Consider the following 69,290-nt stretch of genomic DNA (forward strand, 5'->3'; position numbering starts at 1 on the left):
CAAAGCCCTGAACTCAATCATATAGAACATTTATGGGCAGAACTGAAAAAGTGTGTACGTGCAAGGAGGCCTACAAACCTGACTCAGTTACACCATCTCTGTCAGGGGGAATGGGCCAAAATTCACACAACTTATTGTGGGAAGCTTGTGGAAGGCTACCCAAAATGTTTGACCCATGTTAAACAATTTAAAGGCAATGCTACCAAATACTAATTGAGTGTATGTAAACTTCTGACCCACTGGGAAAGTGATGAAAGAAATAAAAGATGAAATAAATCATTCTCTCAACTATTATTCTGACATTTCACATTCTTAAAATAAAGGGGTGATCCTAACTGACCTAAGACAGGGCATTTTTACTAGGAATAAATGTCAGTAATTGTGAAAAAGTGAGTTTAAATGTATTTTGCTAAGGTGTATGTTAACTTCTGACTTAAACTGTAGATGTTCCTTTTGTCCAGGTGGGAAAGGGCAGTGTGGAGTGTAATTGAGATTGCGTCATCTGTGGATCTGTTGGGGCTGTATGCCAATTGGAGTGGGTCTAAGGTTTCCAGGATGTTGGTGTTGTTGTGAGCCATAACCAGCCTTTCAAAGCAATTCATGTCTACCAACGCGAGTGCTGGGGGGCTTTCTTGGGCACAGGGACTATGGTGGTCTGCTTGAAACATGTTGGTATTACAGACTCAGTCAGGGACAGGATGAAAATATGTGAAGACATGTGAAGACACTTGCCAGATAGTCAGCGCATGCTTGGAGTACACATCCTGGTAATCTGTCTGGCCCCACGGCCTTGTGAATGTTGACCTGTTTAAAGGTCTTGCTCACATCGGCTATGGAGAGCGTGATCACACGGTCATCTGGAACAGCTGATGCTCTCATGCATGCTTCAGTGTTGCTTACCTCAAGGCAAGCATAGAAGTAATTTAGCTTGTCTGGTAGGCTTGAGTCACTGTGCAGCTCGCGGCTGTGCTTCCCTTTTGTTGTCTGTATTAGTTTGCAAGCCCTGTCACAACCGACAAGGGTCGGAGCCGTTGTAGTATTATTCAGTCTTAGTCCTGTTTTGACGCTTTGCCTGTTCGATGGTTTGTCAGAGGGCATAGCGGGATTTCTTATAAGCGTCCGGGTTAGTCCCGCTCCTTGAAAGTGGCAGTTTTACCCTTTAGCTCAGTGCGGATGTTGCCTGTAATCCATGGCTTCTGGTTTGGGTACGTACGTATGGTCACTGTGGAGATGATGTCATCGATGCACTTATTGATGAAGCCAGTGACTGATGTCCTCCTCAATGCCATCGGAAGAATCCCAGAACACATCCCGGTTTGTGCTTCCTCCTTTAGTATTTGCTTGTAAGCAGGAATCAGGAGGATATAATTATGGTCAGATTTGCCTAATGGAGGGTGAGGGAGAGCTTTGCACGCATCTCTGTGTGTGGAGTAAAGGTGGTCTAGAGGTTTTTTTCTTTCTGGTTGCACATTTACCATGCTGGTAGAAATTAGGTGAAACAGTTTCCCTGCATTAATGTCGCCGGCCACTGTGCCGCCTCTGGATGAGAGGTTTCCTGTTTGTTTAGCAGTAAACTGTTTGAATAAAAATGATTCAGTAGCTATTATTGTGTGCTTTTATGTTTGCTTATTTTCTAACTCTAGGTCAAAAAAAATACTTTTAGGTATTTCATAGTGCTAAAAGTGCTTGGGACCTCATATATACTTTTATAACAGATACTCAAATTCGAACTGTGGGGGATTTTATTTAACCCCCCAAGTTTTAAGATTTTTTTAAAATGTTGGACATTTAAGAACACAAGCAAATCAGCTCCAAGTGATTTATTTATTTTTGGGTGTATTTTACCCCCTTTTCATGGTATCCAATTGTTAGTAGTTATTATCTTGTCTCATCGCTACAACTCCCGTACGGGCTCGGGAGAGACGAAGGTCAAAAGCCATGCGTCCTCCGAAACACAACCCAACCAAGCCACACACCGTGCACCTGGTGTCCTGGTTAGCGTGCACAGTCGCGATGAGACAAGGATATCCCTACCGGCCAAGCCCTCCCTAACCCGGATGACACTAGGCCAACTGTGCATTGCCCCACGGGCCTCCCGGTTGCGGCCTGGGCGCAAACCCAGAGTCTCTGGTGGCACAGCTAGCACTGTGATGCAGTGCCCTAGACCACTGCGCCACCCAGGAGGCACCAAGTGATTTAATTTGCATAATAGACGCATAATATAACGCATAATAGAGCGATATATGTGATATCATAGCAATGTTAGCAAGGTGCAAAATTATTGTTTTAACAAAATATTATATATGTCAGGGCTTATTGCCTAGTTAAATAAAGGTTAAATAAAAATATATATAACAAAATGATTGCGGTCAATTTGCAGTCTAGAAATGATTTGTAATTATGTTCCAGCCTCCTGACCATCCGCTCAAGAAAAAATAGCTGTAGATGATTCCTGTTCTAGATGGTTATATATCAGTCCGCTAATACAGGACTAGTAAAGGCCCAGTGCATATACAGACGAGCTATATATATATATATTCTTTGCTTCAAGATTTTTCAAGGGGTGCTACTTCACACGGCTATGTTTGTATTACATATTGTATCATGTGTGTGCATGTCTATATACTGCTGTATCCATTTCTAAACGAAATGTACACTGATAATACAGTATATAAATTACTATATTCTATTCCACACAATTTGGATGGCTTTTTCCACTAGTGACATTTTAGCCTAGGAGCATGAACCTCGCGATAATGTTTGCACACGATGCGTGACGTTTGATGTAAGGTAGCTTATTTAGTTCATTTTACAAAGGGAACTTAAAGATCCACCGCAGAGGTCTTAAGGTGGGTTGTGTCCAAAAATGTTACATTCCAACATTTTGTGAGATTACCGATGGTAGCTGGACAAATATCTAAATATTGCCAGGATTTTTTTTAAATCACCAGATTTCACTGCCACTGACAGCGGTGTTTGTTTGCTTTATCGTTTCAAAAAGTAGCTTGATGAGTGTCCAAAGTAACAGTGGAAGTTTGGAGGGGACGCCATCTTGGTCCCAGATCTCCACGTCCCTTTCTCAGCAACATATCACGGCAGTGGTGAAGGCCAAGGGAGGTAAAAATAATATTATTGATACCAAAAGTATTTGCTAGTTACATGTTTTGTGTCGTTTTGTGGTACGTGTTAAGAGTAATCTTGAAATGAATTGCAACTGAGTAACACCGAAGCCATGGTGTGCAGCAGCCTGCTAGCTAGCCACTACAGACGAGTGTTTGCTGGTGGTGTCTGCAAATGTCCACGAGAAATAACACATGAGGAACGTTAGCTAGGTAACGTTAGCCACAGTACCCAAACTACTGATACGTTTGTTATTTGTTTGCAATATAAGTGAAGATTGTAGATGTTTACATGCTGAAGTGGAGTAGTTAGCTAGTTGGCTAACTGACTACAGAACTGATGTAGCCTAAGTTATCAACAGTAGAGAATTTGCTATCCAGCTAATATAGCTAGGTAGTTTAACTACATACTGCTAGCTAGCTGTCTCCACCGGCTAGCTACGTTGACAGCGTTAGCTAGCTAGCTATTATCGGTTGTTGAATGTTGCATTTGCTAGACAGCAAGCTAATATGTCAGATTTAAATCAGGGTCGAGAGATGACATGGACCTATGGATTCAGTAGTGCCAGATCTAAACGGAATTCTGTGGACTGTATGAAATGATTTTCAAATATATATATTTCAACAACATATCAATAGCTAGCCAATGCATGTCTGGCGACCCTCCTTTCCTTTGAAACGAAGTCGGGATGACACCTTTTTTATTGCAGTAACCAGCTAGGTACACTGTGCTGTGGAAACCCAATGTACAATTGACCATATCAGATTCAGAAACTGGGGCTTATAATCATAATTGAATTGCACTCCTTGACTAAATTATGTATCCAACTATCACTATGCTAATGAGGGCACACCATGGTATTTTCAATGGCTTGCGTTGACAGGACGGTGGCAATAGTTTGTAATTGGGCAGTGTATTACTTCCGACACAAGTCTAGATGTAGCGGGCTAATGTGATGCTCATTAGCCATTACATATTAGGTACTGTTTGGCCTAGCACGGATCATTTGACGGCCTTAAAGACATCCTCCAGTGCGTTTTTGAACATTTCCTGTTGAAGAGCGATATCCCAAGGATAAATACAGGAAACTACACACACGAAAGGGGAAAAAAGGTGTGTTTTTTAGGCACGACTGCCAACTTCAAGGAATAGGGCATTCATGGAGTTGGTTTTATGGGACGTTATGTCATCGGCCTCCCCTTTGCTTAAGGAGCAATGGAGAACAAAGAAAGCCCCCCTTGTGCCATGTCATGCCTTACCTGGACTACCTATTGATGAGCGTTTTGTTAAGTAAATCAGGTGTTAAATAATGTGGAAAGTAGACTGGCCTGCCAATGTGTATGCCACAATAATGTCTATTTTCAAATCTTCGCTCATTGATCCAGACAGGTGAGTGCGACGATATGTAGCACTTTGGGGTGGACATACACCTGTCTCAATGAGAGAAGATATGAAATGGACAAGATGGCAGTGTACATGCTTGGATACCTTCGTGGAGAAAAATTTATACAATTTTAACTGGGTGTCTTCTAAATTCAACCCCCCTGCAATTAGACTCTGGAGCAGTGGAAACGTGTTCTCTGGAGTGAAAAAGCATGCTTTACCATCTGGCAGCCAACGGACCAATCTGGGTTTGGCGGATGCCAGGAGAACGCTAACTGCCCCAATCCATTGTGCCAACGGTAAAGTTTGGTGGAGGAGGAATAATGGTCTGGGGATGTTTTTCATGGTTAGGCCTACGCTATTACATTCTAGACGATTCTGTGCTTCCAACTTTGTGGCAACAGTTTGGGGAAGGCCTTTTCCTGTTTCAGCATGACAATGCATCCGTGAACAAAGCGAGGTACATGCAGAAATGGTTTGTCGAGATCAGTGTGGAAGGACTGGGCTGCAGAGCCCTGACCTCAACCCCATCAAACATCTTTGGGATGAATTGAAACGCCGACTGCGAGCGTGGCCTAATTGCCCAACATCAGTGCCCGACCTCACTAATGCTCGTGCCTGAATGAAAGCATGTTCCCGCAGCAATCTTCCGACATCTAGTGGAAAGCCTTTCAGAAGAGTGGAGGCTGTTATATAGCAGCAAAGGGGGGACCAACTCCATATTAATGCCCAGAATTTTGGAATGAGATGTTTGATGACCAGGTGTCCACATACTTTTGGTCATGTAATGTATTTAGAGCAAATGTTCTGTCAGCAGTGATTAACTGATTTCTAGACATTGTGTTAGTTGGTAACATTCTTTAGATGGCTATTTTTTTTAGTTTGTAACCCAAAAAATACTGAGCACAGTACCCCTTAGTATAGAAGGCCACTGATGTCAAGAAAGTAGGCTAAACTGCATCAAAGTATTACAATTGTCTAATGCGTACTAAACTTACTCTGTTCACTACCTAATTAGACATTAAGACCTACATGCATGGGAAAACATTTAGTGTTGAAATATGAGTAGATTAACTGCATCCTCTAGTTAGCCTATAGTTGTCAAAGTACATTTTCTGGTGGTTTTATACAAATTGTGCCACTTATTTTGATCTGAATCTAAGCTATAGGCCTAGTCTTATGCCAAAATAATTTTTGAATGACTGTCCAAGTGTCTGTCTGTCAACAGGTGGACACTATGTTGCACAGCATGGAGCTCAAATGACATCCACAGCATTCTAAGGGTTCAACCACTGGCTTGTGCAGGGGCTTGAATTTGGTTGCTTGGAATGTATTGGCTACTTATTTATGCAGAATGTCTAGGAAATCATCCCTCCTTCCCAAAGAGAGGGCTTACACTCCATGCTTTTTAAAATATGAAAACGACTGCAGAATCCAAGTGCGCTCAACGCAAGATTATGCTTTTATTTTAAAAGAACCATAGTTTTTGTTTTGTTTACTACCAAGTTAATGGTGGTGCGTATGAGTATGCACTGAGATGCTGCTGTAAAGTGAGAGCCTTGTCTAGTAGCCTGGTTCTTCAGACCATCATAAGGAAATTAAAGTGACGTGACAACCTAGATCTGAAGTAGATATTTGGCATTTTAAGTCTAGTATTATTTACTGTGTTACATCATCCTTACATGACATTTCTCAAGTTACTTCATGTTGCACTGAAATATCTACTGGCAAGCCATAACATTACCGTACTCCCCATCACCTTAACCTCTCTTGTTTTTGTTAGGCTGTATTGTAAATGATGGCTGTCTTTTCATTTTGTCACATTCTTTCAACTTTTCTACTTTTGATTAACTATATTGTTATTGTTGTGCATATCTGCTGCTTATTACAGTATTGGTGAAACATACAAAATACCTTATTCCACAAGTTCCACTTGGGCAGCTGTTACATACAATTATATTAAATCAAATTCATCTTTCCAAAAGGAGCTGCATAACATTGTTGCACTGTCCTGGGTTTGTACATTGATTCCCTAGAGCCCAAGTGCACCACATTTATTTCACCTCTAGTCCACAAATGAGCTTAAGGGGCATCCATCTTGGGTGTCTTGGAACCTGCTGTGGTATCTGATCCTTTGTCCCCAGGGTGTTTTTCTTTCTTTTGCATATTTCACTTTAGAGAGACTGCCTGCATCTGGTATTGCAGCATCCACAGACTGCAGATGAAAAGCAAACTCTAATATAGATTACAGGGTAGTTGACATCATAGAATGGTAGCACGTATATGATATGAGCTATACAATTAGGCTATGCCCTGGCAATTAAATATTTTTCTTGCAGTGGACATTCTTGTAAGATGAACAGGAGTGTTCCGTTTCTCAGGGGAATTTGAAATTGTAGGTGAGGAAAGTGTATTGAAACGATGGGTAGCCAGATGGTTCCTTTGGATTTTGATGTGAAGCCAGTACAGGGAACAAATTACAATTGCCATGTCACTGGTGGCAGCACTTTTTTAAAAACAGTAGCACTAATGAGCGATCAATGTAGGGAAATATTATCTGGCCTAGTTTTAGACAGTCTAGCTCTCGCAGACTTTTTTTTTCTTCAGAACAATGTATTTTGTAGTTTAGTTGATAGGTTGATGTAAGGGTGTTTGATTTTAAGAAAACTGCCAGAGAAGAATTTGATGTACATGTTCTTTCTTCTCTGTTCCAGCTCTGATACGTTGGTGCACTCTGTCAAAGCCAAGTGAAACAGCCAGGCCCAGGTCCCTTGGGCCTACTACACTTGTGGGAATTGTCTTGGAGACAGGCCTGCATTGTTCTCCAGGCTCATATTAGACAAGGTGGAGGAACGGTGTCGTCTTGTCTGTGGGTGCTGTAAACCACAAGCTGGTGGGAAACCACCATGAACTGTACTGGCCAGAGTAAAGGGGCTTGTACTGGACACACTGACTGCTCTGAGGAAACCTGATGTCTGTAAAGGATATACATCTAGAGCTTTGGCTTTTATTTAGGCGTTTCCTCCACCCTGTCTTTAACTTTACTGGATAGTTGAGCAGAATTCAGAAGATTTATGGCAGTACCCGAGATGTAGATTCACTTTTGACCGTCATTGCATTTGGTAAGATATATGTAAATAATCAGTGTCTCTCTGGCATTAGTCCTATCTGTGCTCTGACAGAGGAAGTGTTGCAGCAGACATGATGCACTGACTGAACAGGTGTTAAGAGACCTCATAGCCCTTTGTTGATACAAAATGGAGCTCTTGTTAGAGCAAGGCTATGTCAGCTGTCTCCCAGAGGCCTTTAGGCTTTAGGGAGACAGTCCAATCCTATTCTCTGTCTCGGATGTAGTCTACTAGTTTAAATCCCTGTTTACATGTGAAATGATAAAGATCTAGCATAGGCTATTATCGAAACTCATACACTACATGACCCAAAAGTATGTGGATAGCTGCCTGTTGACCGTCTCGTTCCAAAATCATGGGCATTAATATGATGTTGGTCCCTACATTTTGCTGCTTTAAGTCTCCACTCTTCTGGGAAGGCTTTCCACTAGATGTTGGAACATTGCTGCGGGGACTTGCTTCCATTCAGCCACGGGCATTACTGAGGTCGGGCACTGATATTGGTCGAGGCCTGGCTCCCAGTCGGAGTTCCAATTCATCCCTACGGTGTTCTACAGGGTTGAGGTCAGGAATCTGTGCAGGCCAGTCAAGTTCATTCATGACTATCTCAAACCATTTCTGTATGGACCTCGCTTTGTACACCGGGGCCTTGTCATGCTGAAGGGCCTTCCCCAAAATGTTGCCACAAAGTAGGAAGCACAGAATCGTCTAGAATGTCATTGTATACTGTAGCTTTAAGATTAAGGGGCCTAGCCCGAACTATGAACAACAGCTCCAGACCATTATTCCTTCTCCACCAAACTTTACAGTTGGCACTATGCATTGGGGCAGGTGGCCTTCTCCTGGTATCCGCCAAACCCAGATTTGTCCATTGGCCTGCCAGATGGTGATACGTAGCTCATCACTCCAGAGAATGTGTTTCCACTGCTCCAGAGTCCAATGACAGTGGGCTTTACATCAGCTGTCGCTTGGCATTTGCGCATTGTGAGCATAGGCTTGTGTGCGGCTGCTCGACCATGGAAACCCATTTCATGAAGCTCCCTACAAACAGTTCTTGTGCTGACGTTGCTTCCAGAGGCAGTTTGGAACTCTGTAGTGAGTGTTGCAACTGAGGAAAGATTACTTTTAGGTGGTTTTGTTTAGATTTTAAGTTTTCATAACAATCAGTATTTTTGGGCGCCGATTTGCCAATTTTTAAATTATTATTTTATTTTTTACCTTTAACTAGGCAAGTCAGTTAAGAACACATTCTTATTTTCAATGACTGCCTAGGAACGGTGGGTTAACTGCCTTGTTCAGGGGCAGAACGACAGAGTTTCACCTTGGCAGAACGACAGTTTCACCTTGTCAGCTCGGGGGAGCTAATCTTGCATCTTTACAGTTAACTAATCCAACGCAATAACGACCTGTCTCTCTCTCGTTGCACTCCACAAGGAGACTACCTGTTACGCGAATGCAGTAAGCCATGGTAAGTTGCTAGCTAGCATTAAACGTATCTTATAAAAAACAATCAATCATAATCACTAGTTAACTACACATGGTTGATGATATTACTAGATATTATCTAGCGTGTCCTGCGTTGCATATAACCTGACTGAGAATACAAGTATCTAAGTATCTGACTGAGCGGTGGTAGGCAGAAGCAGGCGCGTAAACATTCATTCAAACAGCACTTTCTTTGCGTTTTGCCAGCAGCTCTTCGTTGTGCGTCCTGCGCTGCTCCCGAGATGAGGCTGGTGTAACCGAAGTGAAATGGCTAGCTAGTTAACGCGCGCTAATAGCGTTTCAAACGTCACTCATTCTGAGCCTTCTAGTAGTTGATCCCCTTGCTCTGCATGGGCAACGCTGCTTCGATGGTGGCTGTTGTCGTTGGGTTGCTGGTTCGAGCCCAGAGAGAAGCGAGGAGAGGGACGGAAGCTATACTGTTACACTGGCAATACTAAACTCGCTATAAGAACATCAAATAGTCAAAGGTTACTGAAATACAAATGGTATAAAGGGAAATAGTCCTATAATACCTAAAACGCCTTACCTGGGAATATTGAAGACTTATGTTAAAAGGAACCACCAACTTTCATATGTTCTGAGCAAGGAACTGAAACGTTAGCTTTCTTACATAGCACGTATTGCACTTTTACTTTCTCATTATTTAAACCAAATTCAACATGTTTCATTATTTACTTGAGGCTTAATTGATTTTATTGATGTATTATATTAAGTTAAAATAAGTGTTCATTCAGTATTGTTGTAATTGTCATTATTATAAATAAAGAATCTGCCGTTTTAAAGTAAAAAAAAAAATAATAATAAGTATCGGCTTTTTTGGTCCTCCAATCGGTATATGTGTTGAAAAATCATAATCGGCTTATCACTTTGCGAATGAGCCGTTGTTGCTCCTAGAAGTTTTGACTTCACAATAACAGCACTTACAGTTGACCAGGGCAGCTCTAGCAGAGTAGAAATTTGACAAACTAACTTGTTGGAAAGGTGGCATCGTATGACTGCTACGTTGAAAGTCACTGAGCTGTTCAGTAATGCCATTCTACTGTCAATGTTTGTCTATGGAGATTGTATGGCTGTGTGTTTGATTTTATACACCTGTCCGCAACGGGTGTGGCTGAAATGGCCTAATCCACTAATTCTGAAGGGCTGTCCATATACTTATATATTACACAAGTGTCATGACACTAGGTGCTCTATATCAAGTTTGCCTGTTTGCCTTGAATACTCACCATGCAGATTGTGGTCATGTAATCCCATGTACTGGGATTAAGCTATTTTAGTGTTTTATAAAATGTTATCGTGGGTATAAATTTAGGACATTACATCTCCCTTTCTCTGTTGAGACATGACGTAACCAGACATTTTGCCTATTAAACATTTCAGACTTCAGGAAATTGCTTTCAGCTGTTTTGTGCGTGACAAGGGAACAACCCTCATTAGTTTTGCTTTATCACATCCTTTAGTTTTAACCAAGTGGATAGCTCTTTGATAATGCCTTTTAACAGATTCTATGCAACCTTATATGGTTGGGGTATTCCTCAGGACTGATCTTCAAGCGTATTCTGAAGGTCTTCAGGATTCCTAGTCAATCCCGACATTACCTTGCAGTTAATCCTTAAGAGTCTAAGCTGTTACTAAGAACATCATTTAGTTGTTTGACTTGGAATTTTAGGACCCCTTTTAACCCCCAGGAAGAATGACAACTGTTTTACGTTACCTGACAAGCGAGTACATATTTGGTTGTTTTCATACTGTCATTCCCAGTCTGTAAATGTGAAAATTCTATAGCAATCTAGTGGAAGAGCAGACTGTGTGTTTGGACAATTAATAGACAATGGAGTAAATAAAACCTAAACATTGGCCTCGTCCAGGATGGGAGTTTTCACAGACCAGTGTGCCATAGCCAACCAGAGCTACAGTAGGCCTTTATGCAAATAAGCCATTTGCCACAAGGGCCCGCCATCATTCACTTTGAACTGGACTGAGTTTTTACAGGCGGTAGCAACAGTGTGACTTTAGATCAGGGGTTCTTAAACTTTTTTTTTAGCCTGGGACCCGAATTAGAAATTCTGTTTTTCCTGGGATCCAAGCTTAAGAACATATGCAACTATATGTAAATATTGGTACATTTCATTGCCCTTATTGCATTTGTTTAATGCATATTGACAAACAAATAACAATGAAATGGCCATATAAATAGCTAGTAATGTTTATTTTCCTCCATTTAAAAACTCTTACATGTCTGTTGGAACTGTTGCGGTTTAAAATTAAATAAATAATTTTCATGCTGAAGGAACAAACTGATTGGTAACAGAACAGACACACGGGCTTTTTGATAGGGTTGCACTAAGTAACAGTACAGATGTGAAATGATCAGGCCTAATGTACATCTTACTGTAGAAATTGTCAAAAGTCTAGGTTGGAGCTGTTGCTGTTAAAATAGCCCCTTTAAAAAAAAAATGTATTCTGAATTGGAATAAACTGATCCAGGCTGTATCACCTCTGGCCGTGTTTGGAAGTCTAATAGGGATGTGCACAATTATCCCAGTGTCTTCTAGGGTAGGCCGTCATTGTAAATAATGATTGTTTTTAACTGACTTGCCTAGTTAAATTGTTTTAAAATATATTTTTAATTTCAATCACATGGATGTAGACCGTTAACACACACACACAGTCCTAATTAGAGGTGTTTCAACAAGTAGGTCTATTCTGGGCTCAGTTTCTGACAGTGTAACACTCAGCATTGAGTGTACACTCATGCTCAGCATTGAGACTGTTTCTGTACTTGTTTAAGTAATCCAGAGTTGAGAACCCTGATTGACATAGGTATTTGGGGCCAAACAGGACCAGAACATCTACTGCTTTCTCAGTTAGGCAGGAGACTGCTTCCTGCTGTAGATGAGCAACCCAGAACTGTGTTTGAAACGAGATTTTTGACTTTTTGAAGCAATCAGTTTATTCCAGTTCAGAATAAAAAATTATTACTTGTATTTTAACAGCAACGGTTCCAACTAGAGGTCGACCGATTAATCGGAATGGCCGATTTAATTAGGGCCAATTTCAAGTTTTCATAACAATCGGAAATCAGCATTTTTGGACACCGATTGTGGCCGACTACATTGCACTCCACGAGGAGACTGCGTGGCAGGCTGACTACCTGTTATGCGAGTGCAGCAAGGAGCCAAGGTAAGGTGCTAGCTTGCATTAACCTCTCTAGGGTACGTGCGACGGTAGCGTCCCACCTGACCAACTTCCAGTGAAATTGCAAAGCGCCAAATTCAAAAACATACTGATTTATAAAACTTCAGAAAACATGCGTGTTATGCATAGGTTTAAAGATTAACTTCTTGTGAATCCAACCACGGTGTCAGATTTCAAAAAGGCTTTCCGGCAAAAGCATACCATGCAATTATTTGAGAACATCGCCCAACAGACATCATTAAACAGTAACCAGCCAAGTAGAAGAGTTACACAAGTCAGAAATAGAGAGAGAATGAATCACTTACCTTTGATCTTCATATGGTTGCACTCAGACATTCATTTACTCAATAAATGTTAGTTTTGTTTGATAGTCTCTCTTTATATCCAAACACAGTCACAACAGGCAGACAAAAAAATCCAAATTGTATCCGTAAAGTTCATAGAAACATGTCAAATGATGTTTATATTCAATCCTCAGGTTTTTAGCCTAAATAATCAATATTTCAACCGGACAATAATGTTGTCAATATAAAAGGTAAACGAGAAAGGTGCGCTCTTGGGATTGCGCATGAAAAAGCTTTCTGACACTTTAGGGTCCAGCCATTGACTGGTCTTACTCCCTCATTTTTCAGAATACAAGCCTGAAACCATTTATAAAGACGGTTGACATCTAGTGGAAGGCATACGAACTGCAATTTGAGTCCTAAGTCAATGGATACTGTAATGGCATTGAATAGAAAACTACAAACAAACAAAAAATCCTACTTCCTGGATGGATATTTCTCAGGTTTTCACCTTCCAAATCAGTTCTGTTATACTCAGACATTATTTTAACAGTTTTGGCAACTTTAGTTTTATATCCAAATCTACCAATTATATGCATATCCTAGCTTCTGAGCCTGAGTAGCAGGCAGTTTACTTTTGGCACACTTCATCCAGAGGTGAAAAGTGCCCCCTACCCTAGAGAAGTTAAACGTATCTCATAAAAAACAATCAATCTTAACATAATCACTAGTTAACTACACATGGTTGATATTACTAGTTTATCTAGCTTGTCCTGCGTTGCATATAATCAATGCGGTGCCTGTTAATTTAACATTGAATCATAGCCTACTTTGCAAACGGGTGATTTAACAAGCGCTTTTGCAAAAAAAGCACCGTCGTTGCACCAATGTGTACCTAACCATAGACGTCAACGCCTTTCTTAAAATGAATACACAAGTATATATTTTTTAAACTTGCATATTTAGTTAATATTGCCTGCTAACATGAATTTCTTTTAACTAGGGAAATTGTGTCACTTGCGTTCTGTGCAACAGAATCGGGGTATATGCAGCAGTTTAGGCCGCCTGGCTCATTGTGAACTGTGACTGTTTCTTCCTAACAAAGGCAGCCAACTTCGCCAAACGGGGGATGATTTAACAAAGGCGCATTTGCGAAAAGCATAATAGTTGCACGAATGTACCTAACCATGAACATCAATGCCTTTCTTAAAATCAATACATAGAAGTATATATTTTTAAACCTGCATATTTAGTAAAACGAAATTCATGTTAGCAGGCAATATTAAACTAGAGAAATTGTGTTTAGACTTATAAATAGTATTTAGACTTATGGATTCCACCCGTTAGATAAAATACAGAACGGTTCTGTATTTCACTGAAAGAATAAACGTTTTATTTTGGAAATTATCGTTTCCGGATTTGCCCATATTAATGACCTACGGTGCATATTTCTGTGTGTTATGTTATAATTAAGTCTATGATTTGATAGAGCAGTCTGACTGAGCGGTGGTAGGCAGTACCAGGCTCGTAAGCATTCATTCAAACAGCACTTCCGTGCGTTAGCCTGCAGCTCTTCGCAATGCTTCAAGCATTGCGCTGTTTATGACTTCAAGCCTATCAACTCCCGAGATTAGGCTGGTGTAACCGATGTGAAATGGCTAGCTAGTTAGTGGGGTGCGCGCTAATAGCGTTTCAAACGTCATTCGCTCTGAGACTTGGAGTAGTTGTTCCCCTTGCTCTGCAAGGGCCGTGGCTTTTGTGGCGCGATGGGTAACGATGCTTCGCGGGTGGCTGTGGTCGACGTGTTCCTGGTTCGAGCACAGGTAGGGGCGAGGAGAGGGACTGAAGCTATACTGTTACACTGGCAATAGTATAGTGCCTATAAGAACATCCAATAGTCAAAGGTTATGAAACATACACATATTGCACTTTTACTTTCTTCTCCAACACTTTGTTTTTGCATTATTTAAACCAAATTGAACATGTTTATTTATTTGAGGCTAAATATATTTGATTGATGTATTATATTAAGTTAAAATAAGTGTTCATTCAGTATTGTTGTAATTGTCATTATTACAAATAAATTTAAAAAATTAAATCGGCCGACTAATCTGTATCAGCTTTTTTTGGTCCTCCAATAAATCGGTATCAGTGTTGAAAAATCATAATCGGTCGACCTCTAGTTCCAACCTAGACTTGTTTTCAACAATCATTTCTACAGTAAGATGTCCAGTAGACCTGATCATTTTTAATCTGTGCTGTTAAATCAAATCAAATTTTATTTGTCACATACACATGGTTAGCAGATGTTAATGAGAGTGTAGCGAAATGCTTGTGCTTCCAGTTCCGACAATGCAGTAATAACCAACAAGTAATCTAGCTAACAATTCCAAAACTACTGTCTTATACACACAAGTGTAGGGGGATAAAGAATATGTACATAAAGATATATGAATGAGTGATGGTACAGAGCAGCATAGGCAAGATACAGTAGATGGTATCGAGTACAGTATATACATATGAGATGAGTATATAAACAAAGTGGCATAGTTTAAAGTGGCTAGTGATACATGTATTACATAAAGAGGCAAAGATGTTACTTATCTAGCTACTGATAGGGTTGCTTGCTTTGGATAATGTTAGCTATTAGCTGTGTACAAGGCCAGGGGATTGTTTGAAAAAGAAACTCACATATACTACTATGTGAGAGTACTCCCTTATTTCTGCTTATCACCTTTATTAAAATGACATCAATGCCTTCTAGCTGACTGACTTCCACTGTCGAAGCACTTTTTCCTGAAGCTTTCTGTTCTGAAAGAATTCTCTGGGTATACTGTCATGCTGTGCATGTTTGGTGTGATAGAGCCTGGATTCGAACCAGGGACTGTAGTGACGCCGCCTGCACTGAGATACAGTGCCGTAGACCGCAGTGTCCGTGTGTGTGCGTGTTAACTATTTAACTGTACTAGAATGCTTAAGGCCGCCAAATTGTTAAATATCTGTAGTTTTTTTTTTTTTTGCAAGGAAAATATCGGTATCAGCCAAAAAAATGTATCGGTGCAGCACTACTCATGATCCAGCAAGGTAGTCTCTGCTGTTACCAAGCAAATGCTTCATTTTGGATGAAGCAAACTATTCCGCTAGATGGCTAACTAGCTACTAAATTAGCAAACCAAATGCACAACTGGTAATCAAACTTATCCCAGAGGCTGCTCCAAGACGCTGCTGGCGGGAAGAGGTATTCGGCGTGGACTTCATCCAGCGCTTCCGAGTGTATATTACTTGCTAATGTTCAGTCCCTGGACAGTAAAGTAGATGAGCTCAGATCCCTGATGTCTATCTTGGGATTGTAACATACTGGTTTACGGAATCATGACTCTCCTTATATACTGTGCCCGTCCATACAGCCAGCTGGGTTCTCAGTACATCGAACAGATGGGGGGAAAAAAGAACTCCCCGGGAAGAAGAAGAAAGGTGGAGGTGTATGATTAACTACTCATGGTGTGATTGTGATAACGTACAGGGATCTCACGTCCTTTTGTTTACCCGACCTAGAATGCCTCACAATCAAGTGACGACCGTATTACCTCCCAAGACAATTCTCTTATGTTATAATCACAGCCGTGTATATTCCCCCTCAAGCCAATACCACTACGGCCTTCAAGGAACTACACTGGACTTTGTGTCAACTGGAAACCACGCATCCTGAGGCCGCAATTTATTGTAGCTCGGGGCTTTTACCTCTAGTGACTACCCATCCCGCATGCGGGAGCGTAATCATCGAGTGACACTAATTAGCATAACGCAACGGACATAAATATTCCTAGAAAGTATTCCTATTCATGAAAATCACAAATGAAATATATTGAGACACAGTTTAGCCTTTTGTTAATCACCCTGTCATCATTTTCAAAATATGCTTTACAGCCAAAGCTAGACAAGAATTTGTATGTTTATCGATAGCCTAGCATAGCATTTTGTCCAGCTTGCAGCAGGTAACTTGGTCTCGGAAATCAGAAAAGCAATCAAATTAAATCGTTTACCTTTGAGTTTCGGATGTTTTCACTCACGAGACTCCCAGTTCGATAGCAAATGTTCCTTTTTTCCAAAACTATTTTTGTAGGCGAAATAGCTCCGTTTGTTCTTCACATTTGCCTGGAAATTGCAGTCATGAAAACGCTGAAAAATATTCCATATTAGCTCCATAATATCGACAAACATGCCAAACGTTGTTCATAATCAATCATCAAGTTGTTTTTCAAATATCTATTCGATAATATATCCGTCGGGGCAATTAGTTTTTCAGTAGGACCGATTGGAATAATAGCTACCTCTGTATTTTACGCGAGAGTCACTATGGGAGCCATCAGGTGACCACTTGCGCAATGTAGCCGCTTACGGGTATTCTTCAACATAAATGCGTAAAACTACGTCACAACGCTGTAGACCCCTTTGGGAATACGGAGAAAGAGTAATCTGGTTAATAACCCATTCACTGCTCAATTGGAACGCAGCGCTTTCAAAACATGAGGCACTTCCGGATTGGATTTTTCTCAGGCTTTCGCCTGCAACATCAGTTCTGTTATACTCAGACAATATTTTTACAGTTTGGGAAATTTTAGTGTTTTCTATCCTAAGCTGTCAATTATATGCATATTCTAGCATCTTGTCCTGACAAAATATATCCTGTTTTACTACGGGAACGTTAGTTTTCCAAGAATGAAAATACTGCCCCCTAGTCACAAGGCTAACAAAGCAAATTTGAGGAAAACACTCCCAAAGTTCTATCAAGACATTGTCTGTAGTACTTGCGCTTCAAAAACGTGTTACTTTCCCTTCCGGGATGGCTACAACTCCCTCCCTTTGGCAATCAGATCATGACTCCATTCTGCTCCTCCATTCCTATAGGCAGAAACCCAAACAGGAATTACCTGTGCTAAGGTCTATGCTATACTGGTCTGACCAATTGGATTGTTTAAAGATTTGATCACGCAGACTGGGATATGTTCCGGGTTGCCTTCGAGAATAACATTGACGTGCGCGGTGACTGAGTTCATCAGGAAGTGTATAGGGCGGGTTGTTCCCACTGGCTATTAAAACCTACCCAAACCAAAAACTGTGGATAGATGGCAGCATTCATGCAAAACTGAAAGCACCAACCACTGCATTTAACCACGGCAAGGTGACTGGGCATATGGTAGAATACAAACTGCAGTTATGCCCTTCGTCGACAATCACAGGCAAAATCATTAAAGTCATTACAGAGACAGTGGAGTTGCAATTTACCGGCTCAGACATGAGACTTATGTGGCAGGGACTCCAGGCAGTCCGATTACAAAGCGAAAACCAGCCACGTCGTGGACAGTCTTGCTCCCGGACAAGCTTAAACACCTTCGCCCACTTTGAGGATAACACTGTGTCATTGACACGCCCGCTCCGGAGGACTCTCAGTGGGCTCTCATTCTCCGTGGCCGATATTATTATTATTATGACATTTAAGCGTGTTAACCCTACAAGGCTGCCGGCCCAGACGTCATCCCTAGCTGTGTTCTCTGAGCATGCGCAGAACAGCTGGCTGGAGTGTTTACGAACATCCGTCTGCTGTCCCCACTTGCTTCAAGATGTCCACCATTGTTCCTGTACCCAAGAAGGCAAAGGTAACTGAACTAAATGACTGTCGCCCCATCGCACTCACTTCTGTCATCATGAAGTGCTTTGAGACGCTAGTTGAGGATTATATCACCTCCACTTTACCTGACACTCTTGACCCACTTCAATTTGCATACCGCCCCAATAGATCCACAGATGATTGTATTGACACTCCCAGCCTTAGTTCCATCCATTTTTGTCCAGAATATTGAGTAATTAACTAAAACGATGTAACCTGAACATGACTGGGTGGTATGCTATATTTTACTGTATACCGGTATTGATGCACAGACCAGTTTGAGTTTTTACTTTATCTTCTATAACAGTGTTTCAATGTTTGGTTTGTTAAATAGACCATTTTCCAGTACACCACACACTGACGTCACGCACAGATTTTCTGTTGCTGGCGTTCAATAAGAACTGGTGTTCTGCCACCAACTTGCGCACATCTCCCTCGTTTGTAAACACAGAAAGGGATCTATGTGATAGTTTACTCTGTTTTATATTTGACTCATCTCTCCCTGCTGCTGAATGCCGCTAACCACACCAAGCCCTGCCCCCTGTCACTCAAGGAGAGAGCAGTTGTTGGACCAAGCACTTTCTTGCTGTTCACTCTGAATGGGTCGATGGATGCAACAATGTTGGTGACATGCTGCTTTCCACAAGCTTTTCTATAATTGCACTATTCGTTTGTGCATCTTACTATTTGCTAGTTTCTTTTATTAGCAAGGTTTTGCTACAATATTTTTTTTTAGCTGCTGAGGCTAATCACTAGCTTGCTAAATGTACTAAGAGTCAGAGCAAACACAGCTAGTTGGTTAATACAGCCTGGTACCGATTCTGATGTAGGCCTAGATACGTGAAGTAAGAACATGTAACATCTAATTAGGGTCACCTGGAAACACTGACCAACACTGGTTCTTACTCTGTCAATAATTCCTCACTGACTTATTCACGTCAGACAATTTATTCTAGGTGCTTCCCACTGTTTGCAACTATAGAATTAGATTAATCATAATTTCCATGATTCCACCAGTTCACCAATTAACTAGGTCTAGATTTATTTTGACTCGTATCATGCTTTGTGACAGTGTGAAATGATGATAGAAGTGCAGAAATGTGTTTTTGTTTAGAGTTGTATTGAAGCCCCATTTTGAAAGAATGTATTTGTATTGCCACCCTAGGGTCATGAACTACTCAAAGTATATTGAGTATTTATTCAAAAAATCTAATACTGATATTTTGTCCATATCGCCCAGCCCTAATCCTGAATGGGTGGAGGTTGCAAACAATGTACAAGGCCAGCTGTGAGTTACAACCTGAGAGCAATATTTTTGGGACTACCAGGAAATGTATTGGTGAATTTTATTCATCATGCATTGAACTGCATCCATCTATTCTGCCAACAATGCCTTACACTACATCAATGGAATTGAGTCAAATATAACCTATTTTTAAAACCTTAAAGTTGGTTTTGTAGCATTAACTGGGAATTTGATGTTTTTTACAGATTTTTTTAAATTTATTTTTATTTTTAGAATGATCTTTTCATATCTGCAAAATGGTTAAACTCAGTTCTACTTTAGTGTCTGTCCTATATATAAGAAATACTACAATTTGGGGGCACTAAACTACTTTTGGAGTATACAAAACATTAAGAACACCTGCTCTTTGCATGAGACTTACCAGGTGAAAGCTCAAGGCCTACAATTGTATATATTTAATCTACCACCCACTCAGATTTTAACAACCCAAATATTGTTTTTTTGTTGCAATTACACCAAAAAACACAAAAGCAGATGAGTGTGCTTTGTAATATTCCTAAAACCATACATGTACTACTAGTAAGAAGTAATGTGGTATATTTAATTTCATACATTTTGTAACTGAAGTCTTCACAAAAATAATACAGATGAGAGAAATTCACCTGCCCCTTTAAGTGCGGGAAGTTACCGTAGTAATGTGACAAGTCATATATGTGCCTGTGAAATTGAGTATGACCAGTAGCAGCTTCTTTCTTTTTTTTTCTCTTCCCTAGCAGTTGAAACTTTAAATATTGATACTACATGACCCAAAAGTATGTTTGTGTGGACAGCTGCTAGTCTGTTCTCTGATTCCAAGTGTTATTTCATAGTTCTGATGTCTTCACTATTATTCTACAATGTAGGAAATAGTAAAATAAATATAGTAAAACCCTGGAATGAGTAGGTGTCAACTTTTGACTGGTACTGTAAATGTGATCATACTTTACTAGTTTTATTTACAAATGAAGTGAAATGCTCACTCTGTGGAGCCCCGACCACCCGCCAACATGGCTGGTGTTAATTTTAGGCCCTGAAAGCTGTGATCCCTTATTGATGTCTTGATAAATCCACTTCAACCAGTGTAGATGAGGGAGAGGAGACTGGTCAAAAGAAGGATTTTTGAATCCTTGAGGCATGAATTGTGTATGTGTGCCATTCAGAAGGTGAATGGGGAAGACAAAATATTTAATTGCGTTTTGAACGAGGTATCGTAGTAGGTGCCAGATGCACTCCTAATGTTTGGTATACTTCCATTCATTTATTTTTATTTTTTTTACTGATACTGGCCTACCTACAGGCGAGCCGTGTGACACTCATGGGCTTCCTAGAGTAAAACAACAGACATGTTTGAGATTCTCACCTTTCCATAGACTGTCATATTAGTGTGTAGCCCAAACTGAACACTACAAACAAGTTGGTAGTAGTCGGTACCGACTACTAGAGTACAACCGAGAACATCACTGTGTTAGTGAGGGGCTCATCTTTCCATTAAGTGGTCATATTAGTTAGTATGCCAAACTTCTGATGATACGGACTTTTTTGAGGCGTCTCGCGGTCTGACAAGCACAGCTGTACCTCGGCCACCTTCCACCTCCGATTCGGAAGGCTGCCCTTTGGTGGATTGAGATGCAGACCATGCACAAAAAAACTGACAGGCGCAGGGAGCAGTGGGAGAGGGAGGAGCAGCATGAAACAGCTGAGATTCAGACTTTCTCTCAGTACTGGATTTCATATCAACTGTGTTTAGTTGTCCAGAAGCCAAAGGCACAATCTTAATCGTATTAACAACCCATCCTCGTTGTTGCATGTTTACATTTTCCCTCAAAGTTTCGAATGGAGATGTTCATCTGTCACATGAAACGGCTCGCATCAGATGCGTCTTTATAGAACGGTGTCTCACCGCAAATTGCAATTTGGCAAATGTTTGAAAATGTGTTCAGTCTCTGCTTCATTACTGTAGTTTCATGTTCGATAATATTAGAGGATAGGCTTGCTATTGTCGTGTGTTTGTTCATTAAAACCTTGGAAAAAAAGAACAATGTCTTCCATGCACAGTATTTTCTGTTGGTCACTTAATTTTACTGTTTGGAACAAATTTAACTGTTTGTTAACCGGTTGGTTAGTCGGCAATGAAATTGACCGAATTTGCATCCCTTGAAGGAAATTTTGCGAGCCAGTGCTAACTAGTTTTGCCGCAAAGACTGGAAGTCTATGGTACTGTATCTACTAGCATGCTAGCAGTTACCGTAGACGGCTTAATTTTAGCAATTTAGCAATTGCACTAACGCTAGTTGGCAACTTTCTTCAAACTGCATGCAGAGACCTAAACATGGTATCCAAGAGTTCATTTGACTCTGGGGAAGTAGATAAAGGGTTTCATTGCCAAAATCCTGAAGTATCCCTGTGTCAGCCTGAAACTGAATTAGCTGTATACCTGGTCTCAGTTATGGTCGACGCTTCAGATCGAGTCAATGAAATACAACAGTTTTCAGATAGTGGTGGGCCTCAGTGTGCTTTCTGTAGTTTGTCTCAATTTTGTCATGAAGAAATTGTAAAAAGAGCCAGACTTTCTGGTTTTCCTTGTGTAGGCCTAAAATAATAGGTAGATGTAAGGCTGCTGAGTAGGCTATACATTAAGATCGAGTTCAGTAAGCTGCAACATAAAAATTGTGACGTTACATTGCCTGTCCCAGTGACCCCCCCCCCCCCCCGGTACAAGACTGTAGGACACACAAACAAAACTCAAGACACTTCCATTTGGACTGCATTGCCTCATTAACATCTCACCTTCAGAACGAACACAAGGGGACAGCTGTGAGTGGGAAAAGGCTCACAAACCAGCTTTGAGCCTTTTGTAAAAGCTGTGAAATATGATCGACTGAGAATGCTTAAAAAAAACTTTTTAGGCTTGGCATCCTACTCTGTAATGGTCACCATTCATAAAATGTCCTACTTAACCTCTAGCAATCCCGTATCTGGTAGCGTAATCATAGCCTCAAGCTCATTAGAATAACGCGCCGTTAACTTCATGAAAATCGCAAATGAAATAAATATATTGGCTCACAAGCTTAGCCTTTTGTTAACAACTCATCTCAGATTTTCAAAATATGCTTTTCAACCATAGCTACACAAGCATTTGTGTAAGAGTATTGATAGCTAGCATAGCATTAAGCCTAGCATTCAGCAGGCAACATTTTCACAAAAACAAGAAAAGCATTCAAATAAAATCATTTACCTTTGAAGAACTTTGGATGTTTTCAATGAGACTCTCAGTTAGATAGCAAATGTTCAGTTTTTCCAAAAATATTATTTGTGTAGGAGAAATCGCTCTGTTTTGTTCATCACGTTTGGCTAAGAAAACCCCCCGAATATTCAGTCATTACAACGCCTAACTTTTTTTCTAAATTAACTCCATAAAATCGACAAACATGGCAAACTTTGTTTAGAATCAATCTTCAAGGTGTGTTTCACATCTATTCGATGATAAATCATTCGTGGCAGTTGCCTTTCTCCTCTGAACCAAATGGAAAAGTGCACACAGCTGGAGATTAGGCAATAATTTTGACGGAGGACACCAAGCGAACGCCTGGTAAATGTAGTCTCTTATGGTCAATCTTCCAATGATATGCCTACAAATATGTCACAATGCTTCAGACACCTTGGGGAAACGACAGAAAGTGTAGGCTCATTCCTGGCGCATTCACAGCCATATAAGGAGACATTGGAACACAGCGCATTCAAAATCTGGGCCATTTCCTGTATGAAATTTCATCTTGGTTTCGCCTGTATCATTAGTTCTGTGGCACTCACAGACAATATCTTTGCAGTTTTGGAAATGTCAGTGTTTTCTTTCCAAATCTGTCAATTATATGCATAGTCGAGCATCTTTTCGTGACAAAATATCTTGTTTAAAACGGGAATGTTTTTTTATCCAAAAATTAAAAGATCGCCCCCTATATCGAAGAAGTTAAACGTTTCAAGTAAGGCCTGACATAGAAGTGGTGCTCATAATTTAGTCAGGTCTACTCTGCAGCGTTGGATGACTGAGAGGAATGTGAGGGTAGCCTAGTGGTTTGAGTGTTGGACTAGTAACCGAAAGATTGCAAGTTCGAATCCCCGAGCTGACAAGGTACAAATCTGTCGTTCTGCCCCTGAACAGGCAGTTAACCCACTGTTCCTAGGCCGTCATTGAAAATAAGAATTTGTTCTTAACTGACTTGCCTAGTAAAATAAAGGTAAAAAAAATAAAATAAAAAGGAGTAGTAGGCAATAAGTGGCACGTCATGACTTTTAATGTTAAGGTGGTGTTTCTCCTCTCATCCAGGCACCATGGAGGAGCTGCACAGCCTGGACCCCCGGAGACAGGAGCTGCTGGAGGCTCGCTTCATGGGTGCGGTCACTAGTACTGGGGGCAGTACCGGGGGCAGCACTGGCAGCACCAGCGGGGGAACCAAAGTGTGTGCGCTTGCCTCAAACCCCTGATCCCCATACACTCACATTATTACAGTAACACTTGGCTGCATGTTTTCAGCTAGTCTAATTGTCTGTTAGGCTTATTTTGTGTAACAAAAATAAAGTAAATAGTTGTCATGGTTTCTTTTCAGAAGAACGTCATGACGTACCTCTGTTTTTGTTTTCAGGGAATGACTAACAATGACTGTTCAAATCAAAGTTTTGGAAGCCTGGGGTCTTCCAGTGACAAAGAGTCAGAGGTATGTTTCTTAACATGGTGGTGTTACAGTTTTAGTGAAACACTTATATAATGAATCAATGTGCATGTTTGTTTGAACAGGCTCTTGTCAGACAATATAACTGGTTTTCATAGCTTTTCTGTGTTTGTTTTTGTCTGACATTCCATCCTTTGTTTGGATTAGACCTATGTTTTGATTGGATGTCAGGTGTGGGCTGGTTGATGTGAGCAGGGAGATCCCACAGAGGGAGAGGAGCTGGACCCTCATATGATCCTCTGTCACTGAAAATGTCAGACGCAACCTAAGATGGAGCTAGCTCTAGAGAGAATAAAAATGTGCGGAATCTTGTTGTAATTAAACTGCCTTGTGACGCATCATACCACAAGCTCTCACCTCTCTGTACAAACACGGTCTGTGCCAGGGCAGCCTGATCACAGGCATCATGCTGCGTCCGCGCCTCCCTCCACACTGTTTTCCTGTGTTTTACAGCACAGCTCTACGCTAATGAAGGCAAAACACAAATGGCTTCCAACTTGGGTGGGGCTGCAGTGTCGCAGCCTGTTTGTGTGGGGTGGTGGGCTCCAACATTGTCTGGAATAAAGAAGCCTGAACCACTGCAGTGGAGTGTGCGAGTATACTAGCAACCTGACTGTGCAGGTGCCTGTCTGCTCCCCTCCCTTCTGTACAGTTTGACTGGTTTAATAAGTCACGGATGGAGGCCTGTGTGTGAGCATGATCGAGGGGGGAGAGGAGGAGGCAGAATAAATCCTCTCTGGCCTCCTCTGCTGAATCTGCACAGATGTCACCCACACAGATGCTACCATACGTCATACACTCCCTAATGATTCACTGTTGACACACTCAATCAGACTAGCACCTGTCAGCAGATTCTCTGCACAAGGCTATGTCCTGGTCCATAAATGTCACAAGGATTCCTCTGCCTGGTTAAAATAGGCTACTCCTTTTTGATTTAGTTTGGGTTTTCTCAGTTTAAGCATTTTAATGCTTTTCTTTTGTAGGGCAGAAATAATCCTCATATGTTATCTTGGTGGTTGGTAATTAATTCAATTGGTTGGTCATGATTATTCCTTGTTTGGCGATCTTATTTTTTCCCCCTCCATAAGTATAGCTCCTGAAGGCTGTGTTTACACAGGCAGTCTATTTTTAACAAATTGGTCTTTTGACCAATCAAATTGGTTCTGAAAAAGATCGGATGTGATTGGTCAAAAGATCAGAATTGGGCAGTGTGTGTGTACTCTGTCATTGAGATTTGAATCAGACATTAGAAAAGGCAAGTTAATCTTTGTGCCACCTTGTGTTACCTGCTGTAGTCGCTTTTGTCTTTATTTCTCTCAGCCTGTGGCCCGAAACTGCCAACGGGCTGCATTGGCCATAGATAAACATCCTCTCTCAACTGTTAATTCTTCCATTAGTCTTAAGCTTTCCAATACAATGAATCTCTGTCAAAACAGGCTAATTATAAACGATATTAGTCATGTATTTCATTACATTGAACTCATTCTCTGTACCCCTTGTTTGCAGAGCTCCGATGTGAAAAGGGGGAGCTCTCCTGCATATTCGGTAGGTACTCCATTGTATTTGGAATACTAGGCTATGTTCCCCTTCATTTGTCAGCTGCTGGGCCGGTAGGCAGCAGTGGTCGGTCAGTTCACCTACGTTCAGGAACTCCCTTAGCAGGCTGTAGGTTAGGCATTTTGCAGCTGCTACAGTATATTCACAATGCTTTTGTTTTTCAAAACAGTCATTACATCCTCAACTTGACATTTCAAGGAATCAATGTAACTCTACTTGTATAACCTACCAGATGATGGTGGTTATTGGTTAAACTGAGTTTTTCTTGGACAGACTCCTGAAAAGAAACACTCTGAATCATCCAGGGGAAGAAAAAGGAAACCTGATATCCAATCAGAGAGCAGCCAAGGTAACGTCCCTTAAGCCGTTTCTGTTATGCTCCGGGTACAAATAGTCACTACTGTATGATGGCCATTTATAAATGATTGTCAATGGTAAATGTATTTTCTCTCTCACAGGGAAGTCTATCGTGCGAGGACCCAAAATTAGTGATTATTTTGATGTAAGTTACATGAGTTGGGAGCATGCTAAATGTTTTTTTAAGTGAAAGTTCTACTCTTAATGTCCCTGTGTGCTGGAGCACCACGTTTGGTGTTCATCTGAGAGGTGTTCTGTTTTGGCGAATATCAATGAAGTTCCATTTCACTCAGAGGCAGTAAACCGAACCAAACATAAAGGAGGCTTTCTGTGCCTCTGTTTTTGCCAAGTGGCAGGCAATGATGGCACTCACACTGGTGGCCTCTCTCTTTCTCCAGTTCCAAGGAGGGAATGGGTCCAGTCCTGTGAGAGGTCTCCCCCCAGTGATCCGCTCACCCCAGAACTCACATTCCCACACCGCGCAGGTTTCCAGTGTAAGTTACCCCCATATCCAGCAAGTGTCCAGGCCAGAACAGCCCAGAGCCAGGCCGGCCTATTTTAAAACAGTCAATGTTTATAAGTAATATTGATGGTATAATTAGATCAATATGCAAACAATTGTTGTCCCTTGTGTTTCAGATTAGGCAAAACAGCTCATCTCCTACGAGTCTGTCTTTTGGGGACCATGTGATGCATCCTAAGCAGCTAGCAGTCAAATGTGTGCAGGTGAGGATGACAACCATTAGTATGTGCGTTCAGCACTTTTTGAATAACTGACATTGTGTTGGTGCATTTTAAGAATTTGTTCTATTTGTTTTCTTTGCAGACTGACCTGACGGGGCTCAAGTTGGCTGCCCTTGAAAGTAACAAGAACCTGGACCTTGAGAAAAAAGAAGGCAGAATAGATGATTTGCTTAGGGTAAGAAAAGCTGTCTAGTGAGCACAAAGAACCTCAGCATAAATACAATGAGGGACTTAACCTGTCGAGGACTGCGAAACCCTGTTCATCATCATTTACATAATTTATGTCCAAATAGCTTCTTTTGTTAGGGCGTTTGGTAAACAAATCCAAACGCACGTTCAAGTCCAGCCGAACGTCAGACGAAAAGTTCAAAAAGTTATATTACAGGTCGTAGAAACTTGTCAAACTAAGTATAGAATCAATCTTTAGGATGTTTTTATCATAAATGTTCAATAATGTTTTAACCGGACTTCCCACTTCCTGTTTGGATTTTTCTCAGGTTTTTGCCTGCCATATGAGTTCTGTTATACTCACAGACATCATTCAAACAGTTTTAGAAACTTCAGTGTTTTCTATCTAATAATAATATGCATATATTAGCGTCTGGGACTGAGTAGGAGGCAGTTTACTCTGTGCATGCTTTTCATCCAAAAGTGAAAATGCTGCCCCCTATTCCAAAGAAGTTAAGAACTTTAAGTGTCAGTGATATATTACTCTGGCACAACTGAACACAGATCAATTACAACACAGTTCAGTGTGCTGCCAGTGGACTCAAAAGTACATACAAAAATGCATGTTATCCATGCTAGACTGACTGTTTTAATTCTGTTTAGGGGTACTGGGTGTTAGAATTGTAATGATTTAACCTAATGTGTGTTTCTCCATAGGCAAACTGTGATCTCAGGAGACAGATAGATGAACAACAGAAATTACTTGAAAAGTACAAAGAACGCTTAAATAAATGCATCACCATGAGCAAGAAGTTGCTCATAGAAAAGGTACTTTCATTTCAAAGTGGAATGTCTAAAGCCCGGCATGTCTGGCTTTTGACGTTGTGCCAAGTCTTTTGCATTTCCGTATGAGTAATCTGGTATTGTGTATCAGTCCGTGATGTCTGACATTGTGTATGTGTTGCTTAGAGCACCCAGGAAAAGCAGGCGTGCCGGGAGAAGAGTATGCAAGACAGACTACGGTTAGGCCATTTTACCACTGTACGACATGGAGCCTCCTTCACAGAGCAGTGGACAGATGGCTTTGCCTTCCAAAACCTAGTCAAGTGAGTACCTTAGATTCCAGGTCAACTTAACTTTCAACTATGATATGGTTGGCAAGCTACATGTATTTATCTTTCAACCAGGGATCAAAGACATCTGTAGAATTAGTATCCTTTTTATTCTAAAGCCTTAGCCAGGGTTAAGCGCAAGCGTAGCGGGAAATGGTAATGATTGCATATAACATCTTTATCTGCAGACAGCAAGAGTGGATAAACCAACAGAGGGAGGAAATCGAGAAGCAGAGAAAACTCCTAGCAAAGAGGAAACCCCCATCCTCCAGCAACTCCCAAGCACCAACCACAAGCTCTGAGCCAAAGCAACGCAAAACCAAGGCAGTGAACGGCGCGGAGAACGATCCCTTTCTCAAGCCCAGCCTACCTCAGCTGTGAGTGCCCTTGTCCTCCTTACTTGTGGCTAAGCCTAAACACACCAGACGCTAGATATCTATGAACATATATGCCTGATCCTGTTTCTCTCATTAGTCATTTATTTTGTTGGTTCATTCCGAAGGTTGACTCTAGCAGAGTACCATGAGCAGGAGGAGATTTACAAACTGCGACTCGGCCATCTCAAAAAGGTCAGTGTGTAGATGCCCAACCTGGCAGGGCCAGGCAACACGAGCTGACCTTTCATTGTTTCATATGTCACCATTGTTCATCAAGACAATGAAATGGGGATAAGACATCCTGATATAGAACCACTATTAGTTTGACTGCCTAGAGATTGTGGCTTTTTTTTTTTCCAAACCTTATAGTATATTGAATTATTAGCTTTCATAGGGATTAAGCATCAGACTGATTTCCCTAGACAGACTTTCTACCACGTCAACCGTTAGTTTTTAAAATGACTTGTCAGCCTCGGTGTAGAAGTGGGTTTTGATGCTCTCCCCTCTCCTTGTAGTCAGTCCTCTGATGTTCCTCTTTATGTCTGTTTGTGTGAATCATTACAGGAAGAAGCTGAAATCCAGGCGGAGTTGGAGCGCCTGGAGAGAGTGCGGAACCTTCACATTCGGGAACTTAAGAGAATAAATAATGAGGACAGTTCACAGTGAGTCTGATCACTGGAATGAATCTCTGTGACGTCAGGGCATATGCACAATGGCTCCTGCTGACAACATAGATTGTTCAGTGAGGCAGTAATGGCAATGTCGTGGTGTTTTTCACAGTACGTTACAAATCATTCTGGATGTCAGTTTTCTATTCTGCAACTTGAGGTAAAATGAGCCAGTTTTTTTTCCCACCGACTGGCATTTTAGTAAGAAGGTCCAACTTAATGTCTTTATAGGGATTATTAGTTTTTGTGTTGGTGGAAGTCCTACCCTTTGACTTCGTTCGTAATGAGTTGCTTACCCTTTTTTCTCTCCCGCTAAAGATTCAAAGACCATCCGACTTTGAACGATAGGTATCTACTCCTGCATCTTCTGGGAAGAGGAGGCTTTAGTGAAGTTTACAAGGTGAGTCTATCGGAGTTCATGTGTCATCAGTTGCATCTGCAAGTCTTTGTTTGAATAGCCCAGTCAGAACTTTTCTGTTTATTACAGGCGTTTGACTTGATTGAGCAACGGTATGCTGCTGTGAAAATTCACCAGCTCAACAAGAACTGGCGGGAGGAGAAAAAAGAGAACTATCACAAGTATGTTCAACATTAAATAATTGCCACTTTTGCCAGGTTCTGTTCATCAACACTGTAAAAAGTAACTTTTTAAAAAGCATTGCTCTGCTTTAGATAGTTTTAGAAAAGCAGAGTCAGTTTTATCAATTACTGTAACAATGGCACAGTTGTATTTGTAATTCGCTGGCTTTAAGCCTTTGGTTGTTCTAGTCCGCTTAGTGTCTGGGTTAGCCAATCAGTCATACCTCCACCTCTCTGCGCTCCTAATGTCTTGAGTCATTCCTTTGGTTGCCCATGGTAACACTGCTTACCTTGTTGCAGACACGCCTGCCGAGAGTACAGAATACACAAGCAGCTGGACCACCCCAGAATCGTCAAGCTGTATGACTACTTCTCACTGGACACAGACACGTAAGTGACCCTTCCTCATTATACTGACGATATGTTCTCGTGACATCCTCTCATCACTGCCTTTTACATATTGTTCCTTTATGTTGCCCTCACAGGTTTTGCACAGTTTTGGAGTACTGTGAAGGAAATGACCTGGACTTCTACTTGAAGCAGCACAAGCTAATGTCAGAAAAGGAGGCCCGCTCCATCGTCATGCAGATTGTGAATGCTCTCCGATACCTGAACGAAATCAAGCCCCCCATCATCCACTATGACCTCAAGCCAGGTGAACACACACTGCAGGGATATTATGGTTACCTTTCCATCTGTAAAGAGATCCCTGTGTTCTCTGAGGCTATGTGCTCACTTGTTCTTTTCCAATTTCAAGGTAACATCCTGCTTGTTGATGGCACAGCTTGTGGGGAAATCAAAATCACAGACTTCGGTTTGTCCAAAATCATGGATGACGACAGCTACGGTGCAGATGGCATGGACTTGACCTCACAAGGAGCAGGGACCTACTGGTAGCAAACTGCCACCATATATGGATAAATATGCAGTGTGCCTTCAAAGTATTCACACCCCTTGACTTATTCCACATTGTGCTTTGGTACAGCCTGAAATCAAAATGGATTAAGTCTTCTTTTTTTCTTTTTTCTCACCCATCTGCACATGATACCCCATAATGATGAAGGTAAAACAAAGGGATTTATTTTGCACATTTAAATACAGAAATGTTATTTGCATAAGTATTCACACCCCTTTGCTTTGATGGTCCAATTTGATCATCCTTGACATGTCATTCCAACTTGATTTAGAAAGCGACACCTCTATAAAACGTCCTGCAGCTGACAATGCATGTCAGAGCAGAAATTCTACCATGAAGCCCATGGAACTGTCAGTAGTTCTCTGAGATATATGCCTCATCACAATTGGGGAAGGGTAGAAAACCATTTCTAGAGGTTAGAAAGTTTGTTTTCACCACAGTGGTCACCATCATTTTGGAAAAGACAACAAATATGGAACTACCCAATCTCGGCCTAGAGCTGGCTGGCCAACCAAACTCAGAAACCGGACAAGGAGGACCTTTGTCGGGGAGGTGACCAAGAACCCAATGACCACTATGACAGAACTACAGAGTTCCTTGGCTGAGATGGGAGAACCTGAGGGACGACAGTCTCTACAGCACTTCACCATACTGGTCTTTATGGGATAGTGGCCAGACGGAAGCTACTCCTCCTGGGGGGAAAAAAGCACATGACCGCATGCCTGGGGTTTGCAAAATAGTATGTGAAAGACATGTTTTCACTTTGTCATTATGGGGTATTGTGTGTAGATGGGTCATTATTGGGTATTGTGTGTAGATGGGTGAGAGAGATATTTTGAATTCAGGCTGTAACACAACTTTGGAATAAGTCAAGGTGTACGAATACTTTCTGAAGGCTTTCTCAGGACCAGCACATGATTTTGATGCTATGATGACATATGGACAGATTTTTGTTTTGTGTTCTCTCAAAGGTACTTGCCTCCTGAGTGTTTTGTTGTTGGCAAAGAACCTCCAAAGATCTCCAACAAGGTGGACGTGTGGTCTGTTGGCATCATCTTTTTCCAGTGTTTATATGGAAGAAAAGTAAGTGTTAGAACTGGCTTTATCGACTTGTAAAATAAGTTTTGTAAAGATAAGTTAACTTGTCGCCTTATTTTTATCTTTCAGCCATTTGGTCACAATCAGTCTCAGCAGGATATCCTGCAGGAGAACACTATTCTTAAAGCAACCGAAGTTCAGTTTCCTGTCAAGCCTGTTGCCAGTAATGAAGCTAAGGTCTGTGGGAGAAGTTGTTCTGAATATTATCATCTGACTGCAATTGTCCCTCCTATTTAATATTTTGGGATTGTTTTATGATTTAGCAATTCCTGTATAAACATTGCTTTTGTTGAGACCTTTAGTGTTCATATAAGATAGATCGACATTTCAGCCCCTTTTGAGATGCATTTCGGTCCAGCCATAAGTCATGATCGCCATCATACTCAGCGTCTTGCTCCAATGTTTAATTTAATTGGTTCTGAGTGCTGTCCTTTGAATGATGTCTCCTTTATTCCCCAAGGCCTTTATAAGGCGCTGCTTGGCATACAGGAAGGAGGACCGGTTTGATGTTCACCAGCTGGGAAGGGATTCCTACCTGCTCCCTCACATGAGGAGGTCCAGCTCTTCAGGGAATCTGCAGCTGGGTGCTGGTGGCTCAGGACCTGCCTCCTCCAGCATCATCTCGTACTGAGGACCGGCTGTGCACTGACTGACTGACTGGCTGCACCACGCCTGCAGAGCCCTCACCTGGTCCTGTGTGGGAGAGGAGCTGCCTGCCAACCAGCGATGTATGGAAGGCATTTGGACCCTGTAGACTGAATGGTGTGGAATTTGGCCTTCGCCTGGACTGTTCTGGGGTTCAAATGGGTGTTTACTAAAGACTTATTAATGAATGGATGTTTAAAAGAACATGAGTAAATTACCTTGTGAAGGTTGAATAGAGCACTGCTACAGACAGTACCTTGAATAAATGTGACTAGACACTTGCTGGTGGAAGCCTTACAGGGCCTAAGGTATACCTGGCAGCCCGCCATTTAGAAGAATGAACATGGTCCTGCCGGGATGATTTACCTTCTAGGAGTGGACATTTGTGTTTTTTTTTTTTTGTAGGTATGCAATGTTTTCACCAATTCGGCTGTATGTTTTTTATTTTCAGAAAGTGTTGGGTTGTACAATTAGCCATGAGAATGTAATGTTTTAGCATATGTGGGATCTGTCATTTAGGCCCAGGCAGCATACTAATGTTGAATGCACAAAATAACCAAATGTCAATGTACAGAATCCTATGCAGGAAGATTTTAATGAATTTCTTCGAGAGTACATGTATATTTGCTGTACCGAAGACGATTTTCAGATTTCGAACTGCAGCTGTACCATTCTGTACAAATGTTTAAAGGCCCAGTGCAGTGATTTTATTTTTTTATTTTTTTTCCCCCTTTGTTTTGTATACACATTACCACACTGAGGTTGGAACAATACTGTGAAATTGTGATAATTATGATGATGCCCTTTTAGTGTAAGAGCTGTTTGACAAGACCACCTGAAATGTTTGCCTGTGTGGTGGGATGGAGTTTTGGCCTGCCTGCTGACATCTCCAGGCGGTAAATTAGTTTATAGATCAATAAGAAAGAGTTCCAAACCTCACTGCTAATAATAGCTCGTTTTCAATTTTCCCCTCCCCACTCAGACCACTACCAATTCTTTGCTTCAGAAATTACTATGTTTTGTTTATGACCACGTTTTCTATTAAAAATCACAGTAAGGTGATTTGTTACCCAGAAATGACTTGATATTGAGATAAAAATGGCTGCATTGGACCTTTTAACAATTTCTTATTTTTTTCCGATTTGTTTTAAATTTTTGCTGCTTTTGATGTTGCTCTTAATTTTTAGGGCTGTATGTTACACTCTGGGTACACAATGTACAGTTCTGTAAAAACAATAAATGATGATAAATAACAGGGAATTGCAGCATGCTATACAACGTATTTCTTTTGGAGACTACGATGGGAGGAGCTCTCCAGTGTTCTGTGACTTGTATATTTTGATGGATGGATGAAGTTGGGCCTTTTCTGTCAGTGTAGTCCTGACAAGTTACAAAGCATTCCAGTCCCATCTTAAATTACATACAGTGCATTCTGAAACTATTCAGACCCCTTGACTTTTTACGTTACAGCCTTAATCTAAAATGGATTAATTCCCCCCCCCCCCTCCACATCGATCTACACAACCCATAATGACAAAGCAAGAACAGGTTTTTAGAAATGTTTGCAAATGTATTAAAAATAAACTCACATTTGCTTAAGTATTCAGACCCTTTACTCAGTACTTTGTTGAAGCACCTTTGGCAGCGATTACAGCCTCAAGTCTTTTATGATGCAACAAGCTTGGCACCTCTTTCGAGTTTCTCACATTCATGTCTGCAGATACTCTTAAGTTCTGTCAGGTTTGATGGGGAGCGTCGCTGCACAGCTATTTTCAGGTCTCTAGAGATGTTCAATCGGATTCAAGTCCAGGTTCTGGCTGGGCTGCTCAAGGACATTCAGAAGCAACTCCTGCATTGTCTTGGCTGTGTGCTTAGGGTTGTTGTTGCCCTGTTTAGAAGGCAAACCTTGACCCCAGCCTGAGGTCCTGAGTGCTCTGGAGCAGGTTTTCATCAAGGATCTCTGTATTTTGCTCTGTTCATCTTTCCCTCTCCTCACTTCTCCCAGTCCCTGCTGCTGAAAACATCCCCACAGCATGGTGCTGCCACCACCATACTTCACCGTAGGGATGGTGCCAAGTTTCTTCCAATGAATGCCAAAGAGTTCTATCTTTCATCCAACCAGAGAATCTTGTTTCTCATGGTCTGAGTCCTTTTAGGTGCCTTTTGGAAAACTCCAATGGGGCTGTCATGTACCTTTTTACTGAGGATCGGCTTCAGTCTGGCCATTACCATAAAGGGCTGATAGGTGGAGTACTGCAAAGATGGATGTCCTTCTGGAAGGTTCTCCCACCACAAAGGAGCTCCGTCAGTGACCTTCAATTGCTCAGTTTAGCTGGGCGGCCAGCTCTAGGAAGAGTTTGTGGTTCCAAACGTCTTCCATTTAGGAATGGAGGCCACTGTGTTCTTGGGGACCTTTAATGCGGCAGAAATGTTTTGGTGCAGATCTGTGCCTTGACACAATCCTGTCTGAGTTCTACAGACAATTCCTTTGACCTCATGGCTTGGTTTTTGCTCTGACTTGCACTGTCCAACTGTGGGACTTTACCTAGACAGATGTTTCTTTCCAAATCATGTCCAATCAGTTGAATTTACCACAAGTGGACTCAATTCAAGTTGTAGAAACCTTGGATTATCAATGGAAAAAGGATGCACCTGAGCTCAATTGAGTCTCATCGCAAAGGGTCTGAATACTTATGTAAATAAGGTATCTCTTAAATTTATTTGCAAAAAATGTTTTCACGTTGCCATTATGGGGTATTGTGTGTAGGAAAAGTCAAAGGGTCTGAATATTTTCCAAATGCACTAGTCTGGCTACCTTTTTTCAATTGCGGCAAAGGAAAATAGCTATACTCCCAAACCTGTGCTTGTAAAGATTAACTTGTGAGGATTCTGCTGGAATTGTAGACGTAGCCCAGCGTGAACACCTCAATGTACATTTGGCTCCCTGACAATATTGGGGATCATTGAAAAGGGAAGATAGGTGTTCCTTGTCGTTGGATTCAGACAGGACCGATGTGCCAGAAGAGCCTGCTGACCAGACAGTGACCCAGTCTGATTATTTGCGTGTATGATTGAGTTTCTTTCACTGCCCAGTGGAGTAGGCATGCTTTAGATCTAATGCCATCAGTAACGGGATGGAACTGAAGGGCAAAGTTAACATAAGCAGCAGCATTCTTGATCAGCTGTTGCACCAATATATTCTTTTCCACTGACCATCTAAAAACTTATAGCAAATGTTGAAAGGCTCAATACAATTAACATGCAGCAGGCCAACAAAGAGTGAATCATACCAAATTACAACACTGAATGGAAATTATTTGAAGCTACTTGGTTTATACAAAAAAAAAAAAATCCGACAGTAAATGTGAAGTTTAAGGCATAACCTTTTTTTGTAGCCAAGATTCACCAACTTGGTAATAGTGAGTGCAAAATGAATCAATCCCATTGCAAAGGAATCTGCTTAAGGTACATTGTGGGAAAATCTCAACTGCATCCTTCTCAAAACCCACTGAAGAAGGTCAGCGGGGCAGGACCTCTGGCGTACTCATGATGGGTTGAGAGAAGACGGGATGAGTATGCAATAGATTCTCCCATAGTCACATTTCAATGTGGTCCTACACTGACACCCTGTGGTTTTCAGCAGTAAAGTACCTTCATTTTTACACCAACCAAAGAACTACACATGGAAGTATGAGAAGTCAATGCTGCAGACAAGAAAAATAAATCAATTTATTCAAGAAAGGGATGTCTCAATTACACACTTTCATTCATATTATGTTTTAGTAATTTTTTTGTACAACAAAAATAAAAATACATCTGCATTACAACAGGCTAAAGCGGATCTCTCACAATAATTCTCACATTTCTGACCGCCCATCATTCTTCCGAAGACCCTTGCTGCTGTTGTTTCAGCCACCAAGGCGGCATCCCGATTCTCCACCCTTTTCCCAGAGTGTACACTCCCCATCATGGATTTAACAATAGTGGAAACTTCTCCAGCCAATGATTATGACAAGAAATGTGCAAATATACACACACTTCTGGGAAAGGGTGGATAATTGGGGATGCCGCCATAGATTCAGGAGTACAACAGAGCGTTTCCAGATTCTTTCCTTGTTGAGTTAAATGCAGTAGATCTTGTCGGTAAATTAATCTCTGCTAGGAGTCAAGTCACTGGTGCTTCTCTAGGTTCAGAGGAAGCCACTGGTGTAGGGAGGAGTGTTTCTGTCAATGTGTCACTGACCACTGGGGCTCTGGAGGAGGATGTTGCGTCCAGGATAAGGGTGTTTGCTCATTGGGAATTGCCGCTTGCGGAGCTAGGTGGGAGAGTGAACTCTGATGGAGTTACTCCTGGGACCAGAGGCAGCTGGGAGTTGAGCATGGATAGGTTTAGGGGAGGAAGAGGGGCCAATGGAGGGAAACCTGAGGAGACAGGTGGAAAGTTACAGCAATATTACTAACAGTAGTATACAAATATCCATAAACCTACATCTTAAAAACCATCAAAGTATCTTGAAAACATTGACATTACCTGCTGGTGGCATCCCTCCAATACCTGGTAATGACACAGTGCCCAAGTCTGGTAAAGTGATATTTAAATTTGCCAGTTCGTGAAGGGGAGGTAGGCCTCCGGGTAACGACATTAGACCTGTGCAGGACATATGAACAATGAAATACACCAAGCCACAAACATAATACATGCATCATATTGTTCCAAAACCAGAACCGTGTCCAACAATGACCTGGTAATGTGGTAGCAGGGATGACTGGAGGTATAGTGCTTAGCAGGTGGCTGACTTGGCTAGGCAACATTGGCACAGTAGGTACTCCTTGGACAAAGATAGAATCCATTATTAATAACATCTCTTACTTGGTGATATCAAGTCTGTAAGCAATATGCGTCTCAATGAAAAGTAGTGATACCTAGTATACCTGTTTGAAGAGCGCTCGGGACAGTGAGAGGAGCTGAGCTGACTGACAGGTCAAAGAGATTTTGTTCCAACCCAGTTGGAGCAGAAGGCACTGCAGATTGAGAACTGACAGCAGAGAGCTGAACCTGAGGAACAAATGAAAACTGGGATCAACACCCAGTGCTGTAAAATATTCTCATTGCACACAAATTCCTTCACGTGACTGGCAGATATTGGAAGTGAAAAGAAGTAGGTCATTTACAAAAATGTCTTACCTCTGTGAAGCCATCCTTAAGTGGGGAAACAGGTTCACTTGGAATATGTCCAGGGAAACTGATGTTCTTACCCTCTTCAAATGTATGTGTGGGTATCCTGTGCAGGTAGCCATAGCCAATCCCACAGCCTAGGCTGAAGAAGGGCACAGTGAGTATGTGTTCTATGGGGCAACCTATAGGAATTTCTGCTAAATGAATTAACAAAACGTCAATGCCATACCTGCCCTCTCCACCCCATTCAAAGTTTGGAATGATAACCACATCGCGACAGTTGTCCGTGTCAGTGTTATACACATACAACTTAAGCCCTTTCCCTTCATGCGTCTCAATGAGGGAGAAGAGATCCTCAGACTGTGGGGAAAAGTTCAGACAAAAACCATAGTCAAACACTACATCAACAGCTTAGTGTAGGGAAAACATAATTGAAATGACACTAAAGAAAGGCATCCCACACACCTCGTTCATGACAGTGTCTGCACCTATGACATAGTCAGTATGTGGTCTCAAACCAGCCATGGCTGCAGGGGAGTTTGGCTCCACTTCCTAGGGACAAGAAATAGAATACAGACCAAAATTATAAACACAGTGTGCCGTGAAAAAAGTATTTTCACTCTTTCTAATTCTCTACGTTTGCATATTTTTGATACTGCATGTTAGCAGATCTCCAGCCAAAACCTAATATCAGATAAAGGGAACCAGAGTACACAAATAACACAACAATGGCATACTTACTTACATTTATTTCATAAACACCCAATGCCTCTGTGAAAAAGTAATTGCACCCTTACACTCAAAAACTGGTTGTGCCACCTTAAACTGCAATGACTACAACCAAATGCTTCCTGTAGTTGTTGACCAGTCCCTCACATTGCTGTGGAGGAATTCTGGCCCACTTTCATGCAAAACTGCTTTAACTTAGTGACATTCGTGGGTTTTCAAGCATGAACGGATCATTTCAAGTTCTGCCATATCTCAATTGGGATTAGGCCTGGATTTTGACTAGGCCATTCCAAAACTTCAAATATGTTCTCCAAAAAGGTCTACTTTTGAATCATCTGTTCATAGAACATTCTTCCAAGAGTCTTGAACCATCCCGGTGCTTCCTTGTGCTTTTTTGCTAACTTTAGTCAACTTTTTGGACGACATGGGTCCAATTATACCTGCCGAAAACAAAAACACTGCATTCCACAATAAGAACCTTATACCAACAGTCATGCATGGTGGTGGTAGTGTGATGGTTTGGGGATGCTTTGCTGCCTCAGGACCTGGACGACTTGCCTTAATAGAAGGAACTATGAATTCTGCTCTGTATCAGAATTCTACAGGAGAATGTCAGGCAATCTGTCTGTGAGCTGAAGCGCAGCTGGGTCATCAGCAAGACAATGATCCAAAACACACACTCAAGTCTACATGAAAATGAATAAAAAGCAACAAATTTGAAATGGCCTAGTTAAAGTCCAGACCTAATCCCAATTGAGATGTTGTGGCAGAACTTAAAAATGAACATTTCATGCTTGAAAACCCTCAAATGTCACTGAGTTAAAGCAGTTCTGCATACAAGAGTGGGTCAAAATTCCTCCACAGCAATGTGAGAGACTGATTAACAACTACAGGAAGCATTTGGTTGTAGTCATTGTAGCTAAAGGTGGCACAACCAGTTACTGAGTGTAATGGGGCAATTACTTTTTCACACATGGGAATTGGGTGTCGCATAACTTTGTTAATTAAATCAGTAAAATAAGTATATTTTTTGTTATTTGTAAACACAGGTTCCCTTTATCTAATATTAGGTTTTGATTGAAGATCTGATAACATTCAGTATAAAAATGTTTGCAAAAAGAGAAATTATTAAGGCAAATACATTTTCACAGCACTGTATATCAGGTCACTGCAAGTCTTCACATCAACACATTTCCAGTTTTACATTTCATCATATGTGCAGCTCTAAAAGCCAAGGCAATTCACTCACCAGAACATGCCACACATTCTCATTGGCTCCTTCGAAGCTGCAGAATCGGATGCTGACACCCAGAAGCCCCTGACCTCCCCACATGTTGTTGGGTGTGACTGTTGCCTCCCTCAGCTCAATCGTCTTGCTGCTGTATATCAGCATCTTGATGGGTTTCTCCACATTCACCTTCAGCAAGTCTTTAAATGTGTCATCATCTTTGTTCTGACAAAAATGTACAGATGTTAAAGTGTATCATCACCTGTAAACAAAGTTAGTCCACCTATAGGTTGTCTTGTAACCCTGACTTTGAAAATAGTTGAGCTGCAATGGGATCTGACAGCTTCAGGATGTAGATAATTTGAGAAATGACAGTTTACCAATCTTGTGTAGATAATTTGAGAAATGACAGTTTACCAATCTTGTGTCACTGATGGAAATAATAAAGTCAAAGAATGGTTCCAATCCTGCACGATGCCCAGGGGAATTCTCTTGCACCTGCAAATTGAGACACGATTTTTGCGCATGACATATAACATGATATTCATATTGCCCTTAAAAAATTTAAAATCACCACACTTTTACAGCTAACACACAGGTGCAATGCCCTTTGCAAGTGTGTTCTGAACTGAAACGACATCCCACCCCCGTCATACACATTGACAGACCGGTTGCTCGAGTCAAGCGACGACCTGGCACTAGTTAACAGACTAATTAACTAGCTATCCAAATCAGCTTGCACAATTTCACTCGTCAGACATTGCTCTGTTTAATTGGTTAGACTACACCTTTTTTTCCCTGAACGACAAAACGTGGTGAATTACTCACATGGAGCACATAAAATATACACTGACATTCTACAACAACCTGATGACAGCAACAACATTATCGTTATTCACACTCATGACAAGCATTTATGTGTTACTTTCCCATCATCATCTAGCCCAGTTCCAGCTCGTGGTTTAGCATGCTACTAAAGATCCATACCCTGAGGACGTGATAACCTTCGGATCCTCCTCCAGGTATTTCGATGCTCTGTGCACCCCCCATGTCTCATCAAACCCTGGATATTATTCTGGTGAATAAATCAGTGTAGCTGGTTAGACACAGTAGCTAACACTTTCCCCCGGTTCCGGGATGATGCTAAAATCAAGATTTTTGCCTACATAGAAACACTTCCGGTACATTGTAAGAGAGAGTTTATGGCATCATCTAAAATACAAAAAAATACTAAAAACTTGCATCTTTCCTCTACCATTTATGTTCAGTGTGTTTTTTTATATATATTTTTTTTACTTGACTTCCCAAACCCCAGCCTGGTCTTGGTCTGTTTCGCAACCGTTCCCGGAAGTCTCGCGATATTGTGCCTCGGTGTTTAGAATCTGTGCTATGCATTTATGCAATTTTATATGCTCTTATTTTAAGGTTACTTAAGGTCACTTTTAAAAACAAAACGGTCAATATTAAGGGTAATAGAATGTTAAATTACCCTGAATTGGCTATTTGATATGTTTTGGAATGAGAGTGGAGCTGATGAAAGCAGTGTATGCTATGGTGTCTAGCTCATGATTGGGGAATCATCACAAATAGGAGCCTTATTAATCTGTCTCACGTATACCATCGTGTTCCAGGCTTTACGTATTATGAGAAAGGAATTTCATGTTGAACAATTGGATGATAGACAACATAAATGTAATGTGTTTTCCTCAACAAACTGTATCAGTGCCTTTGTCCATTGGGGCAGCAACCACACATTGTAAAGTAAATGAAAACAACAACATCGTTGTTGATGCCATAGGTGCTTGATGGTGCTGTCTAATACAATCACTGGAAGGAGTATGGCATATTGCTATCATTTTTAGAACAGGAGTGGAGGAGGCTGAGGTAAACTGTAAGGAACGTGTCTTGCACAAACAGATTAAACATGTCAGTCGTGAGACCCCAGCAAAAAACAGCTTTTCGTTTATCTGACTTTCATTTATCATCAAGCCCTCATATTTAGCCTCACAATGAATTGTTTTACCATTTTATTTTCAGGAAAGCCAGGGCTATAAGTAGAACACAAAATAATTTGACATTCGTGAGTTTTATTGACAAATGTCAATTAAATAAATAAGGTCCACCAAAGCAAAAACCTGATAAAAATTCACTCACCAGAACATGCCACACATTCTCATTGGCTCCTTCGAAGCTGCAGAATCGGATAAAAATGTATTTATATGAAGGCTGTAAGTACAGTAATTATTTGCTCAGTGGGAAATGAATATCTGACTAGTGACAACTGTGTGGAGTTTGGAGTTTGTGACAGAAATTATGTGAGTTCATTACAGTATTATACAATGGGTGGGTCTAATCCTGAATGCTGATTGGTTAAAACCGCATTCCAGCCATTAAAATGCCAATTTTCTCTGTTCCATCTGACTGCACAATTCACTACCTCATACGCCCAGCCAGGCAATTTATAAACTTCTCCACTATAAAAAGCATCTAGACATAATCTCACATTTCTTTTAGACTAACATTTAGTTTTCAACAGCGGAGATTTGACATTAACCGTGCTGTCTGTCTCTCAGACATTTGCAACATTGTTTCAATATTCAAATTAGATCTCAAGCTGTCGCAGAGTAATAATGAAGGTGTCGGGAGTCGGAACGAGACAGACAGGCCGTGTTTCTCAGCCAGTCTAAATCATGAATCAGCTGGCATAATTTTTTGGGAATATATACAAACAACATGTAAATTGAAAAAAGGTCAAAAGAAACAAAGTGCAGCTAGTTTGCAGTCTTTCCAGCTTCAGTTTAATGTGATTGTGTTAGCTGTATTGTTGGCTAGCTCCTCTGAACAGCAGTATCCTGAGGAGAGAGCACATTTTCTATGCCAGGCGAAATCGCACCTCATTTTCAAATCAAATTTTATTGGTCACATACAAATGCTTAGCAGATTTTAATGCGAGTGTAGTGAAATGCTTGTGCTTCTAGTTCCGACCATGCAGTAATATCTAACAAGTAATCTAACAATTTCACAACTACCTTATACACACAAGTGTAAAGGAATAAGTACATACAAGTGTAAAGAATATGTACATATAGATTTATGGATGAGTGATGGCCAAACGGCATAGGCAAGATGCAGTAGATGGTATAGAGTACAGTATATACATATGAGATGAGTAATGTAGGGTATGTAAACATTATATAAAGTGGCATTGTTTACATTGATACATTTATTACATCCAAATATTAGTTATAAAAGTGGCTAGAGATTGAGTCTGTATGTTGGCAGAAGCCACTCAATGTTAGTGATGGATGTTTATCAGTCGTATGGCCTTGAGATAGAAAATGTTTTTCAGTCTCTCGGTCTTAGCTTTGATGCACCTGTACTGACCTCACCTTCTGGATGATAGCGGGGTGAACAGGCAGTGGGTCGGGTGGTTGTTGCCCTTGATGATCTTTTTGGCCTTTCTGTGACATCGGATGGTGTAGGTGTCCTGGAGGGCAGGTAGTTTGCCCCTGGTGATGCATGTGCAGACCTAACTACCCTATGGAGAACCTTACGGTTGTGGGCGGAGCAGTTGCCGTACCAGGCGGTGATACAGCACGACAGGATGCTCTCGATTGTGCATCTGTAAAAGTTTGTGAGTGTTTTTGGTGACAAGCCAAATTTCTTCAGCCTCGAGTTGAAGAGGCGCTGCTGCGCCTTCTTCACCACACTGTCTGTGTGGGTGGACCATTTCAGTTTGTCCATGATGTGTACACCAAGGAACTTAAAACCTTCCACCTTCTCCACTACTGTCACGTCGATGTGGATAGGGGGGTGCTCCCTCTGCTGTTTCCTGAAGTCCACGATCATCTCCTTTGTTTTGTTGACGTTGAGTGTGAGGTTATTTTCCTGACACCACACTCCGAGGGCCCTCACCTCCTCCCTGTAGGCCGTCTCGTCGTTGTTGGTAATCAAGCCTACCACTGTAATGTTTTCTGCAAACTTGATGATTGAGTTTGGAGGCGTGCATGGCAACGCAGTCATGGGTGAACAGGGAGTACAGGAGAGGGCTGAGAACACACCCTTGTGGGGCCCCAGTGTTGAGGATCAGCGGGGTGAAGATGTTGTTTCCTACCCTCACCATCTGGGGGCGGCCGGTCAGAAAGTCCAGGACACAGTTGCGCAGGGCAGGGTTGAGACCTAGGGTCTCGAGCTTAATGACGAGTTTGGAGGGTACTATGGTTTAAATGCTGAGCTGTAATCGATGAACAGCATTCTTACATAGGTATTCCTCTTGTCCAGATGGGTTAGGGCAGCGTGCAGTGTGGTTTCGATTGCATCGTCTGTGGACCTATTGGGGTGGTAAGCAAATTGGAGTGGGTCTAGGGTGTCAGGTAGGGTGGAGGTGATATGATCCTTGACTAGTCTCTCAAAGCACTTCATAATGATGGAAGTGAGCGCTACGGGGCGATAGTCATTTAGCTCAGTTACCTTAGCTTTCTTGGGAACAGGAACAATGGTGGCCCTCTTGAAGCATGTGGGAACAGCAGACTGTTCAGGTACATCCTGTTTCCATTGATCTTCTGTAAGATGTTTCTACAACTTGATTGGAGTCTACCTGTAGTACAGTAAATTGATTGGACATGATTTGGAAAGGCACACACTTGTCTATATAAGGTCCCACAGTTGACAGTGCATATCAGAGCAAAAACCAAGCCATGAGGTCGAATGAATTATCCGTAGAGCTACAAGACAGGATTTTGTCACGGCACAGATCTGGGGAAGGGTACCAAAATAAATTCTGCAGCATTGAAGGTCCCCAAGAACACAGTGTTCTCCATTATTCTAAGATTACTGCGCCACTTGGGAGCCCAAGGCACTGCATCTCAGTGCTAGAGGCGTCACCCTGGTTCAAATCCAGGCTGTATCACAACCCGGCTGTGATTGTGATTCCCATAGGGCGCAGCACAATTGGCCCAGCGTCATCTGGGTTTGCACGGTGTAGGCCGTCATTGTAAATAAGAATTTCTTCTTAACTGACTTGCTAGTTAAATAAGGGTTAAATTAATCAAATTAAAAAATATGTATTCTTAAATGGATGAAGTTTTGAACCACCAAGACTCTTCCTAGAGCGGGCCGCCCGGCCAAACTGAGCAATCGGGGGAGAAAGGCCTTGGTCAGGGAGGTGACCAAGAACCCAATGGTCACTCTGACAGAGCTCTAGAGTTCCTCTGTGGAAAAGGGAGAACCTTCCAGAAGGACAACCATCTCTGCCGCACTTCACCAATCAGGCCTTTATGGTAGAGTGGCCAGACGGAAGCCACACCTCAGTAAAAGGCACATGACAGCCCGCTTGGAGTTAGCCAAAAGGCACCTAAAGACTCTCAGACAATGAGAAACAAGATTCTCTGGTCTGATGAAACAAAGATTGAACTCTTTGGCCCGAATGCCAAGTGTCACGTCTGGAGGAAACCTGGCACCATTTTTCAGCGGCAGGGACTGGGAGACTAGTCAGGATCGAGACAAAGATGAATGGAGCAAAGTACAGAGAGATCCTTTATTTTTTAAATATTGTTTTTACACCTTTTTCTCCCCAATTTCGTGATATTGAATTGTTAGTTACAGTCTTGCGGACTGAGAGGTGAAGGTCGAGAGCCATGCGTCCCCTGAAACACAACCCCGCCAAGCCGCACTGCTTCTTGACACACTGCTCGCTTAACACGGAAGCCAGCCGCACCAATGTGTTGGAGGAAACACCATACAGCTGGCGACCGGAGTCAGCGTCCATGCGCCCGGCCGCCACAAGGTGTCACTAGAGCGTGATGGGACAAGGACATCCCAGCCAGCCAAACCCTCCCCTAACCCAGATGACGCTGGGCCAGTTGTGCGCCACCTCATGAGTCTCCTGGTCACGGCCGGCTGTAACACAGCCCGGGATCGAACCCGGATCTGTAGTGATGCCTCTAGCACTGATCAGTTTCTTAGACTGCTGCCCCACTCGGGAGGCCTACAGAGAGATCCTTGATGAAAACCTGCTCCAGAGTGCTCAGGACCTCAGACTGGAGCAAAGGCTCACCTTCTACAGGAAAACGACCCTAAGCACACAGCCAAGACAATGCAGGAGTGGCTTCGGGACAAGTTTCTGAATGTCCTTGAGTGGCCCAGCCAGAGCCCGGACTTGAACCCGATTGAACATCTCTGGAGAGACCTGAAAATAGCTGTGCAGCAACGCTCCCCATCCAATCTGACAGAGTTTGAGAGGATCTGCAGAGATAAACTCACCAAATACAGGTGTGCCAAGCTTGTAGCGTCCGAAGACTCATGGCTGTAATTGCTGCCGAGGGGCTTCGGCAAAGTACTGAGTAAAGGGGCTGAATACTTATGTAAATGACATATTTCTGTTTTTTATTTTTAATAAATTAGCAAACATTTCTAAAAACCTATTTTTGCATTGTCATTATGGGGTATTATGTGTAGATTGATGAGGGGGAAAAACTAAATAATACGTTTTAGAATAAGGCTGTAACGTAACAAAATATGGAAAAAGTCAAGGGGTCTGAAAACTTTCCGATTGCACCGTAAATGTCAATATAAATCAGCTTAAACAAATGCAGCTACTTTGTTGTTATTCTCACTACACTGCTTGACGTGACTGTAACTTAGCCGTAATTTGCTAGTTTGCAAGCAAGAGATAAGAACATTGCCAGCCAGTATGGCAATGGAACATTTACAACGAATGACTGGGTTGCATCTCTGGTAACCGTACCGATAGAACGAATGACCAGCCACCTTGGGTATTAACCTTACATTTGTGTCAGGAGAATATCTTGTGTAAGGATGAAATAGAATGAATAATCAAAATAACGTTTTTGTGGTGATACAATAAAACAGCTGAGATGAATCAACCAATGTGGAGGGCCGCATAACCATACCCCAAATGTAGAGGGTTGCTTGGACAGTGAAGTAAATCTCTCAATATCAGAGATTGGGTCTACTAATCAATAATTAACATTCTATTACTAATATATCAATTACCATTATTTGTTCTTTAAAACATATATTCATATACCGGTATTGATTAAGCAAATATATTTAAAATTAAGCATAACCTTTTATTTCTCTTACAAAGAAGGGGATATATGAAAGGATTCAAGTATGTTGCTTTCTGTACTGTATGTTAGGCTAGGCTTCTACAAAATGTGGTTGTAAAAGTTCCATCTTTACTGGCCTTTCGCCATTGTAAAGGGGAAAATGCATCATACTGGGATAAAAATCTCCCCAGCGGAAGGATACCTTTATGCTCTGGTTTTGAGGCCAAATTACCCCCACTTCAAAGGATTACACCCATCATAGACTAGAAAGAAATAGTCATTATCTGCCCTCGTCCTTTAACATTATGTTGAAAATGGTCTCTGTCGATAATGCTTTCAAGGCTGGGAGGACAAGAATCATACTAGCGTGCTATGAGTAGTATGTTGAAATATCACCACCATGGCTTATGTAGCAATGACAAACTGATGATAACAAACTGTAAGGATTAAACAATGCTTAATCTGCATTCCTGGTCAGAAATGTATACAATATGTGTGCTTGTATGTGCATACTGAATTTACAATTTAAACTCTGTACTATGGTAATAATATTTGATTTATACATATGATTAATATATTTTGCTACAGTATTACATTTGTGACATTAAAATTGTTGTCCTTTTCACTTTTAATCACTGAAGAAATCTCTGTCTACAGTGACGCTATCCTACTAGAAGTAAATAAATAAACTCAGTATTTCACTCGCAGCTTGCTGACACCTTAAGTCCCTGCAATCATCACTCCTCTCAGGGCCGCTCTATGTGGCTGTCACAGATTTATATCCATTCAGTCCTCCAAGTCATTTACAATGCAAGTCTGGACTAGGGAATCTACTATTCTTAGTATACATGAAAATACATTCTTACAGCACTATAAAATATACTCTGGGGAGTTTTCAGGACACAGACTTGGACGTTTTGTGAGAGTCAACATTTTATGGTGTATATTACTGAAGAAGGACCAAATAAGTTTGGGAATGTCAATACTAGCTAATGCTAAACATTGAAGCCTGTAAAATAAATGAGTATATTTTACTTATGAACTGGCAACAATCTGGGCAATAAAAGTACTATGTACATAGAGAAGATGACCAATATCTAACATTATGGCTATGTTTAAAATACTCTTTAGAACAGAGCAAAAACATTACTCGTCTGGGTTAAACTTGGCAGTCAACGTGCTGGATCCTTCAGCGTGCACCACATGGCAAACAGCTGTGTCTTCTCTGGATTGCCATGCTGACCACACCAACTGCCTGGCCTGGCCTGGCTCCGGCCTGTCATGATGGCGGATGGACCTTCCAGAGCTGTGCTCGCCAACCATGATCTCCTTCCTGTCTGTCTTTGGCTCTCTGCTTGTAGTCCAGTTGTGAAGCTAATGAGAGCCTTCCAAATGCAGTCTGACAAAGCTTAGTGATTGCAGTCATAATCAAGCCGAGTGCAAAAATGAATAGAATTGTGCACTGCAGCGGGTTTGTATTTTAATGACATAAACTTAATGAATCCTCTGTGACAGGTCATTATCCCGGGGAAGAGAAAACTGTCAAAATAAAGGGAGCCTGTGGTTAGACAAGCTGTATAATCTCACCGACATACTGTGCTGGGAGGCAGAGATAAAGTGCTCCTCAGAGAGAGAGGGGGGGGTGTTTAGCTGACAGTTCAGTACAGGTACCTGCTGGTGAAATGTTTATCACACAGACTGTTTATTATTTTCATTTCAACCACTGACACTGTGTTCCCTGCCAGGCCAGTCCATGGCTCGTAGTCAGTATACGTGCAGTGCCCTGGAAGTGTCAGCCCTCCTCATGTTAGAAACAATTAACAATTAACATTTAACAATTAGAGTGTGGCTGAGCACTGCATTACTGTCACATTCCGTGGGTCGTCTTGTTTCTTTAAAGCACATGATGATAATCAGCATGCAAGGCCTGGTTGCAGTGTAATTTCTCTTGGCAAACACTAATTGCCTTTAGAAACTGTCCAAGACAGACATTTACTAGCAGTCTTTCAACTTTAACAAGAACCCCATTAGGAGTTCAGACGTTATAGCCGGAGAGATGAGCAAGTTGCTGTTGATGCATTGTTCATTCTTCCATTTATACATTTGCTTTCTCCCAAGACAAATCAACCCTTGCACTGGGAGTGAACCACGAGGTCAATAAGAGGAGGCTATTTAGATAATTGTGAACTATTATCATTGTTTTAGGAGTGAAAGGCCCAGGCCACCGGTTTGATAATTAATCTCAGCGTTACCATCACTGCTAAAAACCCTTTAGAGAGTAACTGCCATGTTTGTATATCTGCTAAAGATTAAATTAATAAACTATGTTGATTTAAATAATACACTCCTCTCCACTTGGCCAAGGTGTGTGTGTGTGTGTGTGTGTGTGTGTGTGTGTGTGTGTGTGTGTGTGTGTGTGTGTGTGTGTGTGTGTGTGTGTGTGTGTGTGTGTGTGTGTGTGTGTGTGTGTGTGTGTGCAGACAGACAGACAGACAGACAGACAGACAGACAGACAGACAGACAAAAGGGGGTTGTGTGGCAATGAGCCTCCATCAATATCATCATCATCATCACCATTTCATTAGACTAGCCGCGCACAATGGGAATGTCAGTATCTATCAGGAGCCTAATGTGGCAGTGATTCCCGGAGGTGGAAGATAGATCTGGCACATCAGGAACCCAATGACTAGACTCATGGATATATATGAGAGGAGAGCTTTACAGCTGAGAGGGGATAGGGGGAGAACCCCATTGTGGGGAGAACGTCTAGGACCTGAGTGATCATATGAGGACACTGGAGGTGCAAAGAGATACCAGTTGAGATGAAACTCACTGCTATGGTTAGGAGGAAAGATACTGCATCTCAGACCTGAAGCACAAATCAATATCTCACAAAATCAATGGAAATATTGTATAACAAGCACATGCAACCAATACCATAACTATCAGGAAATTATTTATTTAATGAATAAAAACCACTTGGAGACCAGAGGTTCAGCTACATTAAAAGCCAAATGCAACCATTTTTATCTCAATATCATTTCTGGGTAAGAATTACGTACCTTACTGTAATAGTTTTCCATTAACATTTTAAAAAAGAAACAAAAATAGCTATTTAGCAAAAAAATATTTCTCAAGCAAGAATTCTGCTAGGACTGTCTCAGAGTGGCCTGAGTGGGGAGGGGGAGGGGGAGGGATATGTAATCTGAAAACTAGCTGCCGAGAGGTTTGGACCTCTCTTTGTAATTGGTCTATATTAACTTGTCACCAATCCAAATCCAAAACCCTACCCATGCCAAACCAGCTGATTAGAAGGTCCTGTGTAGATTGTATTTTCAACGGGTATCAGGAAATTTAACACTGATCGAATTTCTTCACACTTTTACAGTATTCATTTAATCAGCTGTTGTACAATATGATTACAAAAAATAGGGAAAACTTCATTTTGACTGCACTGGGCCTTTAAGTTTGATTGTACTTTGGTGTTGGTTCATTTTCTGTTGGACATGAAAACTAAGCCTCTTTAGGCCCACCATCCATCTCCTCATAGGCAGTGTGTTGGACACAGAGAATCATAAGTTGTGGATGGTGTGAAATGGAGGGTGGTCAGCGACTCAGACAGCAGGCATTTCACAGTCTGGTGTTCATAGACAGTCTACCCCCAGAGACTGAGAAAATGGAGAGGAAATCAGCCATGCTTGTTATTTTCAAACGCCTGCTTTGGACTTGTTCAAAGTGTAATAATGCTTGTAATTGCGATTGATGGGCTTACTGATGGTTGGTTAAGGTGATGGAGCAATGTGAAATTCAATGAATTATTAATTTTATGTTCCATATATCAGAGAGCTATTCCAAAGTGTACATTATAAAGGGTGTGAAGACAAGACAATGCAAATTAGAACATATTTCTCGTACATGTTTCAGTCAAAATGGACAGACATTCGGTTAAAACAATCTTGGGAATGCTAAAATAGCTCTGGAGATGATACATTTTGCATTGTGTGGAAGGCAAAGCACTGATATTTATGTGCCAGTGTAGGTTGAGAATATAACTTACAGTGGGAGGCCATTCGTCTCTGCTTAGTCACTGGACTGTGACAGCCAAAAGAGCCAATTATTGGGAGATACAAAAGCTGGTTCAGGTACTGCAGTTCAATCTGGCTCCTTCATTTTCATTTACGTTCAATTATTTCAAGAGCCTCAGACACCTGCTTCCAAATTAGCTCTGTAATTATGCATAAGTTCAATTAAGCCCAGACAATACTATCACCATTGCTGATGCAAACAACTAACCACTTTGTTTAACGCACTTCGACTCAAAGAAAAAAAGGGTTTTGATTTCTGTTACCCCCTTAAGACTGTGATTTATTCAATCCTGTATTTTGTGTAACTCTACGAAACATCCAATGACATCAAGTCCATAATGATCACGACAGTGAAGGGGTGGTGGGGGTGGGTAGTTGCTGGCCTAGCACCACTCAAACACTCCGCCCCTGTATGACTGGATTCAGATAAAATGCACCCAGGCAGAGCCTTGAAATGGGCTTCTCTGAGAGATAAAAAAAATGTAAAGGAAGCACAGTGTGATGCGTTTTATGATAAATATCTTCAGTGTGAGTAATGAGTGGAGTGGAGTACACAGCGGGGTCTCGTGAAAGCTCAGCTGTGAGATGATCAGCCAATAAACCTTCCCTCCGGGGGGATTCATTTGAGGGATGGGGAATGATAATCACATAGGCTCTTTGGAGAATTTGGACAAGGCACTGGAAATACATAGACATTTGCTCATACTAGATCTTTGGCCTGGGGGAGTGAGGGGCTAATCAGTTCACAGGCCATGGTTGAAAAAAAACAATACGTGAATTGCTCATTTCTACTGCCCATACTGGACTTTGTTACTGCACCTTCCATTTCTGGGCTATCAGAAATGTTAATATGTTGTAAATGCGGAGTATTTGAACATGCCATTGTACCGTTGAGAGGATTGCAATTCAGTTGCCTCTGACGACGAATGGAAGGCTGGTGGCAAAGGCCGAGTGTCTTCTGAGGTAAATCATCTCAAAATGTCTCTCACATCATTGCTGTTCCCCATGGCTGACCCGAGTCCATAAAGGCAGGTCTGTCACCAAAGGCCTTTTTATTACTCAGCCAGCAAACACAGGACCCCAGAGGGAATATTACTGCACACCGTACGGAATTAAAAACAGCAAGCCGTTACACTGGTCGACCGGACTCATAGCCACAGATTTATTCATTACAGATCATCATTAGACCTCATTAACAATAACTGCAAAAAAATGCCCCCCAAAAAATTGTTAAAGCTGATATTTGTATTAGTGCTGTCAATAAGACGGTAATGTTCTGCACTTAGTATGAGGTTCAAGTGGCTACCTTGACAGGGGATCTCCATCCGACTCACCGAGGAATGTAATTCAATCAATCTGATCACAGAAACAAAATCATCATCATGACCGTGCGTTTGTTTTGTCAACATCTCAATGACAAACAATTGGTCTCTTGCAACATGTCGATTCTCACGGGATAATATTGTCCACACACGGGTCATATTAAGACCAGAAAATTCACGACATAGTTTATAGATTTGAAAGATTATATATTTAATTAAATGGCCCCCTTCATTAAGTGAAATGCTTCAAAACAGTCAATGCATCACTGTTAAAATACAAACAATCCTTTGTCCCTACAATAAAACATTTCCCCAGATGGTTTATCACTGTGCTTCCCACTAAATAAGGGCTTTATTGAATCCGTATCGTGGAAGTGCAGCATTACAGCGCAATTTCAATTTAAAGGCAATGTTTCCGCATTATAGTGGAGACTGTATTCACGGCAAACTCTACGTATGTCGGCTCAACGGGAAATGACCTTTCAATTTCTATCGCGCAATCTGTAACACTTCAGCGATACAGATTGAATAGAGCCCTAAAGAAACAGCACATTTGCTGCCAGAGCTCAGCTTCCCTCCCACAGCTAGTCATGTGACACTATAACATTCAGTCAATGTGATTCACAATGACATATCACAGTTACACAACACAGATTGCACTAAGGTAAAGGGTGACTGACTTACATACTCTTATATAAATATCTTAATCCATCTATTGGTTATATTAAGGGACTTATTTATATATATTTGTAAGTATACCCTTCTTTGGTTCACAAATACACTAAAATACCTTTTAATATGCTTATACAAAACACAGTAGCGTTTCAAAATACTAGTAAGGACACATTACAAATGGAATAGATAACAATATAAATCAAGTGATTAATCTATTAAATACTTATATTTAGTGGTTTGTATAATCATTGGAACATGTGTTACTGAAAAACTAGAACATATATTTGCCACAAAAGCAATGTAACAATACTATACACAATCTCCACAAAATTCATTAGCTCTAAAAACGCAGCAATAGAATACAGTACCTGTTACAATGACTGTGTTATATTCCCTCTACTTAATATGAAAGGGGAAACCAGATACAATGTGGTGTTGCATACAGTGCCCCTGGCTTAATAACTACATGGACAACACACAGCACCAATATTCAGTACATTATAATATATATACAGTACCATTCAAAAGTTTGGACACAGCTACTCCTTCAAGGTTTTTTCTTCTTTTAAAATAAATGTATTTTTACCGTTTTCTAAATTGTAGAATAATAGTAAAGACATCAAAACAATGAAATAACACATATGTAATCATGTAGTAACCAGAAAAAGTGTTAAACAAATCAAAATATATTTTATATTTGAGATTCTTCAAAGTGGCCACCCTTTGCCTTGATGACAGCTTTGCACACTCTTTGCATTCTCTCAACCAGCTTCATGAGGTAGTCAACTGGAATGCATTTCAATTATCAGGTGTACCTTGTTAAATTTCTTTCCTTAAGGCATTTGAGCAAATCAGTTGTGTTGTGACAAGGTAGGGGTGGTATACAGAGGATAGCCTTACTTGGTAAAAGACCAAGTCTATATTATGGCAAGAACAGCTCAAATAAGCAAAGAGAAACAACAGGCCATCATTACTTTAAGACATGACGGTCAATCAGTATGGAAAATCAAGAACTTTGAACATTTCTTCAAGTGCAGTCACAAAAACCATCAAGCTCTATGATGAAACTGGCTCTCATGAGGATCTGCCAAGGAAAGGAGACCTCTCCTGCAAAGGATAAGTTCATTAGAGTGAACTGCACCTCAGATTGCAGCCCAAATAAATGCAGAGTTCAAGTAACAGACACATCTCAACATGAACTGTTTAGAGGAGACTGCATGAATCAGGCCTTCATGGTCGAATTGCTGCAAGGAAACCACTACTAAAGGACACCAATAAGAAAAAGAGACTTGCTTGAGCCAAGAAACACGAGCAATGGACATTGAAGGCCTAAAATCTGAAATCTGTCCTTTGGTCTGATGAGTCCAAATTTGAGATTTTTGGTTCTTTGTGAGATGCAGAGTAGGTGAATGGATGATCTCCGCATGTGTGGTTCCCACCGTGAAGCATGGAGGAGGAGGTGTGATGGTCTGGGGGTGCTTTGCTGGTGACACTGTCTGTGATTTATTTAGAATTCAAGGCACACTTAACCAGCATGGCTACCATAGCATTTTATAGTGATACGCCATCCCATCTGGTTTGCACATAGTGGGACAATCATTTGTTTTCAACAGGACAATGACCCAACACACCTGCAGGCTGTGTAAGGGCTATTTGACCAAGAAGGAGAGTGATGGAGTGCTGCATCAGATGACCTGGCCTCCACAATCACCCAACCTCAACCCAATTGAGATGGTATGGGATGAGTTGGACCGCAGAGTGAAGGAAAAGCAGGCAGACAAGTGCTCAGCATATGTGGGAACTCCTTCAAGACTGTTGGAAAAGCATTCCTCATGAAGCTGGTTGAGAGAATGCCAAGACTGTGCAAAGCTGTCATCAAGGCAAAGGGTGGCTACTTTGAAGAATCTCAACACCTTTTTGGTTCCTACATGATTCCATATGTATTATTTCATACTTGTGATGTCTCCACTACTATTCTACAACATAGAAAATCGTAATAATAAAGAAAACTCCTGGAATGAGTAGGTGTCTCCAAACTTTCGACTAGTACTGTATATTACAATACTGTACATATCTATGCCATGAGGTGCCTTGCATTGTCCTCTGTCTCTACTGAAAAGGTCGCTCAAGGTCACTCAGTATGTGAATATGTATTCTCTGACATAGGCTATACTGTACAATAGTTAAATCTAACAATGGCATAGTCACTGCTAAAAGACAGAACAGACAGGAAACATATGAGACCCACATTTATTATTCTGAAGGTTACCTGTGGTCTAAAAAGACCTATAAGCAGCTGAAGATTCAAAGTCCTACATGATTGGTCAAGAGACAACAGGAATATGAAGCTCAGTGTAGCTCAGGGTCTTTTTAGAGCTGGACATGACAAAGCTGAGAACGAAAGGTCAAAGGGCAACATCCTCCTAATGGGTGTGGCCATTACAAGTCCTGCCCCAGTCTCTCAATCTCATCGGTCAAGAAGTCGATATCTGACCTGGTGGCGGCAGGATTGGAGATGACCATTCGGAAAAAGTTGACCTTGTCTCCCTGAGGCTGGTAGCCCACCATGGTAGTTCCAGACTCCATCATCAATGCCTTGATCTTGGGGGCCACCTGGTTTAGAGGCAAGGACAATTCAGAGAAATGTACAGTAGGTCAGTGCTGTCTCATCTGAATACAGAATATAGTCTTCATGGGCCGAAGCTGACGAGTCCTTTACTCCTTACCTTATGCAACTTCTCCCTCTTCTCCTGACCATCGGGCATGTCACGAATGCCTGGCGGAAGGTACCAGAAGCAGACATTCGTGTGTTGGGGCTGTGGAAAGAAAACGGCAACATTGTTTGTCCGTGTCTTTACTCAATGGAGTGTCTAAAGAAGAAGTAGCCAACCTCACTAAGAGACCAAATTGAGATCTGAGGCTCTTGCAAGGCAAGTTCATAAATCCACAAGGAGTTCAACTGGGGATTCTAAAGCCTAGCACCACCTCTATAGGCAGACAGGGAGGAGAGTTGGCCTGCCTCACTACATTGTGTTGCTCAGAATACTATTGGGCATCTCAGTTAATGAGTTCATATTAATCAGATATGTAATTCCACTGATGCTTTATTAGGGTAATCCATTTGAAGATAATGCTGTTTTTGGGAACAGAACCAAGTAGAAAATGAAGGGATAAAAATCTCACCTCTCCATCGAACACCATCTGATAGCCCTCGCGACCCTTTATTTTAGTGTAGAGATAATGCGAGAGGTCCAAACACTTGTCGATGTGCTGTTCAAACCCTATTGTTCCCTGTTGGAGTGGAAATACACAAAACATAGAAAGATCATTCATACCAAGAACTACCCTTTTTCTGTTCCATGAGCCAAGATCAGCATCCAAGATCAATCCCTGTTCCATGCTAACGCTTTAAAGCCTGACTAAGTATTGCTTGGACAGATATGTGCACATTACCTTCGCTTTCCACATGAGCCAGAATTTGAAGATATCTACATGTCGTCCACACTGGATGGCCTTGTCCCCCGTGTCGTACGATACATCGTACTGTTTGTCTGGTTGGAAGAGGTAGCCAGCGCACATGGAGTTACAGCCTGATAAAACTCCCTGCAAAGATCAATGGTGTGGTTAACGGACACGGACGAAAGGCAGAGACGTGACATTCAACGGTGCCTTCAAACTGGGATATACTCATAAGACTTGTAGCCAACACTCTGTGACCTCCGACTTAACTTTAAGTGTGGTTTCGTGGCATTCACACCATAAGGGATGATGACCCATCTATCCGTATTGCTCTTACCCTCTCTCTGACCAGAATGGCAGAACACTGCAGTGGCACACCCATCATCTTGTGAGGGTTCCAGGTGACCGAGTTGGCCCTGCAAACATGTAACACGGACTGTAAATGCAGGCCACGGTCCCCATCAATGAGTGTGTGTGATTGGTTTAAAAAAGGATATCTTCTCAGGGCTGTAGCCTACCTCTCTACGCCACACAGCTTGTGCCTGTGCTTCCTGGACATCAGTAGGCCTCCTCCCCATGCACCCTGAACAAAGACAACAGTTTGTTTTGAGGATAAGGATTGGACACGGCAGGTGGCTTATATGTTCAAACTAAAGCTCAGCCGACCATTGAAATGTGTTGCACTTAACCCTGAAATGATCGATGTCACCACAACCTTGCTGTATCCGTAGTAGGAAGACGCACTTACATCCACATGTAACCACATGTTGTATTTCTCGCAGATGTCTGCAATCTCGTGGATGGGATCGAATGCTCCATACACTGTGGAACCAGCTGTAGCATTCACGAACATTGGGACACAACCCTGCAAGCATACACCATGAGAATGAATATGGAGCCTTGTGTTGTTGGAGTGAATTGAAATGGTTGCATTCTGTTTCTGTAATCTTTGACATACTATGAACAGGTTAGAGCAGATTTAAATGACATTGGACTATTTCTCTTGTGCGAGCCTTTGTAACCCCAGAACTGCACGTCCATTGCAGACAGCCTGCTATCACCTCTCTCCTGTAACGGAACTAGCTTCAGGAGACTGTGCTTTGGAGCTAGTGGCAGTGGGTAAGATAATACTTAAGGAGGCATAAGTACTAACCCTAAAATGAAAATAGACCTGTTTTGTTATTTTGTAAACATGAAAGATTACCTGACGACCGGAGCATTCAGATGACTAGATTCATATTAGGCAGCTGTTCTCATTTGAATTCTGTGTCAGTGCATCGCATCATTGTGCAGAAACAAACGGAAGGTATTTCATGTCTTCGGGGGATACGAATCCACAGTTTGAAGTTGATTGGCTGACAGTTTGAAAACTCACCCTCGCCTTGGCATCGATGACCTTGGCTTCCAAATCAGCGGGAATGACTCTCCCTCTAGTGAAGCAAACAAGACACGTCAAAGGGATGTTCTCACTGGGTTGTTTCATTCAGTGCAGTAAATTGGACATGGCTCCACAAACCTCTCATCTGTGCTCAACAGGATCAGGTTTTCTGTTCCAAAGCCCAGAGCAGCACTGGCTTTCTTTATAGAGTAGTGGCTCTGACAAAACACATGATCATGACATTAGACTACGAACCTATCAGCTGAGCTCTGGCATATAGTCAGCTGATGTACTGTCCAATGGTTGTATTTGTTGTGTTGCTTTGAATTAGGCATGCCACGAACCCTTTATACAGAATAGACAGGGTCAATCAAGCAGTGACAATAAATAACAATAAGACGTTGTCTTGGTAATACAATACTGCTTCTGAGACTGGAGACCTGTTCTGCTGCGGAAATTGATGTTGGATGAGACTTACATGCTCGGAGGTGAAGAGCACCAGTCTGGGGGCAGCAGTCATGCCTTTGGTCTTGACTTCAGGGAAGAACTTGTAGCGGGCGATCATCACACTGTACATGTTGGATATCGCTCCACCTGCACAAACGTTGCATACAATCTTTCACTAAACTGCATTTGATTATCTGAAGGCTTGTGTAAGGAATCTTGTGTAAGGAATCTTGTGTAAGGAATCTTGTGTAAGGAATCTTGTGTAAGGAATATTGTGTAAGGAATCTTGTGTAAGGAATCTTGTGTAAGGAATCTTCATCTGTAACGGTAGGTTTATTCCCACCTCAGTTTCTCAAGGCATGGCTGAATTCATAACTGTTCATCAGAATTGGCTTCGCACTCACCTGGTGAGAATATCCCATCGCCCTCTCCATCAGGCCAGCCAATGATCTCCCTCATCTTCTTCAGCGTCAGCTGTTCCATGAGCACGAAGACTGGGGCAATCTCATAGGTGAACCTGAAATACAGAGCACCTGTCTCCAGTTACCCACTACCAATAGAAATCCATTCTATCACTGGCCTTGAACTCTTATATTGTCATGCATTTCTCATATCTACATTGTCTATATTGACAACAACAGATTCAATGAAGGCAGGTGGCAAAATCCCAGGATAAGGCATCACCATGCATCACCATTGTGATAAAGGCCAATAATTGTAGCTTATTTTTTCTATTATTTTGTGCAAAATAGATTTAAATTGTGTTGTTTTGTTGAATTATCATTACATATGTTTCTTAATGTGTATATTGAGCAATGCCACGTTGAAGCCAGAGAAAAGAATGGAACACGCTTACTACTTTCAACGCCGTCGCGATTCAGTGATATCTCTGTTACATTGTATTACGGATACCATTTGTTGCAGTGGAATGAGAAAGAACATCAATGTCACATAGTCTGAAGTCCATTAAGAATATTCCACCAAGAGGGGAGCGCCTGTCTCTGAGTTAGCAAGAAGAAGAGGCTAGAAACGTGAGGCAACACAATGAGAGCGTCATTGCCTTTGCGTCTGAGGTTAGTCTTGAGGCCAGCTTCCACGGAGCTTGTTTTCAATGTGTTTTGAATTAAAACAGTATATTACCATCATGGCCCGTCTCACAGAGAGTAATGATGGAAGAATGGTCGTTTCTCCTTTTAGAATAGGAATTATATCCTTACGATCATGTTTATTCAATCACAATCACAATCACAACATTGTTTCCATATCATTAGAAACTTCCTCCAGGGCGGTGCAAGATCAAAGTAGAATGAAATGGATCTCCATCTAACTCATCTATCGTCACTATGTCCCGCCCAATGCTCTTCTCATTACACTGCCTGTCTATTCATGCAATGAGTCAATGCATTAGTGGGGCAATGCAGTGTATCACACTGTGCCATACACACAGCACTTATTTTGTTTTGTTCTCTGGCTCATCATATCCACCAGAAATGTTTAAAATGAGTCCGGAGCTATTGTCCCAAATGAATTTGCACTTGCTCACTTATGTAGAGTGATCCTGATGATAACCCTGGGACGTGATTGTCAACCTAGTAGTGGGAATCAATACGTGTCAGGGGTAATTAATGATGATGGAGTAATTAGCTCATGCAAATAACAAATATGGATGCAGTCAGAGCCAACCCTCTGATTCAACTCATCTACAGTAGTGTTGCTATATAGCATACACGGGGTGACAACACTCTCACCAGGAGATCTTCAGCACCATATCAATCCCATGAGCTGGACCAACTAAACACTCTTCAAAACACTAGGAGCAAAGAAGGATACATCCTTTGAGGAGTACAATACATAGAAGGTCAAGTCAGCCAGGCCATGTTTTGACCCTTTAATTAAGTCAGGGGCCAGGCAAAATGAATAATTGAATCCCTGACATGAAGAAGACAAGCCTTGGTGGTGAGCTTGTATTTCTATGCTGTGTTTAGGCCCAAAAAAATGTATGGAAATTGACCATGACCACACAGATTACTCTGGTTATTACCACTCAGAAATGCAATGTGTTATCAATGTTCACAACACAATATTTTTTGTTGTAATGCTGATTTTACAATGCTGTGATGGGTTCCCAGGCTGACATCATAGACAAGATCAGCATTTTACAGCAGCTGATACACTCTGACCAGTGGCTTAACTGACTTGGCAGCCTCAGCTGGTAATCTGTGTGTACTGGTCAACAATAGTCCATGGCCAACGAAGCATCAACGTTTCTCTTGGACAAGTCCCTGGGCACCTGGTGTATCGCCATGCTGTCTCTTACAGATTTCCTTTGCCACAGGAAAAGCAATATTGAATCACAATTGTCTATTGTTCACATTTGCGCAGAAGATCTCAGGGGCATATCTCATTCTGTTGTGGCAAAGAGCATTCCATAAAATCTCTGAGGCAAAGAGCATTCCATAAAACAACCACCCAATATAACTTTGAATGCTAATCAATATGCAATTTAGTTTGCCTGCAGGGCTGTATTATCTGACTACAGCCACAGTGTCGGTCAACAACAACAATAAAGCAAACAGATAGTGAACTCACACAACTCTCCCTTTTTGCTTGCTTAAAAGGAAGTCTGTAAGAGCATCCTTGGGATCTTTCACTTAGAAGCTTATGAAAGGCCCTAAATATGTCACTTCCACTGATCTTCATCTTCAAACGAAATCTTCAGAGGCCATTTGAAATGGTAGGAATTGCCATTTTTCTTCAACGCCAGACGTACCTTAAACCAAACGAAATCCACTCTCTGCCTAATGAGATCCTTCAACCTCTTATCACAATCCCCAGCCTAAAACGAAAACTATATTACGCAACTCTTAATAAGATCCTTTGTTTAGGCACATTGTTTACAAAATCGACAGGACTACTTTAATACTATACACATATTTCCAAAATTGTAAAGTTCCTGTGACTTTCACTAATAAACACGTATAAACGTATCATAACAAATGTGTAATAACTGTGGGGAGATAAAGACCACTCACATGTTAGTGTTTGCAGTGGAGGTGAGCCATTCTCCTGACAAGCCAATGATGTCTAAGCCAGTAGATAGCTGATTGAAAAACCTGGGGTGACCTGGAAGGGAGAGACAACACCATTTGTCTTTTAATACATTTCTCATGAAAGCTTCATCATTCAACTATGGGATCATCTGTAATCATTAAACCACATTGTAGACAAATGAGAGAGATATTGATTGTGCTGGGGGGTTAGCCTTTCTTTCTGCCACTGTCTCCTCTGTCCTCACCTGTTCTCACTCCATATTTCAGGGTATCCCTACAGTCCACCAGGATCTGCTCCAGAGATTCAGGTTGGTCAGATAGCTCCAGGTTGAAGCCCTCCATGCCTTCCAGCAGCTGGTGGGGGTGGTGGAAGTCCAGGACCTTGGTGGATCTGTCGAAGGTCTTTCGGACGTAGTTTGTGAGAATATCCACCACCTCCAACAAAAACTGCATAGTTGGCTCCTCTCCATTTTTAGCTGGTAATAAATCTAGGGTGAGAAATTGAAGAATGTCAACAGTATTTGTGTTTTTCACATTTTCGAAAACTTTAATCCATCACTTTTGTTTGCATCCTTCCTCACTTGAGGATGTTTTTAAGAGCTTACTTTCACAATCTTCTGTGGAATGTGTCATGACTTCATTCTACTTCACATCTTGTAAACTATTTATTTGGTTTTCCTCTCTAAAGCTGGTATAAATTATATAAATTAGAATGTCATTTCCAGCAACAAACAAATTAGCCTTTTTGGTATTTCTCCAGTGAGTTTCCCTGAGTAGCCTATGCTATTTTACAGCTATTACAACTTGATCTAGCTCGTCATTATGGTAAACCAAATGGTGAATATTGATTTCAAATAGGTATAGCAATCAATTCAATTTAAATTACTAACAACCTAATGATTTAGGGTTTTCTTATTTTCCACAAAAAGTTTTACAAAAACAAAACAAAAAGACATTTTATCATCAAACATGACTAAATTGAAACCCGATCAAATCTTTGCATCAGTAACAACATTTAAGATTTGAGCCACCCAGCACCTGTGTGGCTCAGTCGGTAGAGCATGGCGCTTGCAACGCCAAGCGTCGTGGGTTCGATTCCCGCTAGGGCCACCCATATGTAAAAGTAGTGGCCCCAGCCGACTTGTAAGTCGCTTTGGACAAAAGCGTCTGCTAAATGGGATATATTATTATTATTATTATAAATTGACTCATGTTCCATGTAAAACAACTGAACAAAGCGAACATCAACAAGTTCCCTACATCCTTTTTATGCATAGGCCTACGTTTCCCATAATGAAAATAATCTGGACATCTACCTCTAGCAAATAGATTGGAAAAGTCCGTCTCCGTGCGTCTGAAACGGGAATCCCTGTCGCTGTTATCCAGCAGGTCCTTAGACGATCTTTCCTTGAAGGAACTAATCTTCTCCTCGAGGTTGTTGTTCTTCTGCAGAAATCCTAAATTGTTGCAAGGGGCAGAGGATTGAAATGAGTGATTACTATCATCACTCCCAATCCCAAACATTTTGATGACACCCTTTTTACACAAAACACATGCCTAAATGTCTCTCACTGATTGAGCTGACAATGACGTGGTGTGGGTTGGTTTTGAGAAAATTCCCATCCTGTCCAGGGAAGCCTTTTTATGGGAGGAAGAGTCAGTGGGAGGTTGAGCCCAGTGACAGCAGCACCAAAAGCCAGTCAAGCAAAAACAAATAGCCGTCATTTCGCGTAGCTGTAAATTCGTATTAATTCCCTCCGACAGATTCCACTTCAGTAAGCAGGGAAGAGCACACAATGAAGTGAACCGATGTCATTAAAGCCTGATCTCAGACCTAATAGTTGGACTGGGCTGTGATGATATATGGGACATTTTATAGGCTATCTGCTCATAGACTTGTGGAGGACACCACATTAACTCAATTCTTATTTATTAACCTATACCGATTTTTTTTTGGTTTTTCAAAAATGTATTTCTAGGTTGGCCTTCGAAAAAAAGAACACCTATTCCAAATATTCTGCTAAGATTATTGGTAATACAAAGTCCTGCAATGTGATCTTATTTATGATCTTATTATGCAAATCAACAACGCAATATTTCAGATAAACTAGCTAGGCCTACAAGATGTGAAATGATATGCCATATCCCACACCCTTTTAGAGTAATAAATAAAACTACATAAAAGTGTATCAGGAGATAATAGTTGGAAGTATTTTTACTGTTAATTTATTTTTATTTCGTTTTCAATATGGACTACTTGTAGATAATTGTATTATTTCACATTCAGAAAGGATATGTTAGATTATACCCCGAATAAGCATAAATCCAATATTTCACTAGGTCAAGCATTTGATGTGGTTTTTAAACCAATATCATTGCACTTAATAAACAGAGATGAAAAGTGGAAAACGGGCCTATAGGCCTATATAGTGAATCAGATAAAACCAAAACGTAAAAATGGCATAAATATCGTATTGAAACATCAAACTTGATTTGTCCTTTGAGTTGGGCTCCCGAGTGGCGCGGCTGTCTAAGGCAATGCATCTCAGTGCAAGAGGCATCACCACATACGCCCTGGTTCGAATCTAGGCTGTATCATATCCGGCCGTGAATGGGAGGCCCATAGGGCCGTCATTGTAAATACGAATTTCTTCTTAATTGACTTGCCTGGTAAAATGCAAATAGGCCTATACTGTTGGTCCTTGATTGGCCCTGATGGCTCAATAACAATAGACTCAACGCTTGGCCATATCAGATAGGGCTAATGCATTTTGCTTCCACTTAATCGGTGCGTATAGTGGAGAAAATAGACAGTAGTCCTACTATCTCTGCAAAACAGAACCTTGACGAATTGCGATTTGAGTTCCCTGGAGCAGAAAAGATGACTATCGCGATGAGAGTAATCTTTTCTCTTCTGATGGACTCGCATCATGATAAGGACCGATTCCAATCATTCCACCAAATATAGCTCTTTAATAAATGACACCCGCTCAGAGGCTACCGATATATTTTGAGAAAAAGACAAAGGCAGGTGCGTATAATAAGATATTAAGATTTGGCTCAGCAAATACAAAGATAGGCTATCTTACTTGTGGATAACTACAATGTAAAATCAACTGTACATGTTCATGTTTCAGTCGAAATTACCTAAAAATTATGAAAAGAGGGTTGCATAATTTAGCCGGCTTTTTGTTTATTCCAAGGTCATTAAGCATTGGCAAACGTATTTGTTTTTCAAGGTAGGCCATAAGAGGGCGCAATAGTACGATTTGATTAAGAATTCTATATTTTTTAAAGCAAGGTAAGAAAACACACACACTGAAAATATATCCAAGATTAAAGAGAGCTCATATTCCATTTTGGGAAGTGCCAACCTAGACCTATAGTTATTTTTGGACCAATAGCTAGTCTCTGCTGTTTTTCAAACTGATTTTAATATTGATTAAAAAACAGGTTTGTTACTATAAATTCAGTGGTAATAATCAATATGGCCATTTTGATTCTTTCTGCAGGAAAATCCACTCATGCGACCAGAGAAGAAAGGGGCAGAAGGTAATCACAGCCGCCCAAGCTTCACAGTCTTTGTGTATTAGCCCAAAACAGTATGGCTAATAGCCTATTCATCAGATATCAGAATGGTCTGCTTGCTCGACTGAGAAACACATAAAATATGAAACATAGCCTACATTATGTAACCTATGATATTTCTTCAGTTAATTATTTGACGTAGGACTAATTGCATTCTAAAAGACACTTAAGAACAAAAGCCTACATGAACATGTATTATGAGGTCCACGAAAATAAATGACATGAAAATAGTAAACTTACCACATATCTTCATTCCCAATTTTCTAGAACATCCGTGAGCAACTCCACACCAAGCGTCATAGCCTAAAATAATTTTGGAAAACTATTGAGAAGGCCCTTGCATTAGGCCTCAAGTGTATATTATTTCTGCAAAAATACTCCCAAACTCAAAGTGATGGATGGGAAAATATTGAAGCATGTTGGATAAAACAATGCATACGACTATCAATTAACATGTATCTGTGTGTGTGTGTTTTAATTCATCTGCTCTATCCCAATGATACCACTATGGCCATAGGCCTATAACGTGGCATTTCAGCTGATCATTCCACGATTTAGCCATTTCTGACTGTGCAAATGAACTAATTGGGTGAGAAGATGCTGAAAAGATCAGACATGCATCACCAGACATTGGCCAGTGACAAAAAGGGCTGAGCATTACGTCGCTATCAAGGGCTTCCTTGGATTAAATTGGGGAGGTGGGGAGTTGTTGAGTGTCTGTGTGTGAGGAGGGGGGGGGGGTCTAGGAATTTAAGAATTCTGTTGAAATTGACCCTGGAAAAGCGGCCAGTGGAGGGGACAGACAGCTCCACATAGAATGACGTTTAACCGCTGCTTAGGATAACTAATCACATATATCTGGACCAAATCTACGCCAATGTTACACCCATGAAGACAAATGCAAAGGCAACAGAAATATCTGAAATAAGACGTGTATAATGCCAAATAATTATGGCAATTATGGGTGGAATAAACTTGAGATCCACGAGCATAATTCGGATTTTCGCGTATTATGCATTGATGTCAAAAGAGATACAGACACAATTGAAGTTGCACATTAATAGTTGTTGCCTAATACTGGCACGACAACAGTCTCATGGCTTTGTCACACCATCAAGCCCAAAGCAAGCACAGTTTTGCAAGCAAATTCAGCACTGACTGAATCCCTTTTCTGGTGAGAAAAACGGAGGTGCAGTTTTTCTACATTTAACTCTGATCTGACGTCAAATACAATTTCGTGGTTTAATCTTTTACCTTTGCAAATGCATAATTTACATTGGAGTGTAGTCTATATCAAATCAGAGCTTTATGGTTGTATGTGAGGAAAAATAGGACATTTATGGCGTGCTTTCCATCAAAATATTAATGTGCTTGGACAACTAATTGGAATGTAGCCGAGGCTATAGGTTAGTTATGTTTGTCTTCAATAGCTCTTGGATAATAAAAAGTATTGAGGCAGCACTGTTGGCCGCTTACATCTCTACATCCCCCCTCAGCTGAAGGTACAATAAGGTGCTTGAACACATGCCATTAGGGCCAATTTAGTGTGTCTACAATTAACGCCACTTTGCACATAATAAATTAGCATTACATTCACTCTCACTTTTTATTCAACCAAGACGGAATAAATACACTGACAAATATAGCCTACTATAGTCTTTTTATGGAAGGCAATAATAATAATTATAATAATAATAATAATAATAATAATAGGCTTATAACAGCAGAATAATAATTCAAGAAGGCTGTATATGTTTTTGGAAGATTATGTTAAATACTTTTGGGATTTTTGCATTTATCAATACCGACAGGATGGTACTAGCCTAGCCATTAGTATTTTCTAATTGCTTCAGTTCATGTTTTTAGAGGACATCAACCGATTTTGACAGCAAGATCCGTCTATCAAGCAGATGCCGGGAGGTCTGCTGCGCATGCAATGATGCGGTGATTTGTTGCGTGGGAGGCATTTAGAATGGTACAGTTTTTTTTCCTCCGTGGAAATGATTAATGGCATTGCCCACAAAGTAAATAGCACAAGTGAAATAGCGTTTTATCTGTGATGGACCTACTTGAGCCTGGTGGTCGTAAATTTGTCGAGGTGGGATCCGGTTCGTTGCCAGACGAGGAAGGTGCAGACGCCGCCATCACTCCTAAGATACAGTACAAATGCCCTCACTCCAAAGCTCGCTGTCACTTTCTGCGAAACCTTTCTTATTTTATTCAAGATGAAAAGTCACATTCACTGCAAGGAGAGTAGAAAGAATAGCTGTCTCTGAGCCTTAAAATATATAAATAATGGCATGCCTATCGAGGCTATTTTAATTGTATGAATGATATTTTAAGATCGATCCCTCATTCAAAATCTGACATAAATATCCACAACTACGAATAAGCAAGGAGACAGGACACGACAGACATGTCTACGACATCGTCTGGCAGCCAGAGTAGCCTACAATTATTCTCAAACATCAATTAACAGGTTGGCTGAGGCTGCAGTGCACATTATTTTTTCCTGAATCCATAGGCGACAGATATGAGAGTCAAAAAAAAAGGCTAAATAACTTATTGGCTATAAATACAATACATTTCATTAGGCTTTATCAAATCATCATCGACAATGATGCTCATTAATCCTCGCCAATCCGTTCCACAACCTGATCTCTGCTGTCAATGTGGATAATGAGGCATCACTGCAAGTGCATTTCTTTGTTTTCAGAGAGTTATATATGTATATGCTTTTGATGATAGGAAGGCAACCCGGGGAGTTGGGCAACAAATAGTTTAACCCTAAAATATTATGTATTGAAAGTGAAAATACTGAATTAGCCTTGATAAATGATCAACTATGCCATTAACAGCTAAACTGGTGATTTATCACATAGGCAAATTAGGTGAACTGTCAAACCTCAGATAAATGACGTATTCATTTTATAATCATGACAGAAAATATGCTACGTTAACACAATTGATTGACAAACAGGATAGTGACTCCTCAATTAAGAGGATGATTTGTAAATAGTGATGACCCTTATCCAGGTCAATGTCACTTCAAGGAAAAGCATGCCCATGCAATGAAAAACCCTCCGTCAAAGCTCAAAGAACTGTAGTTGAATGATACCACAATTTTATCAATCAATAACTTTAATATCAGCAAACAAATATTATGCATAGCCTGTATTGTTCTCTGTGTCTATCGTACAAATCGTTTATGAACGATGTTAAAACACCTGTTTGAGCCTCATACGTCAATTTATCATGAAGCTTTAATGAACAAAGCACACTCATCCAGCTCTTGTAAGATAATAATCCCTGTTAAAAAACATCTTACCGTGCTGAGGGTGGGTACAGGTGACCAAGTAGAGCCCCAGAAAGAAACTATGGGACGATGATGAAATAAAGTCCGTTGGCAACGCAACGCAACGTCTGGTGCGCTTTTGACACTTCAAGAAAAACAGGGTTTTGAATATCAGTTCAATATCAGTCTACAAAATCCCATCCACAGTGACCTTTTTAGAGAAGTAGCCTACGTTTGATTTGCTGATATTTAGAGCCGCGTGCATTGACTATTTATTCGTTACTACGCACGCATGAGTCACACCAATACCTCCTCTGGTGCTGAACATTTCTCTCTCCCCCCCCCCCCCCAATATCGAACAGATCCGCTTTGTCTGCAAAATGTACATAGAATAGTGGCGCTTTCATCTATAACGTGACTTTTGGTAAGTGTTTGATAGCCTTTGAGGCTATATACCTCGATTTGGAAACTGATTTGGAATCCCGGTCACGAACCTGGACTTGGGAAGTTTGATCCTATGCAACACATTACGCTCATATGGGTTGAAGGAGGGGGGAGGAGAGAGGTCCTTGGCTTGTTCTTGTGAAATCGGAATAGTCGGGAACCATAATCAGAAGAGCCATCTCCTTTTAGGTTATTGTTGGTCTTCTTCTGTGGGATTAACATGTTTTGTTGAAATCTCAGCGTGTATGGCTTCATCTGTTTTTCGATGAAGGCTACAATAAATATATTATCAATAACGATATTTATAGACAAGTAGGCTATTTTGGCCAATGTTATAATGTCTTATTTTCGTCCGAATTTTAAGATGACAACGCAACATTCTTCTTACGTTTTTTGGTAAAGAAACAGTGAAATTCAAAGTCAGTGCATAAAGGTGAAAACAAAATCCACGAGGTGGCAGTAATGAATCATCAATGATTCCTCCCAGAACTCCACAAAAATGAAGTGGGCCACTCCGCAAATACTTCACGAATCTAATAATAAACTAACACATTTATCAGATTTGCTACATACCAAAGCTGCATGGGTGCAATGGAACAGAACAAGAATAGGCCCAGTGCGCAAGAATAAGATTCGAAGGAACAAGCTATTCATAGACTAGGCTATAGACTACAGGTTTAATCCTTCAGTCAATTAAAATATAAATTCATCATCATAAACTATCGTTAATATAAATACTGGACACATGGAATTTTAATCTTCATCTAGTATCTTGCATAATCAATACGTAAGGTCAAAGTATTATGTTTGGCTGTAAGGTCAAT

General features: G+C 41.2%; 3 protein-coding genes across 6 annotated transcripts; 1 reads left to right on the forward strand and 2 right to left on the reverse strand.

The window, feature by feature from the left end:
• The first annotated feature begins 2,810 nt into the window (after positions 1–2,810).
• tlk1a (tousled-like kinase 1a) lies at positions 2,811–33,780 on the forward strand. Of its 3 annotated transcripts, none has more exons than XM_064944784.1 (23): positions 2,811–2,849; positions 3,002–3,117; positions 23,897–24,027; positions 24,213–24,284; positions 25,806–25,844; positions 26,130–26,205; positions 26,315–26,358; positions 26,612–26,707; positions 26,853–26,939; positions 27,040–27,132; positions 27,843–27,953; positions 28,095–28,231; positions 28,426–28,614; positions 28,740–28,806; positions 29,179–29,276; positions 29,601–29,682; positions 29,770–29,861; positions 30,162–30,251; positions 30,347–30,516; positions 30,619–30,754; positions 31,749–31,860; positions 31,945–32,052; positions 32,336–33,780. In XM_064944784.1, exons 2-23 carry the CDS (start codon positions 3,009–3,011, stop codon positions 32,504–32,506), a joined length of 2,310 nt encoding a protein of 769 aa, XP_064800856.1. In that variant the 5' UTR covers positions 2,811–2,849; positions 3,002–3,008; the 3' UTR covers positions 32,507–33,780. The 3 variants fall into 3 exon arrangements, with proteins under 3 accessions (XP_064800856.1, XP_064800857.1, XP_064800858.1); XM_064944785.1 differs by having other exon boundaries at positions 2,828–2,849; positions 3,005–3,117; XM_064944786.1 differs by lacking the exon at positions 2,811–2,849 and having other exon boundaries at positions 3,057–3,117; positions 23,874–24,027.
• A 2,445-nt stretch (positions 33,781–36,225) lies between these two features.
• LOC135519551 (Golgi reassembly-stacking protein 2-like) lies at positions 36,226–40,894 on the reverse strand. Its single transcript, XM_064944787.1, has 10 exons — positions 40,641–40,894; positions 40,071–40,151; positions 39,675–39,878; positions 38,162–38,248; positions 37,926–38,056; positions 37,706–37,838; positions 37,453–37,576; positions 37,263–37,349; positions 37,052–37,168; positions 36,226–36,942 (listed from the first exon to the last, which is right to left on the reverse strand). Exons 1-10 carry the CDS (start codon positions 40,701–40,703, stop codon positions 36,812–36,814), a joined length of 1,158 nt encoding a protein of 385 aa, XP_064800859.1. The 5' UTR covers positions 40,704–40,894; the 3' UTR covers positions 36,226–36,811.
• Positions 40,895–53,553: 12,659 nt separating this feature from the next.
• On the reverse strand, positions 53,554–68,339 carry gad1a (glutamate decarboxylase 1a). Of its 2 annotated transcripts, none has more exons than XM_064944790.1 (17): positions 68,056–68,339; positions 66,797–66,877; positions 64,968–65,030; positions 62,456–62,596; positions 61,385–61,627; positions 61,122–61,212; positions 58,494–58,606; positions 58,121–58,236; positions 57,781–57,860; positions 57,640–57,694; positions 57,013–57,129; positions 56,783–56,847; positions 56,602–56,680; positions 56,259–56,408; positions 55,989–56,096; positions 55,532–55,621; positions 53,554–55,418 (listed from the first exon to the last, which is right to left on the reverse strand). In XM_064944790.1, the coding sequence occupies exons 2-17, from the start codon at positions 66,870–66,872 to the stop codon at positions 55,245–55,247; spliced, it is 1,761 nt and encodes a 586-aa protein (XP_064800862.1). In that variant the 5' UTR covers positions 66,873–66,877; positions 68,056–68,339; the 3' UTR covers positions 53,554–55,244. The 2 variants fall into 2 exon arrangements, with proteins under 2 accessions (XP_064800862.1, XP_064800861.1); XM_064944789.1 differs by having other exon boundaries at positions 66,797–66,969.
• Positions 68,340–69,290: the final 951 nt, after the last annotated feature.

The sequence above is a fragment of the Oncorhynchus masou genome, chromosome 29 (assembly GCF_036934945.1).
Source record: "Oncorhynchus masou masou isolate Uvic2021 chromosome 29, UVic_Omas_1.1, whole genome shotgun sequence".
In the NCBI taxonomy this organism is placed as follows: Eukaryota; Metazoa; Chordata; class Actinopteri; order Salmoniformes; family Salmonidae; genus Oncorhynchus; species Oncorhynchus masou.

What these genes read in the sequence shown, in the direction of transcription:
- tlk1a (XM_064944784.1), top strand. Translation starts at nt 3,009, where the DNA reads ATGAGTGTCCAAAGTAACAGTGGAAGTTTGGAGGGGACGCCATCTTGG. An exon ending in AAATTAGTGATTATTTTGAT is followed by an intron (nt 26,359 to 26,611) that starts GTAAGTTACATG and finishes CTCTTTCTCCAG; the next exon opens with TTCCAAGGAGGGAATGGGTC. An exon ending in GACTCGGCCATCTCAAAAAG is followed by an intron (nt 28,807 to 29,178) that starts GTCAGTGTGTAG and finishes GAATCATTACAG; the next exon opens with GAAGAAGCTGAAATCCAGGC.
- LOC135519551 (XM_064944787.1), bottom strand. Translation starts at nt 40,703, where the DNA reads ATGGGGGGTGCACAGAGCATCGAAATACCTGGAGGAGGATCCGAAGGT. An exon ending in CAGACACTGTCATGAACGAG is followed by an intron (nt 38,057 to 38,161) that starts GTGTGTGGGATG and finishes TTTTCCCCACAG; the next exon opens with TCTGAGGATCTCTTCTCCCT. An exon ending in TTAAGGATGGCTTCACAGAG is followed by an intron (nt 37,577 to 37,705) that starts GTAAGACATTTT and finishes TTTGTTCCTCAG; the next exon opens with GTTCAGCTCTCTGCTGTCAG.
- gad1a (XM_064944790.1), bottom strand. Translation starts at nt 66,872, where the DNA reads ATGGCGGCGTCTGCACCTTCCTCGTCTGGCAACGAACCGGATCCCACC. An exon ending in ATTGGGAATGAAGATATGTG is followed by an intron (nt 62,597 to 64,967) that starts GTAAGTTTACTA and finishes GCAACAATTTAG; the next exon opens with GATTTCTGCAGAAGAACAAC. An exon ending in CCATTCTGGTCAGAGAGAGG is followed by an intron (nt 56,409 to 56,601) that starts GTAAGAGCAATA and finishes TGATCTTTGCAG; the next exon opens with GGAGTTTTATCAGGCTGTAA.